This window comes from Hakea prostrata, chromosome 3 (genome assembly GCF_041222555.1).
Source record: "Hakea prostrata isolate BN-2017 chromosome 3, UWA_Hpros_2, whole genome shotgun sequence".
Lineage (NCBI taxonomy): Eukaryota > Viridiplantae > Streptophyta > Magnoliopsida > Proteales > Proteaceae > Hakea > Hakea prostrata.
In genome coordinates this window covers 21899802-21957193 of record NC_142602.1, presented here as the reverse complement: position 1 = coordinate 21957193, position 57392 = coordinate 21899802, and the positions used below count along the sequence as shown (strand labels likewise).

At 37.7% G+C, this 57392-nt stretch overlaps 4 protein-coding genes and 2 pseudogenes across 9 annotated transcripts in view; 4 read left to right on the top strand and 2 right to left on the bottom strand.

Annotated features, from left to right (window-relative positions):
• Window positions 1–8318, top strand: part of LOC149021582 (coatomer subunit zeta-1-like) — a 14074-nt gene extending 5756 nt beyond the window's left edge. The window contains exons 3-6 of one of the 2 annotated variants that reach the window (XM_089149815.1): window positions 2590–2737; window positions 2861–2935; window positions 7282–7366; window positions 7566–8318. In XM_089149815.1, coding sequence (XP_089005941.1) covers window positions 2590–2737; window positions 2861–2935; window positions 7282–7366; window positions 7566–7625 — 368 coding nt within the window. In that variant the 3' untranslated portion in view covers window positions 7626–8318. Of the gene's footprint in view, window positions 1–2589; window positions 2738–2857; window positions 2936–7281; window positions 7367–7565 lie in introns of both variants that reach the window. The other variant, XM_089149813.1, reaches the window with a different exon arrangement.
• Window positions 8319–13175: 4857 nt separating this feature from the next.
• On the bottom strand, window positions 13176–14253 carry LOC149021581 (transcription factor MYB46-like). The gene is made up of 3 exons (XM_089147465.1): window positions 14118–14253; window positions 13904–14033; window positions 13176–13821 (listed from the first exon to the last, which is right to left on the bottom strand). Exons 1-3 carry the CDS (start codon window positions 14251–14253, stop codon window positions 13176–13178), a joined length of 912 nt encoding a protein of 303 aa, XP_089003591.1.
• A 7562-nt stretch (window positions 14254–21815) lies between these two features.
• Window positions 21816–27319, top strand: LOC149021580 (putative phospholipid-transporting ATPase 4; annotated as a pseudogene). Its single transcript, XR_016172056.1, has 10 exons — window positions 21816–22000; window positions 22549–24519; window positions 24618–24728; window positions 24881–25157; window positions 25244–25332; window positions 25468–25552; window positions 25708–25917; window positions 26044–26169; window positions 26988–27086; window positions 27200–27319. The product of XR_016172056.1 is annotated as a putative phospholipid-transporting ATPase 4 (transcript).
• Window positions 27320–27369: 50 nt separating this feature from the next.
• On the top strand, window positions 27370–28161 carry LOC149021579 (putative phospholipid-transporting ATPase 5 pseudogene; annotated as a pseudogene).
• Window positions 28162–33458: 5297 nt separating this feature from the next.
• On the top strand, window positions 33459–48992 carry LOC149021578 (uncharacterized). 3 transcript variants are annotated; one of them, XM_089149812.1, is made up of 10 exons: window positions 33459–33666; window positions 38661–38737; window positions 38828–39090; window positions 41022–41136; window positions 41702–41779; window positions 41860–41983; window positions 42088–42644; window positions 42801–42928; window positions 47686–47775; window positions 48114–48992. In XM_089149812.1, the coding sequence occupies exons 2-10, from the start codon at window positions 38717–38719 to the stop codon at window positions 48214–48216; spliced, it is 1479 nt and encodes a 492-aa protein (XP_089005938.1). In that variant the 5' UTR covers window positions 33459–33666; window positions 38661–38716; the 3' UTR covers window positions 48217–48992. The 3 variants fall into 3 exon arrangements, with proteins under 3 accessions (XP_089005938.1, XP_089005937.1, XP_089005936.1); XM_089149811.1 differs by having other exon boundaries at window positions 38653–38737; XM_089149810.1 differs by having other exon boundaries at window positions 38615–38737; window positions 48114–48991.
• A 2819-nt stretch (window positions 48993–51811) lies between these two features.
• Window positions 51812–57392, bottom strand: part of LOC149021577 (uncharacterized) — a 12256-nt gene continuing 6675 nt past the window's right edge. For both annotated transcript variants that reach the window (XM_089149808.1, XM_089149809.1), the window contains exons 6-12: window positions 56674–56788; window positions 56014–56091; window positions 55812–55935; window positions 55263–55711; window positions 54978–55111; window positions 52950–53039; window positions 51812–52662 (exon numbers count right to left, since the gene is read on the bottom strand). In XM_089149808.1, coding sequence (XP_089005934.1) covers window positions 52548–52662; window positions 52950–53039; window positions 54978–55111; window positions 55263–55711; window positions 55812–55935; window positions 56014–56091; window positions 56674–56788 — 1105 coding nt within the window. In that variant the 3' untranslated portion in view covers window positions 51812–52547. The remainder of the gene's footprint in view (window positions 52663–52949; window positions 53040–54977; window positions 55112–55262; window positions 55712–55811; window positions 55936–56013; window positions 56092–56673; window positions 56789–57392) is intronic.

Here is a 57392-nt window from a genome sequence, read left to right as displayed (position 1 = left end):
AAGACCCCTCCGCACTTAACACTGTTGGTGAACTGTTGACCTAAATTGTGATTTTACATTCTTACCCTCACTTAATAAAAGCATTTGAAAAACCCATGTGAGATGATCAATATTCGATAATGTTATTCCCTTCTCTCTTCTTCCTTTGTTCTACACGACCACCACTGGTTTCAAATTTTCCTCCACCTCCATCTCCGGCAATGAAAACTGTGACCATGAGATCCACCTGCAATGTAGGATAGCACCTCTTCCTTTGTTCATCCTTCTAAAGCATGGAATTCATGGTTAAGCACAGATAGTCAATTAGGCATGTAAGAGAGTATACAAGTTCAATAACTCAGAAAGCAGTGCATTGTCTGAGTTTTTGGCCTTTTGTGCTCAGTGTTTCTTTTTATATATTCTTCTTCGGTTGTTGTGTGAACTTGGCCAAAAGGTCAAAAAAGGGAGAAGTTGAGCGTGGAGATATACCATTAGTGGAGCATTCACGATTTCTCAAGTCTTGGGAGTTTTGGCATCAAAGCTAAATGTCAGATTAGATTTTGATAATACATGGACAATCAAGAAACCCAACCAATAAAAAGAACTCGTTATTTGCTAAAATGAATACATCATATTTAGCACATCCTCTCCCCCATCTCTCTTCTTTCTCTCTCCATCAATCTCAGATTACTGGTTCAGTTAGACATTTAGTGTTTTCCTGGGTTCTAACATCTTCGTGAAAAATGGTATAATTGCCGTGGTAGTGTGGTACTTCACATGGCTTCCTCGCAGAATGCCACATACCCAGAGCTTCGGTGTTTAAAGCCAGCAGTGGATTGTAGAATCCATTGCTGAGTCCAATTGACCTTTGTACTTGAACCAGCATCCATCTACAATCCATTGCTGAGTGTAATTGACCTTTGCACTTGAACCAGCATCCATCCCTCCTCTCACTAGATGAGCCAGTCTCCTTGAAACCATTCAATGCCTTCTGGATTGCCTTCGTGATCTGGAACACTTGAAAACTCCTTTACCATTCCATCTTGCAGGACAGGAAACCCCTGGCCCTGCTTGGAAAAGCCACAATGTCAGGATTCCCATAATCTTAGAGGAGGTGATGGTTGGTGTTGAATACGATTTCAAGTCTCAGAGGAGGTTAGGCAGGTCATCAGATGGGCTTGGGTGAATGTGGTTCAGCTTTGAAATTCCACATAACTTAATGGCTGTAATGGTCATTTTAGTCCAAATAAGGGTAATACAGTCATATTAAAAATTTTATTCGGATTCTAACGGTTTAGTGCAAACTCTCATTGACAGTGTTAAGTGTGGAAGAGGTCTTTGTAAAGTTTTGATTTTGAAGGGGGTGCACCCTGTTTCCAATGGAAACAAGGGGGCCTATGTAAAAAATTCTCCGCGTGACAAAATGGGCCCAGCAACTAGAGGCTCTTCTGCTGCATTATGGGTGTGATGGGTCCCTTTTTCAATATATCCCTCCAGCCACACCACCCCCCCCCCCCCAAAGGGGAAAAAAAGAAAGAAGAGGACACCAAGAACAAGGAAAAAATACCTGAATTTCCATCATCTAGTTGATACAAAATGTGTTATGGTTCTTAATTTAAATAGCTACAAATAGTGTCCTTCATCTGTAAACAATTCTATGTTCACTGATGCTTTCAAATATGTACATTTTTACAATTTCTGTGTATTCTAACATATTGTTTATCTAAATGTTACGCTTTTCATGCCTATCTTTCTCTTAAAACCAACTCACCTATTTTTCTACCAGTGCTGGATACATTGATCATTGCTGAAGCAAAATGTGTTTTTTTCTTTCCCTATATTGGTTCATTTCCTTATTTTAGTAGTTAGTTGAAATTGTGAAATTCTTCCACTGAACAATTCTAAAGATCATTAAGCATTAATCACCTGTTAAAAGTTTGAAGAGTTACAGTTTGGTAAGTTAAATCTGTGTGAGAGAAACTTTGAGGTCTTTATGAAATTCCCAAGAGGCAGAAATATATGAGAACTGTAGATAGAGGTTTTGCTTTCATTCTTTGGTCTTGACTCCTGTCATAACTCAAGACTCTAATCCAAAAAGAAAAGCAGCAGAGTTGACTTGGATGTTACTGGCATGCTTTTCTCTTTCTTTTTCCTTTTTTTTTTTTTTTTTCCTTTTCTTTTGGGGGTGGGGAGAAAATTCATGCTGGCTTCTTTGCATTCCCAAAATGCTAGCATGATTTTTTTTTGTGTTGATGGTATGATGGTATCTGCATTTGGGTGTACGGGAATCCTTTGAACTTTTTCTTTCAAAAAAGCCGCTTGGCAACATTTGATGTTGACGACTTGAACTAATATGCAGATCAATTTTCAACAGTATTAATGTGTTAGATTTGCAGCTTTTTTCAGATTTGGGCCTCGCCATCTATTTACATTTCCTAGATGTTGGTTTTTGGTTCTGTTTATTCAGTTTTCAGTTTTCAGATGCCAATTAATTTGTTTATAACGAATTAAACCAATATGTATATAGCCAATTAAATCATTATGTCTTTCGTGCATGGTCTGAGGTTTCCTTTTGGGAAATAAATTTTTTCTATGTTTTACCATCTGTAGCGGAAATCACAATGTTAGATAATAACATTGTTGTCTACAAGTTCGTTCAAGATTTGCACTTTTTTGTCACTGGAGGCGATGATGAAAACGAGCTTATCTTAGTCACAGTACTTCAGGGATTTTTTGATGCAGTTACCATCCTCCTCAGGTATTGTTAGTCATACTGTGTCCTAACCTCTCCTCACTAATCATTCTTCCATAATTTGGAAGTTGATACTTTCATAATTAATGCATTTACACTACTAACACCAGTTTGTTCTTGGTATAGAAGCAATGTGGACAAAAGGGAAGCACTAGAGAACTTGGATCTCATTCTTTTATGCCTTGATGAGATCGTTGATGGAGGGTATGCTGTACATCTATGCTTTTGTTGTCTTAATGATTCCTTTTGTCCCCAAAAGCTGTCATTATCTAAGCCTACTATTCAATTCTACTACTAAATCCTTGTTTCACAGTAGAACCATCAAAGTTAATTTACTGAAGTTAAATCAGCAACGCAACTATTTATGCACAGACAGCTGGGTGTCTCTGGTCATAGATTTCTTTAAAACTTTTGAAATAAAACAAAGACAAAACTCGAACAGCACCAGGTTCTGGATATCGCAGGACATATGCGGGTCAAACAAACAGAAATTAACAAATCTAGCAACTAAAGTTGTTCTATTGGGGCTATATTTCAAATGTGGTGAGTCTTATGGGGTTCGATAACTCATTAAAACCTCATCCCATGTCAATGGCTTCGGACTATTGTAGGACATATACAGGTCAAACAACCAGAAATTAACTAATATTAGCAAAGAAAGTTGTTACGATGGGCTGATATTTTAATCGATGGTGAGTCTTATGGAGTTGGATAGCTGTTCAATTCCTCATCCCAAACCAAAGGTTGGATGCTGAGATATAACACTAGTTCCAAATTGGGGAGTACTCATTTAAAGGAAGAAAAAAAAAATCAAAAGGAAAACACCACAATGTAGCAACCCATAGAAACTGTCAAATCAGCCATCAGATCAGGCCAAAATTAATATCAGGAGGGACTTTGGTGCACATTGCAGCACTAAATGTTGGGCTGCATCTGAATGATCTGATGAGTGCTTCTTCAGTCGCTTCGGTTTGAAGATATCAGCAGTGGGGCTCCAAGTCCAAAGGCAGATACTGCAGCATATCTTCTCGCTTCAACTCAAAGTATAGAGTCACAAGTCACAACTCAACATAGCCTGCATTTGAATGATCTGATGAGTGCATCTTCAGTCACCTGGGTTTGAAGATATCAGCACTGGGGCTCCAAGTCCAAAGGCAGATGTTGCTGCATATCTTCTTGCTTCAACTCAAAATATAGAGTCACAAGTCACGACTTAACATAACCTTCCAAGATCAAACAGCAAACCCAGCACAATAGGGTTTTAATTGCTTCACAAGGTGCTTCATAATTGCAGAACAGATAAATAGGAAGCAAAGAAATCAAGGTGTAAGAAGGGGATAGGAAAGTGTCTAACAGAACCACTAACTCAGTGAAAAGCATAGCTTTCTTTTCTTGTTAGCCTCAAAATTTATGGATGTGTCATCCGTTTCTTCTTTTCATAAAAATAAGGTATTTGGAAAGTGAACTCTCCATGCATGGGGGAGTTATGGACAATAAAAAGCAACTCCTAAATTTCTGTTGAGAAGAAAGAAAAGCCACTTTCTAGAACTGAAAAAGAGAACTGCCACTAGCATCTAGATTTAGTTAAGAAGTTAGAAACTAAAAATTGCAAAATCCCCCATGGTTTGTGGTAGGAACCCAGGTAAGGACTATGGTTACTTGGACATGGTCCCTGCCCCGAAGCCTTTCTGATGTAAGCCAAGATTCACCTTGTAAGGATGTTGCTCTAGATGTAGGTTTAAAGTCCACAGCTTGACTTGCCTTCAATTCAATTTCCTGATTACATGGTTTGAAGGCTTTATTTATATCCTTGAATAATGAAATAAAAAGGGACTCTTACGTTGGAAAACCAATTAGAACTCTAATTGGCTAACCAATTCTAACTGAACTACTACTTGACTAAGACTTCGACTCAGAAAAGAGAACTCAGTAACTAACTCTAGAGGACTCCAATACAAATTCTAAGAGTAGATTTGGATTCCTAAAAGAAAGGAGGATTAAGATGGACTCAAATTAGGGGATTTTGACATAACTGGGAATCTCACCTAAACTAGGACTTTGCAATAACTCTCAAAATAATAAACCAAATAATAAAACAAAAATAGATCTAGGGTCCAAACAACATCCTGGATTTGATGGGACCTAGACCTAGTTGTAACAAATTTAAGCACAATTACCAAAATACCTCTGATTCGAATTAGGTGTCCTAGGGTTTAGGGAAACAGCCCTAGGCATCGTGTATCCCCTGGAAATAATTTAATCACTTTCTTCTAGTGCCAAATGCTCCTGCAACTCGATATTACACCACTCCACACCATAGTTGTCAAAGCGTTCGCCTTGTTTTGAACCACTTTGTTAACATGTAGTTTTTTTCCCGATTTTTCACCTATTTGCTACCACTTTGTCACCTTGTGCGCCTTATTGCCCGTCTAGATGCCAAAATGATCACATTTTTTACATTTTGTACATGATAATATTTTTTTCTCTATTTTTTTTAAATCAAATTTTATTCTACAAAGCCATATACAAACTTAATAGTTGTCTTTTTGGAATTGGGAATCAATGAAACATTTAATGGATAAGGCACTTATTTGGCATCACACTATCATAGAGGTAAGTAAAAATGTAAAATTACTACTTTCATTTTCATACTTATAATTTGATATAGTTTATAGTCATATGTTATGATGCTTGATGAGATGAACTTTTGTTTATGTTCTTTTTTTTAATAATCTTTCATAATTATGATTATTGAATGCTTGTTTTTTTAGATGAATGTGATTTTTGAATGTTTCTTTAGTTCATACTTGAAATTTATAGCATAAAAGTAGTCGTATTGAAAAATTTTGACCCAACCGCTTTGGTCGTCTTATTGCATCCTATGCGCCGCTTTGTCGCCTAAGCGCCTAGGCGGAGCCCCAATCTCTTTGGTCGCCTTACCGCCTTGACAACCTTGCTCCACACTTACACAAACCCAATTGCTTTAGTAGTGATTCAAGCAATTAATAGAGTATGAAACGAATAACAAGGGATTATTGGAGATGTACTTTGATTAGTATTAATAATAAAAGACCAGACTCAAACTACAATCAACCCCTACCCCATGGCTGCCACCATTTCAGAAGCTTCCCCAGCCGAGGGTCTTCCCCTTGTGTATGAGCTACGCTAGCCATCTTCCCTGCACAAAATTTCCCCCTATTCTTTCTTGCCTCACCTCCCTAATATAGCCCAAAACAAAACCTAACTACCCCCCCTTCATGTAGGCCAACATGTGAGTGACTGCTCCCAAATAGGATTCAGCCACCTGTCCCCCACCTGTTTGGGTGGGTTTGATCCCCCGAACTCTCCTAACCCCTACAGTAAATTAGTGTCTTATCAGTTTACTTGGCTGATTTAGGATAGTGTGCTATGGTCATGGTGTCATAGAATCGTGTAACAAAGAATGAAGCATTACATTTTTTTTGGGAGGCTTTGTATAACTAGGTTTTCCCGAAGGCCTGAACTGTAACGTGGGCAACCTCAAGGATTTCACCCCCACCTGACCCACCGCCCTATCTCAACTCTGTAGGGTTTGAGCTTTTAGATGAAGTGGTCGTGAACATGCTATCAAAGCTGAATGTTCGACCCATGGGGCGGATTTTCTTTTCCCTAGTTGCCATGTTATCTTGGCCTGCACTTCCTTTTCTTTTTTTTTTTTTTTTTTGGGGGGGGGGGGGGGGGGGGGTGTTGTCTACATTTTTGCTCCCTTTCTCTAACAGTTCAAGCTTTTAGGAGAAGAGAAGTGTGAACAACTAGACAAACAATAGTAACACATGGATGATTCTCTTCCTTGAGTTGCATTACTCCCACAGCTCTCTCTCATCTTGGAGGAACATAGACAAGCAACAAATATTGATTTAATTTGTGGAATATGTGATCATGCATCTATATGTCTGGGATGGAGCAGAAGCTATCAAGAATGCCTGTCTCCTACATAAGATACAGGGACCCAAATGGAAAAGGTCCCAAAAAAAAAAATCCAAGCTTTCAGATCAATTTCAGTTTCTTGACAGCAAAACTCAGACGTTGAGGATGATGGCACAGGTATTTCACTATCCAATTGTGGTACCATGCTGATTACGTTTTCAGCATGTCTTGGCCTTCTGTGTCAAATTAAATTGCAGAACAAACGTAGGCTTCAAGCAACAATGAAAGATCCTAGACTAGAAACATCAACCATTCAAAACATTGAGTTACAAGGCTTTTTGCTTTTTTTGGTTGCTTCTGCTATTCAAAAACAAGAGAGGAATGGTTATCCCAGAATTTGTTGCATTTTTATCCCAAAATGTGTTGCATTTGTTTAGCCTTCTGCTAGAAGTTTAATTTTAACCTCATACCATAATAGAACTGGAGGAAGAGGGTTTGTGAAGGATCAATTTTATGAGACATTTCCAAATAAGAAAGTATTAGCATTCGGAAGTGGAAGAAGCGGAGTTTTCTCCACATCTAGTTTTCCTTTAGAAATAAAAATAAGACACTTATCTGTATTGACAACATCCTGTGTTATGCAGTATGGTTCTTGAAATTGATGCAAACGTTATTGCCGGAAAGGTGGCATCCCATAGCATGGATGCTGGTGCACCCTTGTCAGAGCAGGTGATTTGGCTTTCCCTCTTATTAAGCTTGCTTCCCCAGACCCCATACTACCCCATGCATCTCTTTATCTCCCATTCTAAACAAAACAAAGGAGTGAAATACCGTGATGATGGTTATCATAAAGAATGGGTGAGGGGGTGATTATGAATATAGTGATGCATTATTTTGTTTCCTAACGAGATACGCCCTGTTATCGCAGACCATCACTCAAGCTCTAGCCACAGCTCGTGAGCATTTGACGAGATCCCTTCTGAAGTGACAAATGCAACTGAACATATGCATGACAAAGAAAGGGTTTGATTTGTTCTTTGCCTTCCGAATTTCCTTTGGGTAGGATAGAATGATTTGCTTTCTTCATTCTTATTCTCCTCCATCCAGATATCCATGTTTTAAGGGATCCATTTTGTTGTCTTTGTATGGGGTACAAGCACATGTTAGGTTGCATGTACCCTGTTGTAACCTGCTAGATCATGTCATGGTTTGGGTACAAAGTGCATTGACATATGAATTGGTATATTAAGTACTGGATCGTAAAATTTTCTCTGAAATATTAATACTAGTTGTAAGGTGCTGAACATATGCTTGATGTCATTTTTTTATTCCATTTTAAGCTCTTTTGGCTTCATTATTAGAGTTTCTCAGCTTCCTAAATTTTCCTTAATTAGATTGTTCTTGAACTCGACTCAAATTTGCCTTCATTTATGTATTCATCAGTTCCATTATGTAGGGGTACGATTAGGAAAATTTTGTAATAGAAAAGTCTTACGGGAGAAAAGACAGTAAACAACAGGCTCTTCGAAAGATACAATGGATTAGATCATCCAGTCTAGAATTAAATCTGGGTCTTCTCCATCATTGTTGTTTAAGGGGTTGCGAGGGAAGTAAAGGCTTTTCAAACTTGCAGAGACATAGAAGAATATGAGCTGTTTAAAACCCATCAATGGAAACAAGAAGGAAAAATAACAATGAAAACGTTTCTTGACAGGTATATATGTTTCATGATTTTCCAAGCAAGCATTCATTTATACTTTTTCAGGTGAAATGGTGACTGGGCACTCATGACCATCAGATATGTAGAGAATTGCATGTAACAATCATTTAACCTCATGGATCCCTATGGTACTCTTTGAACCTTTTTATAGTTAAGATTTTTTCACAACTCCATTTTTGCCACTTGGCAAATTCTATTTAGGCAAAAACTTAATATGTGAGCTGGGGAATCTGAGCTGCTCACAAAAATTTCAGTCCCTTTCAATAGCGGCACTATGAAGCAAAAAGTAGGAAAAAAATGACTTTATTCTATAACTCATTCGATTCACTATAATTTGATTGCATGGATATATATTTGAATTCATTCTGGTTAAACAAAAAAATGTTGCAGCTCATGGTTTAAAGGATTCTTCATCAATAAAAAATATATAATAATTAGTAGAAGCCTTTTAATGTACCTCAATTCATGCTGCAAGCTTTGACCGTGAGGTCATAATTCTTCAATTCCAGTAGTAATGTTGAAATCTTTCAACAACTGGGGCATAAACTAAATCCACTTGCAATTCATGTATTCAAACATATCAGTAATAAGAACATTCAACAAATGCTATTTTCATCTTCACATTGCTAAAGCTTCAAAGCCTCATATATGGTCTCAATGATGCAATTGGCCTACTTTTAGACATTTAAGAGAAACATGTTAATTGGAATGTTTTTGCTTTTCTCAGGAGAAGATGGAGTGGGTAAAATACTTCATTGAAGACAACATACCAGACAGGCAAGAGCCTAAGAGTGAGAAAGCAAATTACCCTTGCCATAAAAATCCAACTTGCATTCTCTCAAGTGCTGGATCCCAATTGTAACTGACCTCAACCCATCACACCCAAGTAATTGTGGATGAATTAGATTTAAGCAAATGTTAATTGCACCAGAGGATGCATTGTCCTTCAATCTCGCTCCACATTTTATGAGTGTGTGAAGGTTTTTGAATGTTCTCCACTTGGGGGTTGGGTACGTCATGAGGACATTCCCTAGTAGAATCAATGCAATCCATCTTGGATGGGCCCTCAAGTCTAGCTACTTTCATGTGGAGTGTCCATTCGGAGTTCAGGTGCTGAACAGAGTGGCTTGAACTAAATAGTCATTTGGCAAGACCACCACCGGAGAAAAGACAGTAAACAACAAGCTCTTCCAAACATACAATTGTGTGGTTGATTTTCAATGGCTTCCAAGGAGTTTATAGGGACACAATACTTTCCTCATAAAGTTGATGTTTTTAACAAAAAAAAAAAAAAAACGGAGATCACCTTGAGACTCTTGAGTTGAACCACTGAGCCCATGGCTAGATGCCATGATGGATGGTTGGAACTGAGAAAAGTTTGAACCCATGACCTCTTAATTATGAGTTATTTGTTCCGTATTACTAAAATGTTTATTATTGATGATAATATTTCTTTCTTAAAATAAATGATCTCACACCACACAACATGGAGGATCAATGTTATTGTAAGTTGAGGAAGCGCGATCAATTAAATTTATCCCTTGGAATAGAAAAGAAACTATATATTATATTTATTAAAACAAATACCACGAAATTTAATCAAAATAGAAACAAAAAGAACACGCACAGAGTTAACGTGGTTCACACACCAATATGGTATGCCACGTCCAGGAGCGAAGGGGAAGAGGTTTTCACTATATAGAATAAGTACAGAATGAGATCTTACAACCAATCGCCAAGAATGACGTTATAAGAACTTTCACCCAAAATCCTACCCGAAAATTCCAAATCTCTCAATCTAGTAAACGAGTCGACCTTTAGGTTGGGTAGTACCATACCACGGGGGCTACACCCCCACACTCCCTCTATAGACCAAGATTAGTGGTGGGCTCTGGGGCCCAAGCCTTCTGCTTTTGCCATAGAACTCCAAAAACAGGTTATTCATGTTGTCCACCAAAATATGTTAGTGTAGGTCTATCTTCAAAATCAGGTACAATAATTCGGGTCATAACATAACATAATGTCCTTGAATTCCATAGTATTAACTACTCCAAAAGGAAGTTAACGATAAACTATTTCACCGAAAAAGAAAAAAAGAACACACATACACTTCCTGTTGACTCTTTATTGCCATTATATTAGGAAAAAAAACATAGCAAGATTTACAGAACAAGAGTTATTTAACAAAGATTGAAAGAATCGTTTGAAACCCCGCTAAACTGAACTAAAAAAATTTAAGTGAAATGGACATTAGTAGAGCAAAACACTAAGCCCATTTTGGGCTAGCCCATCTTATCCTCTCTCTCTTTTTTTGTTGTCCATGTTAAAGGCTCAAAAAAATAAAAACTTAAGAGTTTTTTATGTGAGTCTTCTTAGTGGACCTTACTATTCTCGGACACCCTTGAAGAACATGAGCAGTTATTAGAAAAATTCTACAAGATTACCAAAGAAGTAGGAGTAATGTTATCCCCCACAAAATTCACTTTGGCTACCTCCTCCATTGATTTCCTTGGCGTCACTATCAACAATGGTTCTTATGCTCTCCAGCCTCACATTGGCAAGTCCCTTTTGGAATTTTCAGATACTCTCACCATTTTCCAGCTCCACAAGTTTCTTGGCATTGTCAACTACATGACAGAATTCATCCTTCACAAGGCGGAATATACACAGTTGTTGTATGGTCAATTCAAGAAAAATGCCCCTCCCTGGACTGCTCAGCACACTGCAGCAGTTAAGAAAATTAAGCAAATTGCTCAAAATCTCCCTCCATTGGTAATTCCTTCCACAAGTACCCGCATTCTCGAGACAGATGCCAATGACAAACTGTGGGCAGCAGTTTTATTAGAAGAAATTCAAGGCAAAAGACAGGCTTGTGGTTATAAAAGTGGTATCTTCACTCCAAGAGCAGTCCTACCGCAACACTTTCAAAGAAATCCTTGCAGTTAAACACGGCATTGAAAAATTCCAATGTCATCTTATTGGCTACACATTTCAAATTGAGATGGATATGACAGCATTCCCTCGCATGCTCCAATTCAAGCCAAAAATGTTGCCGGATTCCTAGCTCATCAGGTGGGCACAATAGTTCAATAAATGGTCATTCACAATTAAACATGTAAAAGGTAAACAGAATGTGCTAGCAGACTTTTTATCCAGACCTTTAAAGCCACCCCCAGGTATCCAATCTGTCCTCCCTCTTTGTTTCCCATTTACCCCTGGTGCTTCTTCTCGTCCACCACCATCCTTAGATGATGAATCTTTTGATGATGACGTTGGACCAGCTTATCTTTCTAATCTTCCTCCTCCCATATATAGTGACATCTCTTGTCACATTGTTATCAGCCATAGCCAATCTAGAACCCATGACCTCTCCACTGAGAAGTATGAATCATACCATTCTAGCTACCAACCCTGCATTGACTACCGTGTGCGATCCTTTAGTTTATATAGATTTTACCCGTCATTCTCAACCGTTAGATGCATTGACCTTCTTTTCTCTTGACCGTTCGATCCTAGGGTTTTTACCCCCCCCCTTTTGGAGTTAGTGGCAAGATCGTGTATCCCAAATTTCACGGGAGCACGTGTCTTTCTATAACCGTCAAGTTCCTTGATGCTTATGTTGTTTACCGACTTGATCACTCGAACCAACCCAATTAACCATGGTCAAACCCAGTTCGATGTTACTTTATCCTTATCAATATGTATTTGGGATTTGAGGGTGGGGGTTTCAATCCCCTAAGGATGATGATATGCCATGCTGTAAATTATTTTTTTCCTGCTTTTAACAAGATAACCTCTAGCCAGAAAGGGGGAAAAAGTATATGAAACAAAACCGACCTATCCCCTAGAGAATAAACCTAAGAATGAAAACAAAATAGACATATAAAGTAGACCAGAGATGGCCTACAATCAGCAGAACCATGCTGTAGCTAGCTTCATCGTCAACCTAAGAAGAGACAACCAAAAAAGAACTACTCGCTGGGTCTTACTCCTAGTAAACCTTGCTGGTCTTCTTCCCACTTTAATTGTTGGAATTATCAAGGGTGATAACTTAAATCCCATGCCGATTCTTTGAAGCACTAGAAGTATTCACGCTCACCATAAGTCTAGATCATGTCTATGTACAAGAGCACCCAAGATACTTCAAGAACTAATCATGTAAATGGAAATCAGACATTTAAGAAAGAGCAACCGCAAGTAAAAAGTTTTCCCCTGTTAAAGCAAGGTTTTCTCTGGGGAAGATACCATTCGTCATGATATCATTGGTGTGGTTTAAGAGATTAATTCCTCCCCACACTTGTTCAGGAACCTAAAACCTAAAATCTCTCCCTCCCCACGAACACCCAGAGAAAAAATCAAGTCTCTTGCTTAAGTTGACAAAAAATTACCTCATAAAACCCACTCAAATGAGGATAATATGTCTAGCAATAAAATTAGAAAATTAACCATGCCGAAATTCATTACCAAGTACAAGCAGTGGAAACAACTAGAGTAAGACACTGGGAATGCATGCATGAAACCATTTAGGACGACATAAACTCTGAAACTTTATTATAGAAGAAACAAGAAAGCCCATGTTGCTACGTAGCTTCCAAATATATATGGATCAAGAGGGACATATATACCACACCACACCATCATCATAGAGCACGGCCAAATTAGAGCTTTTCATGTAATACATGCATCTTCTATTAAGAACATACACGCTAATGCACACAAATAACTGAGAGAGGAAAGCCAAGCCAAACTCTCGATGGAGTCCAGCTTGAAGAAAATTGCAGATTAGAGTTCATATACAGATGCCCAGATGTTGCAGATCTACAAAGACAAGGACGATGGCAAGAAGGCAGCAGCAGCAATGTACTCCATATGGTTGGTTGGTATACATGGGTAAGACAATCCAGATGTCAAACTTGGAAGGCCAGCAGTGCGCAGGTGATAAACTTCTTGTGTAGCACCAGAAGAAGATGCAGATGATAATGATGGCAAACCAGTATATTCATTCATGTCCAGGTCCAAAGCCATCTCAGGCATCACCAGAGGATCATTATCACTAAAAGCTGTGGAAGTGAGCTTGGAATTCACATGACAATCCTGAGTATCAGTAGGCTGATAATTCGGAGGCCATATTGTGTCAGAATGAGATACATTCTGCAGCATCACGGGTGTCATCCCCAGATAACTTAGTTCAGGCTGGAAATCACCATTGTTGGAACTTTGAAGCATTGAAATGGGATTGGAAAGTTGAAAAAGTTCTTGTTGGGTATCCATGAGGAAGTCATAGTTGAATTTCATTGGCAACATAGCCTCATTGAAACCAAAAGTGAGGTTGCAGATATCAGGATTAATGGTGGCCAATTGGGAAACAGCACGAGAGAAGAGATTCTTCTTTATGCTTGAGTTCCAGAAGTTCTTGACCTCATTGTCAGTTCTTCCTGGTAGGTGCTTGGCTATCTGAGACCATCTGTACAATAAGATGCAAATTCATCGGTTCCACATATTGATGTGATTGTGAAAATGATGAAGATGTTAATGGCAGTGCTTACCTGTTACCAAGAACGCTATGGAGTTTCAGTATAAGAGATACCTCTTCCACAGAGAACTTCCCACGTTTTAAATCCGGTCTAAGGTAATTAATCCATCTTAATCTGCAACTCTTACCACATCTTTGCAAACCTACACCAATAATCGACATGATAAAAGTTATCATGAGATATATCATTCATAAATCAATGATATACGATTAGGTTTTAGTGTTACCTGCAAGCCCAGGAACCGAGCTCCAGCAACGACCATGGCCATAGGTTGAGATGTAATTAATGAGTTTCTCATCTTCCTCAGGTGACCACAGTCCCCTCCTCACCTGCTGTTTGTTGCAGCATGAGTGACAACCCATTCTCTCTCTCTCTCTCTCTGCTAAGTATCTATGAAGTTTCTCTCAAAAGTTCCTTGCCTTCTAAAGGTTTTAGAGAGAGTACTGTAGTTTTGGACATACTAATGGAAGCATGATACACGTGCAACCAGCATGGTAAACCGTGGATTGATCATATTTAGTAATGATAGTTAGGTAAAACTAATGAGTCCCAGATACAAAAGATTCATATGTGATTGGTTAATGATTGCATCCATCACTAAGGTGATGATTTACGAATTAAAAACTCTTTAGTTTTCTTGAAATGTGGAGACAACAGGGACATATCTAACAAAAGCTAGCCTCTCTAACATCAAAAGCAATGGACCCAAATCTGTTGGCAAGTCTTGGATCAACTTGTCCTTGTAAGATTCTTCTCGTACAACACATGGTACCTCTGCAAAGTGCAGAGAATGTGTTAAAACATACTGCAAGAATTAAGAGAGAAGAGAGAGATATACAATAGAACCCAAATGCACAGATTACTGAGCCCACATCTGCAAGAATCATGCAACCCATGGGATGGCCTACAGAGCTTATATCTACTCTTACTAAGGACACTTCCTTAGCCAGCACTTAAATCGGCAACATTCTATGAAATTTCAGCATTCAGGCTCCTTCTTAGTGGAGAAAACTTTTGGGAATAAAAACAATAGGTTGAAAAGTTTTGTAGTCACATCTCTGTTGAATATTGATTATTACCAGCCCAAATGTTATTGGTTAGTTTTTGATATCAAAGAGACCACTTAAAGTAAATTTCATGTGATTGATTTACCCTTCTGAGCACTCAGTTTCATTGCAGCACCTGTTACACCTGCCAAAGATAATGGAAAAGAGTACCCAATCTTTTTGTGACGAGTGTCCTGTTCTAAAATTTTAGACTAAAGAAGCAGCTAGCTCCATTTGGCAGCACACTGCTGCGTCTGAAAATCCATACAAAATAGTTAGGAAAAGGAGAAGAATCTTACGGATTTCGGCTGTTATCTTGTTTGAATTTGATTTGATTGATTAAGGCTTTAGCTTAAGAAAACAGAAAAGAGAAACATTCAAGTTGCTTTACACTTCAGAGTTCACATTAATATGCTATGGTGATAAGCCAACTCTACCAAATTAATATTCTCCTGCAAATAATGTTATTCCAGAAGTTAAAAAACGGACAAAATCATGTTGCTACAGTCCCTGTAAACGTATCTTCCACGTTCAAAATGGACAAAGAAATAGCTCCAATTGATTTCATGTCAGATTGTGTTTTTTATTCACTATACAAATTGTGACTTTAATCGTTAAAATCTAGACAATAATCAAAATCTTTACCAGTAGATGGTTAGACTTAAAAATACTATTTGAAGACAGGTACTGGCAAGGTTATGGTTTCTAATATTATTTCCATCCCCCACCTCCCTTTCCCTCTCTCTTGAAATGATCTTTCTAACCCTCAAAGGGATGAAAAAGAAAAAAATGTAGACTTCCAGGGTTAAAGATAAGTTTCAGACAAGTCTTCACAAGAATTGCTTGCACAAAACCCTAAGCCTAATGAATTCTTATTGCATGAAATGTTTGCATGGGATAGGAATTCAAATTCTAATAAGTTGCATGCAAGGGAGTAAATAGAATCCCAGGAGTGATGAGAATTTGCTCTTTGTAAAGAAGAAAGAAAAAGATAGAAAAGAAAGAAAGAAGAAGAACAAGAACAAGAAGAGAGAAAGAAAGAAAGAGTCCAAGAGACAAGTGCTGCAAGTTACTTTACTCGCTTTGCTCTTGTGAAAGCATCTAATGTCAAATGGCCTTTCTAATCTAAATTCTCTCTCCATGGGTCCATCATTGTGCTGGAGATGCAAAAGGAATACCAGTAAGAATCATCCAAGCTTTCTTTGTTTCTCCGGATAATTAACCACTAGATGCCATCTTAATGTGCAGTGACATCAAAGCTTCAAAAGCCTAACCCAAGTTCACCTGGCACTGCTAGAACAACTAATTCATGAATGCAGCGGCAACACCTCAGTGATCAGTCTCATCAGAAATTGTTGTCCTCTCTTAAACTGGAAACATGTACTTCTACAGTTGCTTCCTTTGTCATGAAGTTGTCATTCAATTTTGCCCAAAACAAGAAACTTTTGACCAAGTAATTTTGTGGACAGCTACAGGCTTTCTGTCCACACACTCCATACACTGAACTAAACAAGAAAGTTTCTACCAAACTAAAAAATAAAAAAAATCCGTAAGTCGTACATTGCACGTTGTACCTCATAGCGTATGGTATGTTGTATGCTTGTCTACCAATCACGAGATAATAATGAAATTCAGCAACTCACTTCAATCACATCATGGTGGATGAAGAGATTCTCTTTTATTATAGTACGTGACAAAAAAAATTTACCTTTCCCGTCGCCATCCTTAGAGTTACAATTTTGTGGTTGGTTGTTAGTGGCTTTGAAAGTTAATATCTTTCCTAATAAAGCCAATGATTTTTGTCTTTTTGTCTTTTTTTTTTTTTTTTTTTTTTTTTGATAATTTTAGTATTACTTTATATTAGGAATGAGAGTATTATGTGACATAAAGTGGGGCTTTGCCCTTGGTCTCAAGAAGATTTGAACTTTGACCTCTTATTTGGAGGTATTATTTTTTACTAACTGAGCCACCCCTCAGGGTTAAGAGAAAGGAGATTGATGGCCTTAAGATTCTTGAGTTGAACAACTGAGCCCATGGCCAGAAGCCACGGATGATAGGACTCGAGGAAAGTTAACTTGTGACCTCTTAATTATGAGTTATTTAATAATTATTAACTAGACCATTATTTATTAATGATGATATTTCTATTTTTCTTGAAAAAAAGGATCTCATACCACACAATATGAAGGATCATTATCATTATAAGGTGCACAAGCACTATCTATTGAATTTACCACTTGAAACAAAAGAGAAACCATATATTGTATTGTCTTTGTCTTCCATAATATTTAGTATTTAAAAAGCTTTAATTGTTATCTTCAAATAAGTCTGTAACATCTAGATATGTAATATCTGTGAGGCCATCAAAATCATTCTTTTTATGGAAAAATTTGCTTTCGTATGATTATTTTGGAAAGTCAAATGCGTCTCTACAGTATTTCGCAGCCTATAACACTTTCCATAGCCTCCCCCTTTCGAGAAGGTTCAACACCAACAAAGAAGGCTTCAGGATCATCTATGGCTCTCAGGAGCTTCAGTTGTGCCATTAGGGCATGCACCTTTCTCTTTCAAATGGCAAAATCCCCAATGCCATCAAACTTCTCAATATCCACCGTAGAACTCCCCATAAGACCACTCAGATTAGGGAAATTAGGATCAAAACCAAAATGTGATGCAACCCTAGGGTTAGGGTTCCTAAACCAGGTGAGGAGTCGATTACAGAAAGGTTAGAAGACCTAACCAACACTCAAGATTCCTCAAAAGGTGAAGAATCCACACCCCCCACCTACCTCTGTTGCCGTTTTGGAAGAGGAATAAAGAAACCCTAGAACCCGAAAAACTCTAGAAGCTTCAATTAAAGCCTTAAAGCACCACAAACACCACAAACGAAGCTTCAAACACCAAATCAAAGCAAGAAATAAATAAAAATCCGACCAATCAAACAAAAAACCCAGCAAAACAAGGCTTGGCTACCACTATTATGGAACCCCGATTGATTCACGATGATGATATAACACAAGATTGAAGCAAAAAAGAAGAGAAGAGATAAGAAACTGATGACTAAGTTCAATCTTTCGACCTACGTCTCGAGGGCTCAGATCCGAACATGACAATTGTCACACCCCACCCGCCGGTATCGGATTTGCCCGACAACCCATGGATGTGATCCACAACCACAAGATCCTCGATTTAGCCATTAGTAATAATAAATACACACCACCAAATCAAGAGTAAAGAACAATAATAATTAATGTAAAGAAATAAAGAGTCCAAAATCCAAAGTAAGGTAATAAATGTAAACCAAGGAATGAATAAAAAAAGGAAATGTATTCAAAAGAATGTTTCCAACGAAAGCAAAGAAAATATCATAGTTTAATTATCATTCTTCTCTTTCTCAATATTGGCACAACCTTCATCTAATTTATGAATAAAATGTGTCATGAGACCCTCTTTCATCGACCTATCCAAATGACGAACCACTTGGATCCTCTTGCCATCAATAAGTGTCCATAAAAGCACTCCATGCACCCGCAGGAGGCTTCATATTGTGCAGCACTAATTCTCATTGACTTCTCCACATCCTCTTCATTGGAGTTCTCCCATACATACTGAACTTCTCCAGCATCTGTATAGTCACCTACAGAAAAATAGAGATAATCCACAAAGAATGAGTTCTTACAAACTCAATAAAGCAACAATCCCATATGCACATCGACATCAAATAAGGTGTATTCTATTAATCTTAAAAATAAGATTTTATAGGGCAATTTCACAATTGACCATATGGAGTTGTTAAAAAGCATTATAAAGACAAATTAGATGTTAATGAGGCAAATGTATAACAAAGTTAGAAGAATAGAGAAAGAATGATCAAATTTAACTTTATTTGGAGATAAACTCTAATACATGACAAATTGATAACTGCACAAACTCAAGTGTGCATGATATGCATAAACTTTATTCACTCAAAAAAAGTTTTTTCAGTCAAATCGAGAATCTACGAAAAGATTTTGGCGGCAACTGTGCCAAAGTCTTGACTGACCAAGAAATGGACCATCTATTTCCTTGCAGATATGTGTCATGTGTCCCAACATCATATCATATAGTTGAAATCCATTTATAAATCACATAAAAAAGTTGATTGATGTGACTAATAAATGGATTTCAACCACATTTTCGATTAGAACTGATTCTTACTCCTTGCATTTATTCAATCAAGCTCACTATTGAATTGGGTTTTGGTTTTATAATTTTTTGGGAAGAAAAGAATTCACAATAGCATGAATCTTAGGTGGAACTGACTAGAAAGTAGCCAAGTTATTGTTGTTATGATCCATCTATACCACTAGGTAGCCAAGTAGGGTTATAATAGGGTCAGGTCGGGTTGGCTTTTACGACTTTGATATTGACTTTGATCCGGGTCAAGCTGATTTAAACCTAACCTTGAGCTTCATCATGAAACAATAAAACAATGATAACTTCATGTTGTTACTAAGCTAGTAATTAAGGTTGAGTTAGACCAAGTCAACCCAAGTCAAACACTCAATCTTAACCTGACCTTGACTCTAATTTGAAATCATTCTAACGTACTCCTTGGGTCATACTTTGTGTCTAGATCTTGTTCAAGCTCAAAATGAATTAAGAGTGAGCTCAAATTGTTTGGGCCAATTTGTATCCCAAACCACAGAGACTATTAAACTTGAAAATGAGATCCTAATTGGATCCAACCTAAAAACTACCTTTTATGATACTAGTAATGACGCATGTGCATATGCACGTGTGATGTGCCTCCTTTTATAGAATGCATGCATGATGTGTGGAATTTAAAATTTTATATTTTTCATTTGAATTAAGTTTTAGTGTACAACCTAAATGTTTCTTTGTAAATATAAGTTTGCATATAGATTTACAATCGGGAACAGAGTGTACAAAAGAAGAACCCGCTAAGTTTATGGTTAGAGTTTCAAGAGTAAAACAAAACTCAATAAGTCTCCAACGATGGAATTCTATGCGACACAGTCAGGTCAAAGCAGGAATTTAGATCCATTTTCTTGACGAGAGGAAAACTCAATTGAGAGAATCTCCAATGTCATCATCATCTTCCTAGTGCCGATACAAAAAATAATCTATGTTGTTAATAAGAACTTGGACAAAAGAAGCAAGAAAAAAAGAAAACCCAGAGCAGATAACAGAGAACCAAAGTGAATTTAGGCAAATAAACATGCTAAAGTAATCGAAACAAGAAGTTGATGATGGGTTTGATCAAAACATGAAGTTGATGATGGGTTTTCTTCCTTTTGTATGAGCCATATCGTAAATGATCTCAATGCTATGGATTCTACAGTAATCGATCTTGTTCATTTATTTATTTATTTTTCGGTCAAAACGTTTCTTCTTCCTCGTTGCCAACAACTGTGGGTTTCAACTTTCAATTAATTAGTTCAGTTTCACAGTAACATTGAAATTTAAGAAACGTTTGCTCTTCCTATGTAAATTTAAGAAACGTTTCCTTAATTAATAGATTTTATTACTTGGTATAAGTGTATAACATGTCTAATTAATTTTGGATCTCATTTTTATGAGAATACAATGAGACATCGAATAACATATCAATCAATTAATGATTTATTAAAATAATGAGAAAAAGAGATATTGAGAATTTAAATTTACAATTTTAGACATCATTTATTACTAATTTGCTTATCTAACTGATTGAATACAAAAGGTCATTTGTGGAAAACGAAATGTAGCCATGTTTCTTAAGTTCATACTTTTATAATAGTAGTATGATATGATAGTATGATATATTTTTTTTTTCCTTTTTGGATCATCATCAAACCAGTCATAACAATTAGGAGCTCATGGCTCAGGGAGATAGGAAAAAGTGTAGAGGGATGGAGGTTCAAACCCATGACTTCTTTGGACTTGGTGCTTCTATATAAGACGATATCACTACTATGCTAGAAGCATATCCACTGTCTTTTATGAATTAATGTCCATGAAAATTGACAGTTGAAGTCAAGATATCAAATATAAGATTCATTTCTAGAAATCGATTATTACTCTCCTTATTTTCAACCAAAGACCCAAAAATCATAGTACCGCATACAAAATTGAATGTCATATTAGATTAATTTAATTGGTAAAGATCAATGCATCATAATATGAGGTCAAGAGTTTGAAGCTTCTGATGAGATTAAAAGTATGAATCTCCTTAAGCCAACAACGAAGTCTCATCACAAATATAAAACATCATTACTCCCTATATAAAGCTATTAGTCCGAGATTTTTTTTCTTTTTTCTTAAAATAAAATATAAAATTAATTAATTAATTAAAAAAATTAAAAAACTCGCTTTGACGCATTAGTTGAACGTGCGCGGGATTTGGACTTTTATTGGCGGGAACGTCGGCAGCTAAGATATTATTTTTTAAATTAAAATCAAATAAAATAATGAATCTTTTATGAGAGGAAAAATCTCTCTCTCATGGCTTTGGTTACACTTCATCAAAGAAAATCACAATAATGAACATTTAGTTTCCTTTTTCAAAAAATTCTCATTCATTCGCCCCTGTCGATAAATAGAATGCAGTTAGATTTTATAGGGTTCACCGTTCACCTTGAAAGTGCCAGGTAAAATAGTGAGCTACATCAGCTCAGGTGGCACAGCTAATTTCTAGAAACTGTATTTCCAGCCTATGGTGATGTTTTCGCCAGTTCATCGTTAGGATTTCAAGGAAGCAAAAATTTCCCGAAATTTTTTAATTGAAAATTCTATAAAAATCGTAAATTATAAACAAAAAAACATAAAAATAGATTTCCGCTAAAAATTATAACTGATACGACCGGGAAATTCTAAAATTGGTTCGGGACGGGAGAGTGGGCAACCTCCCAAACCCACCATCCTATAGTCGCTCTCTCCCTCTCTGCGAAATATCGAAGCTCTTCCATTGCTCTCTTTGAAATCATTGGAAGAGCTTTGATGTCGATGCTTCTTTAATGTAATTTCTTCTCCGAAGACCTGCTGGTGCTTTTCATTCTTTTGTTTTCTGTCATGGCACCAGGTACATTTCTTCCTTTTCTTTTCTGTTTTAAAGATTGGTAGAACCCATTTATCTTTTTCTTGTTTTACCTTTTACACTGATAAGCCTGTGTTGCAACTTACAATTATGTGCGCATTTACGTTGTAGCTTTACAATTCTTTTGGGTTTTTCGAATTTTCCTTGCCCACCTATATTTCAGTTAGTTCTGAGTATGTCGTTGTCATCATTGAGAATTTGGGTTGTAATCTGAAGATATGGTTTAGGTTTTCAACGGTGAATGTCGACTACTGCTCTGTTTTGCCACATATCTGGAATTGTAAGATTAGATTCGGCAAGAAAACTTGTAAATGTTGAATTTTGGAGGTGATATTACGTTGAGATAAGTTTGAAATTCTTATTGTTTTCTTACTTTTCTTATAGCATATCTTTTGAAAGTTGAACTGCATTCTAATATTGTATGTCTAGAAGTTGTCATTTATGAAGAACAGATTAGAGGACATGTGAATGGGCAATTTTGGATTTTTGAGGTGGGGTTAATATTATTTTCCCTCTCTGAATTTTGCTTCTAGGTTATTCATTGCTAGAATTCTCGGAACCCGCCTATGGATTTTAGCTTTGATGGAAGGATATGTGCAGCAGAAACACCTGGAGTTTCTGCGGGTTCTGTTAGTGAGTTTTGGCTTTTCATATGGGTGTCTATCCAATTCACTGAAGTTGACCTGAAAACATATAAAAGATGTCACCAGCAGGCAAAATTAGGGCTAAGCTTCGATGGAGCAATATCTACTCATTTGCTTGCTTCCGTCCACATTTCGACAAGTCAGAGTGCCCAGTTTCCCTTGGAGGCCCTGGTTTCTCACGAGTTGTGTACTGCAACCAACCTCATATGCACCAGAGGAAGCCTCTGAAATATGCATCAAATTATATATCCACCACAAAATACAATATTATCACCTTCCTGCCCAAGGCAATCTTTGAGCAGTTTCGGCGGGTGGCAAATATCTACTTTCTAATGGCTGCACTTCTGTCACTCACACCCATTGCTCCATTCTCTGCCGTGAGTATGATAGCTCCACTGGCCTTTGTTGTTGGCCTTAGTATGGCAAAGGAAGCTCTAGAAGATTGGCGTAGGTTTATGCAGGACATTGAGGTCAATTCCAGAAAAGTTAGTATTCATCAAGGGGATGGTAGTTTTCGTCGCAAACCATGGCAGAAGGTTCGAGTTGGGGATGTTTTAAAAGTCGAAAAAGACCAATTTTTTCCTGCAGATTTGCTTCTGTTATCGTCTAGCTATGAAGATGGGATTTGCTACGTCGAGACTATGAATTTGGATGGTGAGACAAACTTGAAGGTCAAGAGATCTTTGGAGGTAACATTGCCTTTAGACGAAGATTTAGCTTTCAAGGATTTTTCTGGAATAATCACATGTGAAGATCCAAACCCTAACCTCTACACTTTTGTGGGTAATCTCGAGTATGACCATCAGGTTCATGCACTTGACCCTAGTCAGATTCTTATTCGAGATTCTAAGCTCAGAAACACTGCTTATGTGTATGGGGTGGTAATATTCACTGGCCCTGACACCAAAGTTATGCAGAATTCAACAAAATCTCCCTCCAAAAGGAGCCGAATTGAAAGAAAAATGGATTATATCATTTACTTTCTTTTTACCCTGCTTGTGTTAATCTCAGTGATTAGCTCCATAGGCTTTGCACTGTACACGAAATTTGACATGCCAAAGGCATGGTACTTGCAACCAAAGAATACCACAAATTTGTATGACCCATCAAGGCCCTTATTGTCAGGCATTTTCCATTTGGTCACTGCTCTTATTCTCTATGGATACCTAATACCCATCTCACTGTATGTTTCAATTGAGGTTGTGAAAGTTTTGCAAGCCATGTTCATTAACCAAGACTTGCAAATGTATGATGAAGAGACTGGGAATCCTGCACAAGCCCGAACATCAAACTTGAATGAGGAGCTAGGCCAGGTGGGCACAATTCTTTCTGATAAGACTGGCACTTTGACGTGCAATCAGATGGATTTCTTAAAGTGCTCTATTGCTGGTATGCCCTATGGTTTGTCTTCTAGTGAAGTAGAAATTGCTGCAGCACGACAGATGGCATTTGACCTTGATGGGGGGAGTTCAGAAACAATAGACAAGAGCGGCATTCAGGATCCTTGGGATACCAAAAACTTCATAAGATGGATTCAGGGATTGAACTAGAGTCGGTGGTTACATCTAAGGGTGAAAAGATAAAGGGATTCAGTTTTGAAGACAGTCGCCTCATGGATGGAAGTTTTTTGAAAGAACCCAACACGGATCTCATCTTGTTATTCTTTCGGATATTGGCTGTTTGTCACACTGGGATTCCTGAACCTAACGAGAAAACAGGCGGTTTCAATTACGAATCCGAGTCACCAGATGAGGGAGCTTTTCTTGTTGCAGCAAGGGAGTTTGGATTTGAATTCTGTAGACGGACTCAAACGAGTGTTTTCGTTCGAGAAAGATATACTTCTGCTCACCCAATTGAGAGGTTAGGACATAAACAACTTTACTTGCATTAGCAGAGTTTTTTTTGGTGTACTTACATAGATTCTCAGCATCTGTTTCTGTCTATCTTAACATTTTCAGGGAGTTCAAAGTCCTAAATTTATTGGAATTCAATAGCAAACGGAAGCGGATGTCTGTTATTGTCCGGGATGAGGATGGGCAGATTCTTCTTCTGTGCAAAGGTGCAGACAGGTTGGATCACTCTACACCTTACATGGTTCTTCTTTTCCTCAGAAGAACCATTATCAATCTGATCGATAGCTTTCTTTAATTCTTACTCGCGTTATAACCACATTGATGTGTCCTCCTTCAAGTTCTGATTGCATATTTCTGGAATCATACAGCATAGTTTTTGATCGCCTAGCCAAAAATGGAAGACGATTTCAAGAGGAAACTACCAAGCATTTGAATGAATATGGAGAAGCAGGACTGCGGACATTGGTTCTTGGATACAAAAAACTTGATGAGTCTGAATATTCTGCTTGGAACAGTGAGTTCCTTCGAGCCAAAACTTCTATAGGTTCTGATAGAGAGGCTATGCTTGAACGTATCTCAGATATGATGGAGAGGGATCTGATTCTTGTTGGTGCTACTGCAGTAGAGGACAAACTACAGAAAGGGGTAAGCTTGGCAATTATATTAGAGTCATTATTAAATAGAGGTTCTTTCAATCATATTCATCTTTTTATCTTAATTCTTGTAAATAGGTGCCACAGTGCATAGATACACTGGCACAAGCTGGTCTCAAGATCTGGGTTTTGACAGGCGACAAGATGGAAACTGCAATCAACATAGGGTTTGTACCTTTGACACTGCAATTGTATTCTCAATGTGCATTACATTTGGAAAGCTATATTTGTTAGCTTGTAACCCTTCACCGCTTGGGAAGATACATTGGATTAATAATGAAATTGGGGCTTATTTGTTGCAGATATGCATGCAGTCTACTCCGTCAAGGCATGAAGCAGATTTGCATAACAATGGATACAGAATTGTTAGCCCAAGATAGCAAGAAGGTATAATTTGCGTTAATGTCTTAGCATTGTTCTGAATATCTTTCAAGCCAAAATTAAATGTAGTGGCAGAATAAACTCACAAAACCTGGAAAAAATGGGTACTCGAAATCTCTTTTTCATCTTAAGCATTTTTCCTATCCTCATTTCTTCAGCAGGCTGTGAAAGAAAACGTTTTGATGCAAATTACAAATGCATCCCGCATGATTGAGGTAGAGAAGGACCCACATGCTGCCTTCGCTTTAGTTATTGATGGGAAGACTCTAGCCTATGCTTTAGAGGATGATATCAAGAAAGAACTTCTGACTTTAGCTGTTGAATGTGCATCTGTAATATGCTGCCGGGTCTCACCAAAGCAAAAGGCACTGGTATGTTCAACTTTTGTTTCAGATATATAATGAAATTTTTGACCAAAATGTTGTTCATGTCCTTACTTTTAGATAGAAAATAATCATATAAATGATCTCATTTGTCTACTTATGATCTGGTTTTAGGTGACCAGAATGGTAAAAGAGGGAACTGGAAAAACAACTCTAGCAATTGGTGATGGTGCAAATGATGTTGGTATGATTCAAGAGGCAGACATTGGCATAGGTATCAGTGGGGTCGAAGGGATGCAGGTTGGTAATATATCTAAGAGTCCATTTTGTTTAAATGATGTGATGGGTTCAGCTTCCTCCCACTTGTGCTTTGTATACATGCAACATGCATCTTTAATCAAAAGATATAATAAATTGTCTCTTGATTCCCCTATTTTTTATGGAAATATTAACTTCATTCCAATGTTGGGTTTTATCCTCTGAATCTTCTGTGAACTTTTTGGTTACCCCAACATGCTTTCTTCTAGACCTCCCTGTTGTGCTGTAATAGCTTTCAATTCACACCACGAGGGTATATGCTTATACTGGTATGGTCAATGATCATTGACCATCGTCAACCCATCTGTCTAATCCTTTGGGTCATCTCCTACAATGCTTCTATGCGCTTAATTTCCCTTTATTGGTGACTGTTAATTGAACTGCTTTATCAAACATCAGTCCACTATAATTCTATGAGAATCAATATTAAGTAGACAGTTCAATTTTTTATGTACTTTTTCCTCTCTTTTTTTGTTTGATTCCTTCTATGCCATGAACATTTGTTGGCTTTTTTTTCTTACATTTATTTATTTATTTAGATCTTATTCATGAACGTTAGTAACTAGTGCCTAAAGATTGACCTCCGCATATTTGACCCTGTAGGGCAAAGATTTTGTTAAAGAAATCAAAGATTTCTGGTTGAATCAGTTGCAATGATCTACATAAGATTTTTATTTATGTATTCTTGTCCTCGTCTAGGCTTCAATGAGAACTTGACTATGAATCATGGTCCTGCTCTTCATGTTCATTATTTGCTTCTAATAGTTCAGGTCAAGTGATGAATTTCCAGCTTTTTGCAGGCTGTAATGGCTAGTGACTTTTCCATCTCCCAGTTTCGGTTTTTGGAGCGGCTTCTTGTTGTCCATGGGCACTGGTGCTATAAGAGGATTGCTCAGATGGTAAGGGTGGTGTTGCCTTCTTTTCCCTCTAGATCTTTCCAGTTTTATATCTCTATATGATTGCACTATATAATGTTCTCTGCTGATGTCTGCTGTTCATTAATTGAATGCAATCAGATATGCTACTTCTTTTACAAGAATATAGCCTTCGGTCTCACGCTCTTCTACTTTGAGGCATACACCGGATTTTCTGGACAGCCTGTCTACGATGACTGGTATATGATACTGTTTAATGTTATACTTACTGCACTACCCGTCATTTCACTAGGAGCGTTTGAGCAAGATGTCTCCTCTGAAGTCTGCTTGCAGGTTAGTTCTGATTACATTCCTTCAATTATTGTTTCATCTCACATGAGCTGTTATCCATTAATATCTATCTATTCATGCACCTTATGTTTTTGGGCAGTTCCCAGCTCTGTATCAACAAGGACCTAGAAATCTGTTCTTTGATTGGTATAGGATATTTGGGTGGATGGCAAATGGTCTCTATTCATCTCTGACTGTCTTCTTCCTTATTATAAACATCTTTTACAACCAAGCTTTCCGTTCTGGAGGCCAGACTTCAGACATGGCTGCTGTAGGAACCACAATGTTCACTTGCATCACATGGGCTGTAAATTGCCAGATTGCACTCACAATGAGTCACTTTACATGGATCCAACACGTCTTTATCTGGGGCAGCATCTCCACTTGGTACATCTTTATTATCTTCTATGGGATGGTCTCACCACTCATTTCTGGTAGTGCCTTCAGAATATTTGAGGAAGCTCTTGCACCAGCACCTATTTATTGGTGTTCCACCCTCTTGGTAACACTTGCTTGTGTTCTCCCCTACTTGATCCACATTTCATTCCAACGATCCTTCAACCCAATGGACCATCATGTTATCCAAGAAATCAAATATTGCAAAAAGGACGTCGAAGATGCAATCATGTGGAGAAGAGAACGATCCAAAGCAAGGCAAGAAACCAAGATTGGTTTCACAGTGAGGGTGGATGCCAAGATCAAGCAGTTGAAAGAGAAGTTGCAGAAAAAATATTCAACTCTTGGCACCCCAGCTGTAGTCCCTACATAAGAATAGCTGGTGCTTTTATTTCTCACCCTTTTAACTACTTATTTATTCGATTTTTATTGTTGGGGTTTCATGGCCTATCCTCCTTTTGTCTTCCCCCCTTCCCTTTTCCTCCCTCCCTTCATTTTGGTCATCTTTAGTCTTCTAGTAATTTTTTTCCCCTCCGAGTAAATAGTGCCGGCGCAAGTCCTTCCTTATAGCATACCATTAATTGATGTTGTCTGTACAATGTTTATAAAGCTTAAGAGTTGCAGCATATGGAAGTAGCTTACTGGAAAAGGTTCCCTGAGAACTGAAGAATGAATATAAAAAATTCACTATAAATGTATACTTAATCAAATTTATTAAATGAATGCAGATTTATCAATCTAGATGCAGAATGCAATTTTGTATGTGTAAAAAACTGAAATCTAGGTCTCAATTTTGCCTGGTCACATGTAGCTTACGTTTATACACAACCCTTCTATAAATGATCAAGCGCTCGTACTTGGTATCAGCGTGAATGCTCTCATTAGGCCCTACATCAACGGGATAAGTCATTACAAGATCAATATCATTAGGGCCCATCTGTAATTGTTTTTTTTTTTTTCTAGCGGTAGTACCTGTAATTAATTACAAACACAGGGGTCTATATATAATTTACCCTTATGTCGCTTATTCCCTTTTCAAGCAACTGTTTAATCTCAGCCACACATTAACATGCCCAAGTCCATCCTACAAGTGGCACTTAATCTCATGACAATAGGGGGACAAAAAAAAAAAAAAAAAAAAAAACCACAAAAAAAGGGGAGGGGAAAAGAAAGGGTGGGGGGGGGGGGGGTTTATTTAAGGAAGGGTTGGTTTCCGGGGGGTGGGGGGGGGGGGGGTTTTTTGTTTGGAAAAAAAAACCCTACTATGTCATATTAGGTTTACGTGAATGGCATCCCACAAGAGAAAATAGTCCCACCCAAGGGTATTCAATAGGGCAATCCTCTCTCCCCAACAATCTTTATGTTGTGTTCTCAGATCCTCTTAGTAGTTCTTCAAGCAGCAAAGAGAGTTGGCTTCATTAAAGGTATACAGGTTCACAATCACACCAACCCTCACACACCTCTTATTTGCAGATAATAGTTTAATTTTCTTTGAAATAAAGCTTGAAGAGGTCCATAAGTTGAACATTTGTTTGGAGTTTTATTGTAAAACAAGTTGTCAAAGCATAAATTTGGACATGTCATGCCTCACATTCAACCCCCGACACCCCCACCAAAAATAAAAGGTGGTTTTCTAGGATTTTGAAAGTCAAATACGGAGATGGACCTAGGAAGTATTTGAGCCTTCAAGTATACTTTGGTGCCTCAAAGAAGGAGTTGTATAAGGATCTAAAAGAGAAGACATGCAGCATCACATTTTAAGTTGCCTATATCTAGTCACAATAAGGTTAAGCAAGCTATATTTCACTATTTTTTAGGTGGGGCATGAGTAACATCAAAAAGCTTTGTTGGATATCTTAAGAGAGAATTGTAGATTGAAAAAAATGGAGGTCTTGGGTTTACGGATCCAACTACTCAAAACAAAGCTCTCTTAACTAAGTTGGAATGAAAATTATCAGCACATTCAATTGCTCATTGTGCCAAGTTCTATAAACAGATCTACTTTCCATATTGTACCTTTCTGGAGGCTGCATAAGGAAGTTCATCTTCATGGGCATGGAAAGGTCTTCTTGAAGGGAGAATTGGTTTAGGTTATAAGGAAGGTGGGAGCATGGTAAAAAATTCGAGGGAAACTCAAGTTTCGATGGATGAAAATGGGAAACTTAGGTGGAAACTTAGGTGGAAACTTAGGTGGAAACTTAGGTGGAAACTTGAGAAATTTCGAGGAAACCAAGGACTTTTCCATACAAGTTTCGACATTAAGTTTCGACAGGTTTTAGAGAGTATTTTGGGGTGGGATCCTGTATTTAAACTAATTAGAGTATAAAGAATACATTTGTTATATTTTGCTAAAAAAATCAATGTAGATATGTCATTCAATGTACATAACATTAACGTAGAGTTGTCCAAAAAGTACATTATAAATTTTTATTTATTTATTTTGGTAAGACATTATAAACTTAACTACTTAAGCACATAACATTCAATATATAATTTCTAACTTCAAAATAGTTGATAATAAAAGGAAAATACAACTTAGTGTTAAGAGGGGGTGTCAATAGTGAATTCATCTTATGAGTTGAGTATTTTTATGCATATAACATCCTCTCCTCCAACCAACGAACATAGACATCCCATGATATTTTATGCTTATGGTAGTCAAGTTAATCGATAACCTTTAATTTATGAGTCTGGTCATCAATATGCTTAAGATAACCAACCTGAGGGAATACGCACTTTGGATAGGGAAGTCCTGATGTAGGGAGTATTTGTCGTGGTATTTGGGGAAACATGAAATAAACAAAAAAAAATTGAAAATTTGGGAAAATTACAAAATTTATAGGAAAAAGTCCAAAGTGTCCACGAAATTTCCTAGGTTTCCACGAAATTTCCTAGATTTCCACGAAATTTCCCAAGTTTCTACGAAATTTTCCAAGTTTCCACGAAATTTTTCAAGTTTCCACGAAATTTTCCAAATTTTTCACTAAATTTCTCAAGTTTCCCACGAAATTTGGGAATTTTTTTCCTCATGTACCAGCTGTCCAACTGGGTTGAACCAAGTTCCGATGAAATTTCGATAGTTTTGATCGAAACTAAGGACTTTTTTTTGGATCTCATGAGTTTCGTTTCGCATTTTCCAAAATGGAAAATTTCGGTGAAAATTTCACAAATTTCGATGGAATTTTGTTGTATGAGTGGGAGGGTGACCTAATTGATATTTGGGATCTACTAAAATATCCTAACCACATGATCCAACACAAGGAATTTCGGTCTACAGCAATCCAAAAGGTCGCGGACATTATTGATCAAGAGACACGGTGTTGGAAAGTCGACTTGACAATATCCTTCTTACCCCCTATGAATGCCAAATAGACTTGGTGTCTAAGGATCTGTTTGGTTACATAAGTCTGGAGATCTCAAATATCTAGAGATTTCAAATCTATGGAGTCATAATTCATTAAATGAACTGTTTGGTTAAGTTGAATCTATGGAATGAAATCCGTAGATTTATCTATGATTTTTGTGAATGTTTGCAAATGTTTAATGCTTTTATAGTAGATGTGAAATCTTTGTGTTTCACCCCATACCCATAAATCTACAAATTCACGTTTTTAGTGTAAAAAAAATAAATCTCTAGATTTCATGAATCCAGAGATTTTCACAATCAAACGGGTATAAATCTCACATTCATGAATCTAGAGATTTGAAATCTCTAGATTCATGTAACTAAATAGGCCCTAAAGCAATGTGGAAGACCATTTGGGCTTGTGAAACAAAGCCAAAGGTACACACCTTCTTATAGAAAGCTTGTGCTCAAGGATTAACCACCGAGGTGAACATGAGGCCACACCAATTTAAAGTGGATCCATTGAGTCGTAGGAGTGGTGAAACCATTAAATGTGTAGATCATTTACTCTTGCATTGTAGCTTCGCAAAAGCAACATTAATGGCATCACCCTTGGGTTTATCGCTCAAAACACTCCAAAGCTTCACAATTTCTTTGAGGTTTGGCATAAGGTGTTTAAGAAAAGGTCTAGGGATAAAGCATCTAATGGTATGGCATCATATACTTGTTGGTATTTGTGGATTAGCATAAATAAAATGGTGTCTGATGGGAACACTGATTTTGTGAGGCTCATTTCAAAACCTGCATTCTGAGAAATACACTGACGAGAGTTTACTGTGATTTTTTGGTCCCTGGTTTTATTAGCAAGATTATTCCCATCTCTCCATCATTGAGTTGCTAAAAAAAACTAGAAGAACTGGATTTCTTCAATGTAGCAGACGATGATCTTCTTGGAAAGAAACTTGCAAACGACTTCCAAAAATAAGTTTCTATGGCAGGAGATAAGTACATTATTCTATTTTTCGCATGATTGAATCGAGAGCATGATTAGTTAGGTTCTTGAGTTTCAATATTAAGTAAAGTTTGATTACTTTGTTTGATTAGTAAAACTTACAAAATGGGCTTAAAGGGATTAGATTTTATTTCAAAAAACACATAATGTTTCACTTCTTTCAAAACAGCCTAGGGAAAGGCCTACTAGGCTTTATAATACATAGAAACAAGGATAATATTTTGGTGGCAATTTTGAACCTATAAGTTTCCCTAGGGTGCTCCTTGGTGAGGCATAGGCAATGAGAGAAGGACTTTAAATGAAATCATTCAGAATAATAAGGGTTGTATGGCAATGATTCTAAGTCAATTTTTTCAATTCGGCACAGAATGAACTTTTTATGTTTTTGTGCCGAATTGGGCAAATTAGGTACAAAATCGGTATTGAAATCTTGTATGGTTTAGCACAGATGGGCACGATTTTGTAACAAATCATGTAGGCTTCTTTTGTGCATTGTAATTTTCCTTTATTATCAGATGTGTTAATAGGAAGGCTAACTATTTGGCCCGGAAGGTCGTGTCTATGTTGGGTAGACTGCTTGGCCGGATTCCACTTCATGGCTGGTGAATAGCAATGGCTCCACCACCACGTGTTCTTCCATCTTTTCTTAATGAAAGGTTTATTACCAAAGAAATGGAAAAATAAAATAAAAAGAAGAAGAACAGGAATGTTGCCATACAACCCCTTGTTCATATATTAATTTGGCCTTGGTTTGGTTCAGTTTGAAATCGGTATATTTCCGACAGAAACTAATATGCTAAGAATTTATTTTGTTTTAAATAAGCCTCCTTGTTGGATTTGATTCATGATTCACATCATCTACAATTCTCTGTAATTCATATTTAAGATTGTGATAGGTGACAATTAATTATTCAAGAGTCAGAATTAAAACCCAATTAGGAACTGAATCTAATAATCCCTAAAATTTCTCGTAATTTCATCTGTTATCTTTTCTTAAGGTTTAATTTTAAGGATTTATTTGGGTTCACACAGAGAAGATACAATAGAAAATATAGACATTGGGGGTAAATAAGGTAACCAGATTAGGATTTCGAAATAACATTTTTAAAAAACGTTTTTCATCGGTTTTATGTGCTTTGAGAACAAAAAAACATGTTTGATAAAGCGGTTCATTTTGTTGTGCTTGAAAAACGAACCCATTGTAAATCTCATCCAAAAGACCGTTTTTACAAAACAGCTCATGCATGTTTTTTCGTTCTAGAAACAAATTGAAGAGAAGTAATGCCCGGTGAAAGAAAAGCCTTCCCTCAGAAAAAGAAAAAGAAAAAAAAAAGTAAAAAAAGGAGGGAGACAAAACAGAAGCCCCCGTCACAAACCTATTCAAGGATCCCCATTTTCTCTCTCTAACGCGTCTGCAGATCGGTAACCCTCGGCTCTTCTTCTCTCTCGGCAACTCCAGCGTCTCCACTATCGTTGATGGATTGTTGATGCCAGAGATGGCAAATTGGCAATATATGCAGGTATGGTGGCTAACGGCGATGGCAAGCTTGGCTATCATGATTTACTTATAAGGAAATTGTTTTATAAAATGAACTGATCCAGATCCAGTTTATAGAATTTAGGGAGAAATTTCTCAGACCGATTTTATTGCACTTGCTTCTTTCTAGGGATTTGATTTAGTCTCTCGGTATTATTTTATTCGGATAAAAAGCTTCTGAGTCGCTGCGCCTGTTGAAGTAGAGGTCATTTGCTTCTCCGGCGAATTCTGACCTTTACCTCAAATCCATTTCTTAGAAAGAATGGCACCCATCGCTGTTGGTAACACTGTCCCCGATGGAAGCATGACCTTTTTCGATGAATCTGATCGGTTATTGGAAGGATCAATGATTTGCAAGTAACAGATTTCCTTTTCTCCAATTCGTCTGTTTCTCCTCATGAAACTTTGTTTCGGGTTTTTGAAGATTGAATTTTCCCCTTGTTTGAAGACTGTTATGGGTGAGACACAGAATGGGTATGGATGAATAAGAGGTTGTAAAGAACGACAACCCTGTTTGTTTCTTGGTCGATTAGGTTTAATTTGGAGCTTGTGCAAAAAAGCTAAAATTTCTTTGTGGGATGAGCAATCAGAAGTTTTCTTTTGAATAGTTCGATAGTTGAATTGTTTCAAACTTCCACTTTGTGGCTGCTTGTCATGTCAACAATAACCCCACCTTCACTTATCTGTCTCTCTCATCCTAATCAGATAGTCTGTAACTACGAGTCTACGATCATCAAACAGATGGCTAGAATCTTCATAGAGAAAACCCTTAGATAGTCACAAAGTGTTGTTCTACTTGTTGCCTTCTGAATTGTTCTACCTTTCCCATTACCCTAATCGACCCAAAATTCTTCCCATCTTAGTGATTTTTAAAACCCTAAGTTGTCCCCAAACCCCTCCCATAGTAATATTGTTGCCTCGTCATCACTATCCCATCAAGGAAGGTTGAATACATAATTTTCCCTAACCCGTCCCATATTGGTTCTTTGTTGGCTGGTTCACAAGGAGAGGGTCCTTGTGCAATATTAATTCTCGGAATTTAATTTCACATCTCAAAACCATAAAATCTAGGTTACATCATTTACTCTTAGTTTGGAATAATGAATATAAAGTTTTCTGCGTATAAAGACAAGCAATCACATTTTTCTTTTAGCTTGGAATAGTTCCCTGTTCTTCTAAAGGAAGAATTCCTTGTTCATCTATGGCTCTTCTGTCTCTTATTTTTTCTCCAGCGATCTAACTTTTTATCCTAACATCAATCTTTTTTGTTAATATTGGAGTAGTCTGAATTCTTTCTGTGACACATGCAAGATCTGCTTGAATGGTTTTATTTGCTCCTGTTTTTGGGACATTATGTTCCAGATATATTGTTTTGATCTTGAGAAAGGAGGCTTCTTATTATTATCTTCCTATTTCAGTTTCTGTTCATATTTTGTTCTCTAATTTTAAGGTATCTTGTATTTTGTATGGGATAGTTAGAAGATTTTACCAAAAAAATTATGAGGAGGATAATGCCCTCCTTGGTGGGGAGGGAAGGAGTCTTACCCTGTTTAGAGGTGCTTAGAAACTGCTACTTTGTATTGGATCACCTAATAATGTTAATCTGAATAGACAAAAAGGAAAAGGGAAAAAAAGAATCCTAGTCTTATTGCTTGGATCTAATGTACAAGAGCATAGAACAATAAACAAAAAGGGCAGGGAGGAAAACACCACTACAAGTGTAAATGGGTGTCCTTGGCAAAGGCTTAAGCTACACGTGTTTTTCTTCACAGTTCTTTGAGATTATCTATGCTTATCTATTCATATCTTCGTTCGTTGGATCAAAATCTTGTCATTACCCAGGTTTATGCTCATTACACAAGTATTGTTTAGAATTATAGCTTTGATTGAGATGGCAATGCTTCGTTTACCTATGACAGATAGGAGAGTGTATTGACCCACATCTACACTATTCTACCTTAAATTTAGAGAATATAATACGAATGGAGACTGAAATAGCAAGATAAATAGTAGAAGCCTCCTTTATCAGGATCAAAGCAATAAATTATAAATCTATAACATAATGTCCCAAAAAACAGGAGTAAATAAAACCATTCAAGCAGATCTTGCATGTGTCACAAGCAGAATTTAGACCTAGACCAATACTAGCAAAAGGGCAAATTATGTAGAGACCACCTGGATTTCAAATTAATTAGATCTAACTACCCCTGAAAAAAATTAATTACAAATGCCCCCTGCTGTTAAGTGTTGGGGGTTAAATGATAATGTCATCGGTTAACAAATATATTAAATACTTATTTTACCCCTCTTTCTTCTGGTGCCCATTAAAGGGAAAATTACATAGACCCCTGGATTTCGAATCAATTACATCTACTTCCCCTAAAAAAATAAATTACAAATGCCCCTCTGCTATTAAGTATTGGGGTTAAATGATAATGTATTACAATAACCTAAAGAAAGTAGTATAAGACTCCTTAGAACATAGTAAACTGAGAAATTTCAAGGGTAGTAGATGTAATTGATTCAAAATCCAGGGGATCTATATATAATTTGCCCTTTAAAGGGCACCAGAAGAAAGAAGGATAAAATGGGTATTTAATATGTTTGTTAACGGATGGCATCATATTTAAACAGCAGGGGGCATTTGTAGTTGATTTTTTTTCCAGGGGTTGTAGATGTAGGTGATTCAAAATCCAGGGGTCAATGTAATTTGCCCTTAGAAGAAAAGGAAATTGTGTTAGGATAAAAAGTGAGATCGCTTGGGGAAAACAATAAGGGATAGAAGAGTCAGAGATGAACAAGGAATTCTTCCTTCAAAAGAATAGAGATCTCTTCCAAGCTTAAAAAATTGTGATTACTTGTCTTTATACACAGAAAACTCCATACTTTTTATCCCAAACTAAGAGCAACTCAAGTTGATGGAAATAAATCACATTCAATAAACCAGTACCCAGATGCAAAATCTACCAAAGTCGTATTCAAAGGCCTCCTCCCATGGAATTGCATTATATATGTAATCGAACAATCTCCACGTTATAGAAAAAATGGAGAAATCCAGGAAAGTTTGCTCCTGTTACCAAGATTGGTCACCTCTTTCCTTTCTCTCCCATTGCTTTACCTAGGGTTCAATTCGATTAGAAGTAATAAAAACAACAAAGTGAACTAAATAGCAGAGCTCCCAACCAGATTAGCCCAGTTCAAAGCACCTGACCTCTAATTTTGATGCCCTTTTTCGTAGATTATTGAAACCCTAATGGTATAATCTTCATGAGCGATATGAATGATAAGAAAATTCATATCCAAGTAAGAATACAGATCAGATTGAACACAAAATCCAAGAAAAGAGCATTGATAAAATTTTACCTAAGAGTGAAAGGGCTAAGTAAGAACACTGCAAAGCTTATGTGAAAGATAGGAGAAATCTGGAAAGAAAGCATTCATTGAAAACCCAAAATAAAAAAGGGTAAAGGGGAAGATGGTCGATGGGGATTGTGTATACAGGAACATGGAAAACAAGGGACCAAGGAATAAGCTAGCAACTGCTAACTCATGTGGGTGGCGCATAATGCACCTCCCAACCTGTTTGCCAGTAAAATTTAGATAGGAAAAAAAAAAGTACTGAACTTGGGTGAATCAGTAGCTTGTGTCACCACGTAGGGCCTCTGACGTGGCACATAGCAGCCACTACTTCTTGAATTCTTTCAGTGTTAACTTAATGTGACCACAAATGCTGCTGCCATGTCATGTTTGGACAGACTGGAGAAGTCAGGACCGACTGAGTCCAATCAAATTGGCCAATTTTCAGATTTGAGTCACCGGGTTTTAAACCCTACCTGAAATTCACCCTGAACCGATTCCCCCAATTGGACGGAGTTGATCTACCACTATGGATGGGGTGAGCAATGTTCAATTAGGACTGATCTGATTAGCATATTTGTTTTCTAAATTCCAACCAACATGTTTATTCTTATAAAATCCAACATAGGATTCATATATTCAAAATGAATCTATTGATACTTAATTAACTCTTATAAGAGTTTTGGGATCCTCATGTTGTAATGCAATTTCATATACCAACATAATCTTATGGGAATATTTCAGGGATGTCCCAAGATAATTGGTGAAAGGTATATAGGTACCCCAAAACTATGTTAAATTACTGGTCTCCTTCTTTTCTATTAGAATCGTTAATCAATTAGAGAAAATGACTAATATACCCTTGGTTGTATTTTTATATATCTTATTATAATATAAATTGACAAACGAAAGAGTAAGAAGGAACTAATGGAGGAAGAAAGAAAATGAAATTTTGGATTCTATTTTACTAAGTGCGACACTATAAAGTTAGAAGAGATTAAGGGTAATTTAGGAGTTATGAAATTATCCAACCATGAATTAACAGAATTTGCTAATTGTGTGTACTATTATGTAAATTTCAGAGATTTCCCCAAAAAATGTAAATTTCATAGATATTTGGGGGGTCATCCCCAATTTTGCATAGTTTTGTGATATCTTGCTTCGCGAATTGTTGGATTTCTTTTTACATCTTAGTCACTGGATGAAGATCCACTCGAACTCCCTATCTGTTCCAACTATCTTGAAGACTCCAACCTTGCATAAGAAGAGTGAAGTGATTGTCTTGCCTCTGTCCAAAAAGCCTATCAAGGTTGGGGATTTACCGTTGCCGGTTGCCTGTATGTGATAGGCCTCTCATAACTCGGGTGTTGCTTGATGAGCTGGAGGTGATATTGTGTTCTTCCCCCTATTCTTACACTGGTACACCCGAGTTATGAGAGGCCTATCAGTATGAGGTTTGGAGGGGGATTCTTTTTTCGTCTGTAATTACATTTTTCTTTTCTTTTTTTGGAACTGGCAATTTTATTTATATCAGGAATTCCAAACCCTCTGAATAAAACTTAACGAATATGCAGACATTGCCTCTCTTCTCCCTCTGAGTAGAACTTTCCAGACATGCAGGCATTGGACTCATATTGGCACCTCTAAAGCAAATTTCGTGGAGGTAGAACATTAAGATGCAGAGCTATAGCAGAGCAGTAAGTGTCTTGTTGATTAATGGAAACCAATTTTGATTGAAGTTATATCTATTTAAGTTTTTATTTATTTATTTAGTTTTGAATGCTTAGGAATATCGTCGTAATGATGAAGATCTAGATGAATATGAAGATGATGGGGAAGGTGATGAGGCTGAGGCATGGGAAGAGGACTATGACAAAGAAGATGGTGATGAAGAAGAAGAGAAAGAAGATCGAAAGCCTACAAAGGAGGAACTTGATTATCTTAAGTTGAGGCAGCAGCTAAAGGAATCTTTAAGGAAGAAAATGAAGAAGGAACATGCTGCTGTTTCTAAAGGGTCTCTGGAGAAGAAAAGGAAGTTGCCATATGACAAGTTAGTGATCCATAAATTCTTTCTGTAGCCTCTCATTTTCTGTATCTCATTGAATTTCTCAAGAACCACCTTGCTCATATTTTATGGATTTAAGGAAATAATGGCCAATTTTTATAGTTTCCATGTGTTTCCAACTCGAAGAATTATTGCTCACAGGACTGAAAATCCCCACTGACCTATTATCATGTGGTACCTGCTCTATGAATTTGAACAGTCAGGAATGGGAATTCTAACCCTGGAGTTTTGCTGTCAAAGATTTGTCCACACTAGAAAAGCATACTGATCTAATGCATGTGTATATATTAATGAATGTTAAGGATAGTTATGTAATTAGTCAGTTAGTGAAATTTGTGATTGCATGCATCATGGTTTGGTTCTTCTTTCCACATATAATATAGCAGTCGCCTGTGATCCTTCTTGAATTTGGAACCTTCACCCCCCCCCCAATGAAAACCAAATTCCGTGCACCCCCCTCCAAATCCAAAATCTTATAGATACCTCCTCCAACCTTCACACGGTCAGTTGGCTCTTCTTCCAATTTCCACATTTAAGATAGCACTCTCATGTGATCCATCTTTTTAGGGCACAGTTCCATTGATATAGTAGCAAAATATTTTCTGGCCAAATAAGCTTAGTGCAGCCTGTTGGTTTCAAGTTCAAGAACTTGGAAGCAGCTTCTCTTGCGAAGAAGAGGGTAAAGTAGTGTGCATCTACCACCTCACAGGCCCTGCAATAGTGGGAGCCTCATGCATTTGGAAGCTCTGTTAGAATCTTGATTTAAGCCTATTTCATTTGTTGCTTTACTTTCCTGGTCAGTTTTTTTTTTCGTTACCCAAACAGGTAAATTATTAGGTCAGGCCTTCTCTTTTTGGCATACAAGTCTGTTTTAGAGTTTATTTCTAATGTCAAGTCCGAGTTTGAGTTTGTAACTATGTCTGCCAATGTGGCTATAATTATAGGTGTAATTGCTTAGTTGAGCCATGAATTGATGAATTGAATTTTGAGTTCTATTTATTGTTGTCGGTGAGGTACAATGCATTGGCATCTGCCCATTTCTTCTCTTTTTTGTTGCTTGAATTCCTAACAAGACCAAAACTTCTTATAAGTTATAACTTAATTTTGACTTGTTTTTTCCTTCTAAGATTGTAAGTTGGATCATCCTCATCCCCATTTCTTCTTCTAACCTTCTAAATTCCTCAACCATAAATTTCTTATTTTTTTTCTTTCTATTTTCGTACTCCCCCAAGAAACCCAAATTTTCAACTTTGATCTAGAGCTATCTGACCAACTAAACAGTCCCAAACTTTATGGATCACCCCTATATACCATTACCTAAGTTTTCTCCAAGTTTCACCTTGTTCCAGTAACTTTTCATCCCGTATCTCAAGAACCTACTCCATCCATCTGTACATTTCATTACTCTAAACACAACAAAACAAGCCTTGTTCCAACTAAATGGGGGTGGGTGTCATTGATCCTTGCCTTCCAGTGAGCTCTATTTGAGGCCATACTAGATACCTCATTACTCTAAATCTCCCAAATTATCCAACCACTATTATCATGTGCTTTTGTATCTCAATCAAATATCCCAAAAGCTTTAAATCCTTAATCCATATTTGTCGGAAGCTCCCCCTAGTTGAGCTTCTTTAATCTAGGACTGTGTCTGCATCCTCCAACCCCCCCCAAACCAAAAAAAAAAAAAGGGAAAAAAAATTAAAATAGTTAAATAAAATAATGATGGTAGAAAATTTGTCCAACAAATGAAAAACAAGATTATGACCATTGGTGAATTTGAGTCTCCCAGATGATTGGTGATAAATGTTTAATTTTTTTTTTAATCAATTGGTTTAATTTAATCTAATGGTCTTATTTGTGGGTGGTTGTCCATAGATGATGTCATTTCTCATGTTGTAGTGCTTCTTTCTTTGCAGTTATGGCTCCTTTTTTGGCCCTTCACAGCCTGTAATCGCACAAAGAGTAATCCAAGAAAGCAAGTCACTGCTAGAAAACCAGCATTTGGCTTCCAGGATCTCAATTCCTCTTGCTGTATGTATCACAAACCTTTTACTTTAGCAGATGTGACTGGGATAATGTTGCACACTGACCTGTTCTCTGACTCATGTTTTATACATGTAATCTAGCTGTATGCTTAATACCGTGCTGATTATTTGTTATTAAGGGCCTTGTCAGGTCTGGAGATGTACTAATCCTTGAGATTGGATTGGCAACTTCACCATAGAAAAATAAGAAGATTATAGTGAAGATACACGCACTCACTATTGATTATGGATATAACCCTTGATTTCATGGGGATGCTTGGACTTAACCAAGATAGTTGGACTGTAAGAATACATCCATGGTGTCCATGGCATTCTAATTGATCTGTTTCAACACATAGCCAGGTTATCAGCTAGGTTCTTTTGGTTGCTTGCTTGTTAGCATTACTTGGACTTCCATTGGCAGTTATGGACCCTGCATGTACATGTGCTGTAATGCATTAATGTGAGGAAGTGAGAAAGATTTTCAGATTGCTTTTCTGGTAAACTGATGCATTAGTTTTATGATTATACTCTGTTCCCTGCCTTGAAGTGATAATCACTTGTGTATGTAGAACAAAAAAGCTCCTACTTCAAGCTCTGAAGGGAAAAAACCTGCTGTTCATGTTGAGGCTCCTCGAGTTGTTAATGAGGTATTGTTAAAATTCTTTGAGTGACTTTGAAATTCATGGATATTCTCAAATTAATAGTGTTGATTATTCTTCTGTCGCAGTTAAAAAGTAAAGCACAGAAGCTCAAGGATGCACGTGATTACTCCTTTCTCTTGTCTGATGATGCAGAACTTCCTGCCCCTCCAAAAGGGCCTCCACCTCGAAGTGTTTCTGTCCCAAGCTCTGGTTCGTTGTTGATATCATATAATAAATTCCATAATTGGTTTCATTTCTTTAAGTATTGTATTTTTTATTGGGAAAACTTATACAGGCTTTTCCTGATGTGGAAGATGCACGATCAGCCCAAGTCTCAATAAAGAACAACAGGCCATCGATGGACAAGCAGGGAAGAGGGTCGGTTTCTAATGGTCGTGAAGTAAAAAAACTGGCACCTATTAATCGCCAGAGACAGCCTCAACCAGGGGACCACAAGACAGTTCCTTCAAGTAGGCAAAATTTGCCCTCTTCTGATCCTCGAAGACAATTTGGTAGTAATACTGGATCTGGCCCTGGTCGGCCTGTAGGGTATAAAGCCTCTCCCTCTAAAGTGTCAGCTCCTACCTTGCAAAAGAAGGCGCCTGCAGTAGATACAAAGAATAATGTGGCTGTTGGTCGAAAACCAGCATTGTTGAAGGCAAACCCAATGGCTCAGAAGAAACATTTAGAACAGAGAAGGGAAATTCAAGAGCCTCAGAAAGCTAGGATTGTGAAACATTTAGAACAGAGAAGGGAAATTCAAGAGCCTCAGAAAGCTAGGATTGTGAAACATTTAGAACAGAGAAGGGAAATTCGAGAGCCTCAGAAAGCAAGGATTGTGACAAAACAGGCAGTGCCTTCCAGACCTCAGGTATCAAATCTCTCTCTCTCTCTACCTCTCTCCAATTTTCAATTTTTGCTGAGAGGCTGTTTCAATACCTTGACCTCAGGCTACAACTATGGTATAAATATACCCCACTAGTGGATCATATAGAGGAATATTAACTCATTTGTATTGACACTGTAGGTTAAGGACCCTCAGCAGGTTCCAATGCGTGCCACCAAGCCAGAGCATAAACCCAAGAAGCATCCTGTAAGGAGGCCATTTGAGGAGGATGAGCCGGATTTCAGGAGCGTGATCAGAAACATGTTTAGGTGAGATTCTTCTTTGGAGATTGGTTTTCACAACCATATTGGTTGCTTAAATGTTTTCGACACAAGGGGACGCGACTTTGACTGGTTGGTATTAACTGGGTTTAAACCTTCAGTATCTACCAAATACCAATACGATATTAGATGGACTGATACATATTGGTATTGGTCCCATACAAACTGATACATCTCTTTGTTATTTTTAAAATGGCGTTATCGGATTATATTGGCTGATGCCTGATACAACTCAGTAATGGGAAAACGAAGGGAAACTCTTAACCAAGAGTAAAATCTTCCATCTAATTTTTGGTTTTATACACTTTGGACCAAAAAAACTAATTAAGGAGCTCAAGAACATCATCCATTACCATTGAAGGCTATAAACTATCATAACATGTAAGAACCATCATCTATTATTGATGCGACCACGAGTTTGACCCCTAGCCGAAACCCTAAGTGCGGCCCCAAGATGGCTCCAAGAAGCCTCTATAGGTTTGCCAAACCCACTAGGAGGGGTATTTAGGGCATTTTCATTCCTCTTTTACTGTTGGAATTATTTCAGATTTATTCCTAGAGTTTAATTTGGGTTTTACTTCTTAATTTGAGTTGTGTTTGAGTTGGTTAAGTTGTGGATAAGATAAGATTCTTTTACAAGAAGGATTCTTATCTTTTAGGAATTTTTTGTTGATTAGAATTTGTCTTTATTGGTGGTTGGTTTAGTAGTTAGTAGTGGAGTGTCCTAAGGAGTTCTTTTTCAAGTGAACTTCCATAGGTAGAGTTTTAAGTTATTTAGTCATTTATTTTTAGCATGTGTCTTTTAGATAATTAGATTCCTTTTCAAGAGTCTAGATCATGTTGTGGCATCCTAGTCTATAAAGAAATCCCACATAGAGTCTATTTCTTGTAGTAGGCTATAAATAGCCTATTGTTTCTTTGTAATCCTTCAAGGCTGATTCTTGAATGAAAAGTTATTGAGTTGAGGACTGGGGGGGCCTTGGCAGATTTTTAGAAGATTCTTCTTCAATATTCATCATTCTTCTTCAAGCTACTTCCAATTCTCTACAGCCTTCACAAATTCCAGCAACCATTAATGGCAATGGCACTATGGCAGTCAAGAATCAAGTAAATACAGCAACCCACCCCTTACTTCACCTCTGTACCCCATCGCATCCCTAGGCAGCCCTTCTCTCTCACCCCATGACAACCCTAACCACTCCCCTGCCCCTTACCTGTACTGCGCACCAATTCAGACCCCTCCCTCTGGCTGCTACAACAGAGCAACAGCTTCCCCCACCCCCCTGTGACTCCGCTAGCCCCTGCCCCTACCCACTACAATCCCTCCCAGCCATCCCCCACCCTTCCCTGCCCCCGCCCACTCTTCTCTCTCTCGGACACTCTTTCCTCCCCTCTCTGCCTTGCGGAAGACCTGAAACGGAAAAGAAAGAAGAGAAAAAAGAGAGAAAGAAGAAGAGAAGAAAATAAAAGAAAAGAAAAGGAATGAGAAAAAAGAGAAGGAACAATCCAAGGAAGATTTTTTTTCAAGATCCATCACAAATTGATCATTCCCTAATTTTTTCCCGTTGCCAAAAATTTAACCCATATCCATCTTTTGCCCCAATCCAGTTCTATTTTGAAACCCTAATTTTATCCTTTCCAGTCGATCCCGGCCATTTAGTTTTTGTTAACAATTAAGGGGTTTTTCCATCATCTCATAAGAACCCATCCATCTTCCCCTAGTGTTTCCATCCAACAGAGTGTCCCATACAATTATGGAACTATTTGCTGGAAGATTTTGGGTGAATCCAAAATTCTAGGGAATCTTGTCAAGAAACTCTAACCCTAGAATTGGATTCACATAAATTATTATAGTGTCAAATTTATTTTGCTTGTTTGCTTGATGCATTCTGCATCTTAATTTTTATACATGACACTTGTATATTGTCTTTTGTTCAGAAGTGTATATCCATGTCTATGTTGGCCATTTCCATGTGTTCTGGACGTTTGATACTTATCTCTGCTGCAATAGGATATGTCTGTTAAAAATTACCCAACTGAACGATACCTGAATACACCTTGGTATCAGCCCTAGGCTAGAGCATATCCCTTGCACATGGAGCTAGTGGAGGCGTAGGAGTTGGGTAAAAATCAGTATGATTTGCTACTTCCTGGGAATCTTCCATTGCCTAGACATTTTAGAGTTTTGAGAATTCTAATTTGGTATTCAATTTCAAGAATGGCAATGCTATAGATAAATCTATTATTTTTTTAATGGGAGGAATGCAAGGACTCTGAGCCATATGGATGAAGTGGGCCATCAACTTGATGTGGCTAATCTTTTAAATACCGTAGTTATTATATAGAACTGCCAACTGGTCCTAATAAATATTTAAAGGTTAGGTCTGTAGCTGTGAGGTCACTATCATAGTTCGTGATTTTTGCTGATGCTCAGTCATCTGTTTGCCATGAAATCAATTTGTCAATGTTTCTTATACTGGGTTTGCACCCTTAATTGACTTGTGCTGGTGCAATAGTTTGCATCTTTATTGTGTTTGTGAGGTGGTTGATGAAAACCAAGGAGGAAGGGGTCCATATAATTGCAGAATTTCCTGGTTTTGGGTAATTTTAGGGGTTTGGGTTGGGTAATTTTGGTAAGCTGGGAGCTTTCAAAGGGGTTAGACTTTGGTATAAAGGATCCAGGTATATGTGGGAAGGGTATTCCTGTGGGATGAGGTAGGAAGGGATTGGGAACTGCTCGAATCTTTCTTTTCCTTCTGATTCACATTAATTTTCTTTCTTCTACTCGATCTTTCTTCTCTGGTTTTTTCTTTTTTCTGCACTTTTCTATTTTTGGTTCTTCTGCCAGTAAGTGAGCACCGAGAATCTAGGTTTAAGGGGCATCGTGGGGCTGGGAGGTGAGGATTTGATTCTAGAAGAATCGCAGGGGGTAGGGGAGAAGGTTCCAGGGCTAAACAAGGGACAGAAGGGGTTAGAAAGGCTCTGGTGATCTGGGAATGGTGTTCCAGGTTAATGCATAACAAGGGAGGAAGAAAGGTGGGCTTAGCGTGGGGTTGGGGAGCTGAACCGACCTGGGACAATCCTGATCTGAATTCTCCAACTTGAATTGGTGATCCTTTTGCTGAAATTGATGCTTGGAAACCTGACTTGAGAACTGAACTTTGCAAGATCAGAATACCCTAAACAAACAACCGCAGGGTCCTTCAAAGGAACCCTGCCAAACCTCCTTGGCTGTAAACTCTCAGATTTCTTAATTCATTCAAAACTGAAAATTTATGTAGGAAAGGCTTGAGAATTTATAGCCTTTTACAACTTAGAAACTAGAAACATGCTCAAACTCTAACCCTAATTGACCTTAACTCAGGTTCCTTATCTAGTTAGGAACTTTATCTATGAATCTTATCCAGATAAGAACTTAATTAAAAGACTCCAACTGGGACTTTTAAAACAGATTAGAGTTCAAAACTGAAACAACCAACCACTCCTAATCTGAAACTATCATCAAAAGTAAAGACAAAAATACCCCCAAAGGGGTGCGCATGGACCACGGAGGACTTAAGCCCCCTTGCGGCTTCTGGTGGGCCTCCTTGTGTTCACATCAGTGGTTGGCTGATTGAGTTTCTTCTTTTTCACCCTTTTTAATTGTGTAGCATCCTAATGTTTTTGTCTTCTTTAGCCTTACACAATTTGTACATCCCATATTATTCCACAAAATGTCCTGTATACTGCTATATGATGATGCATCGTTTCTCATGCTTTGCATCGTTGTTGAGCAGTTGCATTCTCCTGTTTCACTTTGTTGTTTCTGCTAAGTTTAGCCAGTAACACCGAGGGAAGAGAACCTGATTCCTATCTTCTCTCAGATCGAACATCCAATAATCAGATTTTAGGAAACTGATAATTACATCTGAATAAATAATATTCCAAAGAATTATCAGATCTGAAATGATAATTTTTAGAATAAATTAGTCTTTTTTTTTTTTTTGGGGGGGGTATGAAGAATAAATTAATCTGATAGTCAGACTGTTGAATTTGATGAGGTGGAATGGGATGGGAAGAAGCAACCCAAGATTCTGGAGAAGCAAACTGGCAATTGATTGTAGGAAGGAAATAGAGAGCCAAGACAAGAAATAAGAGAACAAGGGGGGGGGGGAACGGGTCTGGGATGGGCCGGGTCTATGGGGTACGTCAATGCACTGATGCTGTTAAAGGTGATGGACCCCTCCAGGCCACAGTTTGCTGCCCCTGCAAACACCCCTCCTCCTTCCCCACCCAAAAAAAAAATGTGAAAGCCAAAGAACATTGTGACCTTTTTAGTCTAAATTTCTTTGTTCAACCAGAGCAGGTGGGATGATTGGGCAATTCTTACTTGGATAAGTATTGTGTGGTATGGGTTTTCCACATGTCAGTACTAGAGCCTACTTCATTCCCATTTATTGGCAATGGTTATCTTGCTAACCCGTGCATTTAGTGTGCTGTCTACTGCATTGTTCATCCTTTTTGGGTTGAAGTTTGACATTCAGGTGGTTGATCTTTTGCAAAAGTTGGCATCAGAGCTGCCAGATGACATATTGTCATACAGGAAGCCCTCATTCCTGAATGGTCCGTGGAACAATCTCTTTTTGTGTAACTAGAGTCAAGAGAAAGTGATTTTGAACTAGTTATTACTAACCAGGTTAATGCATGTTAGCTGTAGCTTGCCTCTTTTAACATAAGTCTGCTAATGGCCTTATGATATATTGCAGGTACAATCCTAATAAATACTCTGGCCGGGATGATGATGATAGCGACATGGAAGCAAATTTTGACGATATTCTTGAGGAGGAAAGGAAAAGGTAAGGATCTGTTCTCCAAGTTCCATCTATAGTACTTCTCTGCAGGCTTGGCTTTTCAAATATTCTGAATTGATCTCCCCAAGGGATCATCATAATCTCTCGTGGGGATTGCAATTGCATTTTTTGCAAATCTTAGGCGGTTTGATAATAAACTAGTTTGATGGTCCAATTACAATTTAGTAATTGTACATGGGCTTCAGAGACAATAATCTCTGGACATAAATTCCATGGCTGTATGTCATAAGAAGTTAAAATCTGATTGTATCCATCTCATCTTTATTGAATTATGGCTATATACGTGCTTTTTGGGTGTTCTATTTCTAACTTTCTTCTCACAGTGCAAGAATTGCAAGGAAAGAGGATGAAAGAGAACTTCGTCTAATTGAGGAAGAAGAAAGGCGGGAGAGGATGAGAAAGAGAAAGAGGCCAAGCAAGGAATGACATGACAATGACAATGTAGAATATGTTCCTTTTATAGTTTTCCATTTGTTCAATAATTAAGTTTTGGGACTCCAAAAAATCCCCATGTAATTTGATGATTATTGTAATTTTCTTCATTGATTGGGTTAATGAACCCCTGCTTAAGCATTGCAGTTTTCCATCTCTCGGGAAACTGGTCATAGAGTTCTGATCATCCTGATGGTTACTTGTTCTTTTTCTTATTCTTTTATATTTTTGGTTGGTTTGAAGAAGAATCATTCTAGATTTCTTCCTGGTGGGTTGGGAACTAGATATATTGGAAGCAGAAACCGCTTACAGATAAGCGACAGAAGCCAGGATTTCACTAATAAATTACCAAAAGAACAAAACTAAGGAAAATCATTTAAAGATCAAATTATAAAGAAAATGAAAGTAATAAATTACCAAAAGACTATTTCTGGTCTATACTTGCTATGGTTCTGTAGCTCAATAAACATCAGTCCAGTTTCATTCTCATTGGTATGTTAGATTTTGTATGGGATAATTGTTCGGAGGATTTTACCTTTTAAAAAAAAATTGCTAGGAGGATAGTACCCTCCTTGGTTGGGAGTGAAGGAATATTACATCATCTACCCCCGATATGCTCTTCGATGATTATTGACCACAAATTCCAAGGGGGTTCACAAGAATTGGGAGATGATCTGGACTTCTTGAAGACTGCTACTTTACATGGAATTCCTAACTTTATCCAGCGGCCACCATAATTCAGCTTCCTCTATAAATACTCCCCACTTCAGCAAGGAGATATGAGGTCATCAGTTGTAAAGAAATTCCAAACTAATGAGGCCAGCAGAAGTTATCAGCTTGGAATTTCTTTGCAACTGATGGCTCATATCTGCTTGCAGAAGTCACTTTGGTTCAAGGGTAACATTTTTTGTCACAACTTCTCCATTTGGTGGGTCCTCTTAAGATGTCTCAATATGCATTAATTTGTCATTTATTGTCATATTTTATAAAGCAATTATTTTAGTTATCTTGGCTCGATCACAAGTAGAGAAGATGATTTACTGGAGGATATTTCTCAAAGAATTAAAATAAGGTGGATAAATTCAGATGAAGTGGTGTATGAGATATTGTGTGATCAATGTATTTTTAACATTGAATGTAGTAGTTGGGGAGTATTTATAAAAAGACTTGACTTACGGTGGCTGTCGGACGAAGCAAGGGAGAGTATGCCTTTCTTGATCATGGTGATACATGCAAATGTTGAATGCACAAGGCGTTCAGTGCCCTGACGTGAGTTGTTAACAAGAGTCCAAATCATCTCCTCGTTGGGGGAGCACTCTCTGCTCCCTGACGGCTTTATAACCACACACTACGGTGAGGCTCTCAGGATTAGGTAGTGAGATTTTTTTTTTAAAAATGTTCTATTATTTTTTACTTGTGGGCCCACCGCAGTGTGTGGTTGTAAAGCCGTCGGCCGACGAGGAGATGATCCGGACTCTATCAACAAAACCTGACATGGTAGGTTTGACTTTGTGCAACCCTTTTTTTTGTTAAAGAGAGATTTATTTGAGGGAAAAACCATGAGAAAGCTTACAACCTAATTTTTCTGAAAGTAAAGGAAGCTTACAACCTAAATTGTCTAAAAGTAAAGGCCAAATCATAAATGGGGAGGGGGTAGAATCAGTCCATAAATTTTCTTGAGAAACTGCTCCTTTAAAAGCCAGAGAACATGCAACTTTGTTCCCTTCTCTTAGGGTATGAGAGAAGTCTATGGCATCCAAACAAGTAGATAACAGTCTACTGTCATGGATCAATGTGCGAACTCTCCAAGTGGGAACTGTCTTTGTGTCTTGCAATAGGTGAATGATTTCAGCATTGTCTCCTTTTAAAATGATATTTGAGAGTCCCATATCATAAGCCCATTTGAGAGCCCTTTTTGCTGCAAGAGCTTCAGCTTCCAGTGCCGATTTGTTGTTGCATCCTTCAAAGAAACTAAAGAACATTCGCCTGAAGTGATCTCTTATGATTCCTCCAAATCCTGCTTTTCTTATAGTCCCAGGTGATTGAATATAGGAACCATCAATTTTTTGCTTTAGCCGGTCGTCTAGGGGGGGATCCATTTTATCTGATGCTCATCAGGTCTTGATTTGAGGGGAGTGAATTGTGTGAAAAGATTTTCAGTAAGGCCCTTTGCCTGCTGCAAAAGAGTTCTAGGATGTAGGGATTTCCAACCATGGATGAAGTTATTGCAATTTAGCCAAAGGGACAAAAGTAGATTTAGATGGAATAGAATTAGAAAGTTTTTCTCCGAAGATTTGCCATAGTCCAAGATATAACCACAGATTTGTGATTGAAGATCGGCTTCAAAGTTCCATAAGCATGAACTCAAGAGAGCCCAAACCTGTTTACTAGAGAAACAATGCAAGAATAGGTGCTCCGGATTGTTGTGCTCCTGAAGACAGGAGAGGCAAGAGGTTGATATGTTACACTCGAGAGCAGAGAGGAGATTTGGAGTGGAGAGTCTCTTGTGCAGTACTTTCCATATGAAAATGATGACTCTGGGAGCTAGAGGTAAATGCCAAAAGTTGAGCCATATAGATGAAAGAGACAAGTCTTTATGAGGTTGATTGAGTCTATAGGCTGAAGCTACTGTGAAGATACCATTACCAGTTGCTTTCCAAATGATCTCATCACTCTTTTGAAATAAAGGAAGTTGGATGGAACATATTTTTCTACCAAGTCGGGAGGACACCATTAATTGAGCCTTGAAAGACTCCACCACTTTGTTAGGAGCATTAAGATTTAAAGGAAAATGTAGCAGAGTAGAAGTGTGTCCAAGTATCCACTGGTTGTCCAAGGATTGACAGAATGATCATCTCCAATTATCCAGAACAAACCATCCTTCATGAAATCCCTAGCAGCCAGAAGGGATTTCCATCCCCAAGAGGAGTTAGGTTTTCGTGTGGCATGAAGAAAATTCACATCTTTGAAATATTTTTGCCTTATCAAACGACCCCAAAATGTTTCAGTGGATTAAGGAGCTCCCATGCCTTCCAAGACAGAAGAGCAAGATTCATGTGTTCTAAATTCTTGATATTGAGACCACTTAACCTCTTTGATTTGCAAATCAAATGCCAACCAATGGTATGAATTAATTCTTTTTCTCCACTTGTCCAAAAGAATTTAATTTCTATTTTCTTTGTCTAGAGACTTGATAACTTCTAGGAAGTTTGAAACAAGACATAATGAGAGGGCATTGTAGAAGCGGTTGCTTGGATTAGAGTAGTTCTCCCTGCCATGCTAAGATATTTGGACTTCCACCCTTGAGGCCGAGAGTTAACTCTTTGTAATAGAGTTTCACAATGCTTCTTTTTTATTTTTCCACTAATTAAATGGATACCCAAATATATATCCAACTCTAATGTTGGAGTGATATGAAAGTGACTACTCATGTTTCTTTTAATAGAGGTAGAAGTGCTAGGACTATAATGAGCTCTTGTTTTAGCAATATTGAGTTGTCCTGATTTGCTACAATAATCATGGATGATTTGATAGAAAGTGGAAGCTTCATGGGTAGAAACTTGGCCGAAGAGAATTAGATCATTAGGAAAAGCAAGATGAGACAAAGCTTCACCTTCTTTACAGATTCTTATGCCTTTCAACTATCTTTTCTTCTTCACTATGAGAGGAGAGAATTTTAGCACATAATACCAAAAGATAAGAAGAGAGGGGGTGACCTTGCTGAAGCCCTCTTGATGGTTTGAAGCTTGACAAGGAGTACCATTGAACAGGACTGATCAATGGTAGTGAGTATGTAGGCATGGTTACACAAAACATAATTGTCTTGAACCATTGAGTAGGGAAACCATAACCGGTAAGAGTTGATTCAATAAGGCTCCATTTCGAGTTTGTCATAAGCTTTGTTCATTACTGATTTAACGACCCTAAATACCCTCCAAACTAGGGGTTTTCATTGACACCATATCAAAAGTCACCGACATGTCGGCAAAATGTCACCGTGTCAGGGGCTTCGAACCTTGCAATGGATTACTTAATATTTTCTTTTTTTCTTTTTATTTTTAAGGGGGGTGTCGAGAAGTAAGTTTCTTCCTCAAACCAGCCAAAAAGATCGGAAGGAATAATAGGTAACCATCACGATGATCCAACCTCCATAACCACTTTTGCCGAGACAAGGAAAACCGTAATGCTTAAGCAGGGGTTCGTTAACCCAATCAATGAAGAAAACTGCAATAATCATCAAAAATACATGGGGGATCTTCTAAAACTTAATTATTGAACAAAAGGAAAACTATATGACGAACATATTCTACATTTTCATTGTCATGTCAGTGCTTGCTTAGATTCTTTCGCTGCGACATCTTCTTTCTCATCCTTTCCCGCCTCTCTTCTTCTTCAATAAGAAGACGTTCTCTTTCATCCTCTTCTCTTGCAATTCTTGCACTGTTGAGAAGAAAGTTAGAAGCACGCATATAGCCATAATAATTTAATAAAGACAACGACATGTATGCCATCGCAGCCATGGCATTTATGTCAAGAGATCATTGTGTCTGAAGTCCATATACAATTGAGTTTTTATCATCAAACAACCTAAGATTTGCTAAAAATGCAATTCAGTTCCCACCCGAAAATATGATGATCCTCTAGGTCTAGGAAATCAATTCAGAATATTTGAAACACCAAGCCTGCAGAGAATAATTAAAGATGGAACTTGGAGAACACATCCTTACCTTTTCCTTTCCTCCTCAAGAATATCGTCAAAATTTGCTTCCATGTCGCTATCATCATCATCCCGCCCAGAGTATTTATTAGGATTGTACCTGCAATATATCAAGAGCCCATTAGCAGATTTCATATTAGGAGACAAGCTACAGCAAACATGCATTAACCTGGTCAGTGATAACTAGCTCAAAATGAATTCCTCTCGGCTCTAATTACACCCAGAGAGTGTGTCCCACAGACCATTCAGGAATGAAGACTTCCTGTATGACAACAAATGTCATCTGGCAGCTCTAAGGCAAACTTTTGCAGAAGATTCACCACCCGAATGTCAAAATTCAACCCAAAAAGGACGAACAATGCGGCAAAAAGCACACTAAATGCACGGGTTAGCAAGAAAACCATTCCCAATACATGGGAATGAAGTAGGCTCTAACTTCTGACATTGGGACAACCATAACACACCATACTCACCCAAGTAAGAATTGCAGCATCATCCTACCTGCTATGGTCATGCAAACAAATTTATGCTAAAAACATAAAAATGGTCTTTGGCTTCATCGTTTGCCAGATCCCTCTTTCCTCGTTCTTTTATTCTTGGTCTTGTCTCTCTATATCCTTCCTCCCATCAATTGCCAATTTGCTTCTCCAGAATCTAAGGTTGCTTCTTCCCATCCCATTCCACCTCATCAAATTCAATAGTTTGACTATCCTATGATTAATTTTATTCTAAAAATTATTATTTCAGATTTAATTCTTTGGAAATTATTCAGATGTAATCATTATTCTCCTAAAATCTGATTATTGGATGCTCGATCTGAGAGAAGATAGGATCAGGTTCTCTTCCCTCAGTATTACTGGCTAAACTTGGCAGAAACAACAGAATGAAACAGGAGAATGCAACTGCTCAACAACAGTGCAAAGCATAAGAAACGATGCATCATCATATAGCAGTATACAGGACATTCTGTGGAATAGTATGGGGCATACAAATTATGTAAGGCTAAAGAAGACAAAAACCTTGGGATGCTACACAATTAAAAAGGGGGAAAAAGAAGAAACTCAATCGACCAACCACCGTCACAAACACAATAAAGACGTAAACTATTGCACCAGCGCAAGTCCGTGTCAGGCCAGGACGCAAACCCATATACATATGAATATATGATAACTAAGCATTGCCATTCTTGAAATTGAATACTAAATTAAAATTCTCAAAAGCCTAAAACGTCTAGGCAACAGAAGATTCCTAGGAAGTAGCATATCATACTGATGTTTACCCAACCCCTACGTCCCCACTAGCTCCATGTGGAAGGGACATACTCTAGCCTAGGGCTGATACCAAGGTGTATTGAGGTATCATATCAGTTGGGTAATTTTAACAGACATATCCCATTGTAGCAGAGATAGCTATCACATGCTGCAAGAACATGTGGAAATTGCAAAAATAGACATGGAAATACATTTTTAACAAAAGACAATATACAACATGTGTCATGTATAAAAGTTAAGCTGAAGAATGTATAACCAAACATATGAATTAAATTTGACACTCTTATACTAGATAAGAGTTCATACATATTATGAAAGTTTAGCCTAAAATAGTATTGGATGAAGTTCTTGAGCTCCTTTTTTAGTCCAAATGTGTCTAAAACCAAGATTAGATGGAAGATTTTACTCTTGGTTAAGGGTATCCCTTTGTTTCCCCATTAAAACAGGATTTTTATCTAGTCTTCAGATGAATGGTTTTTTATGGATGTACTAGTAGTATTAGTATGTATTGAGATGAATCGTCTTGTTTCAGCCAATATAATCCGATAATGCCATTTTAAATAGAATAAATAGACGCAATGCTTTGTAGGGACCAATACCTATACGTATCTGTCCATCTAATATCACATCGGTAGATACTTTAAAGTTTAAACCCTAGTTCACACCAACAAGTCAAAGTTGCAGCCCCTGAGTTGGAAAATTTTAAGCAAACATTACAGACACCCAGAGATGGTCGCAAAAACCAAATCTCCAAAGAAGAATCTCACCTGAACATGTTTCTGATCACACTCCTGAAATCCGGCTCATCTTCATCCTCCTCAAAGGGCCTCCTTACAGGCTGCTTCTTGGGTTGATGCTCTGGCTTGGTGGAACGCATTGGAACTTGCTTAGGGTCCTTAACCTACAGTATCAATACAAATGAGTTAATATCCTCCATATGATCCACTAGCAGGGTATATTTACACCATAGTTGTAGCCTGACTGCCTGAGGTCAAGGTATTGAAACAGCCTCTCAGAAAAATTGTTGGGAGAGAGAGAGAGAGAGAGAGAACCTGAGGTTTGGAAGGCACTGCCTGTTTCGTCATAATCCTAGCTTTCTGAGGCTCTCGAATTTCCCTTCTCTGTTCTAAATGTTTCTTCTGAGCCATTGGGTTTGCCCTCAACAAGGCTGGTTTTTTACCAACAGCCACATTATTCTTTGTACCTACAGCAGGTGCCTTCTTTTGCATGGTAGGAGCTGAAATTTTAGAGGGAGAAGCTTTATACCCTACAGGCCGACCAGGGCCAGATCCAGTATTACTACCAGATTGTCTTCGAGGATCCGAAGAGGCCAAATTTGGCCTACTTGAAGGAGCAGCCTTGTGGCCCACTGGTTGAGGCTGTCTCTGGTGATTAATAGGCACCGGTTTTTTTCCTTCACGACCATTAGAAACCGGCCTGCTTCCTTGCTTGTCCATCGATGGCCTGTTGCTCTTCATTAAGACTTGGGCTGATCGTGCATCTTCCACATCAGGAAAAACCTGTATAAGTTTCTCCGATAAAAAAATACCATATTTAAAGAAACCAAACCAATTATGGAATTTATTATATCAGGAACAAACCAGAGCTTGGGACAGAAACATTTCGAGGTGGAGGCTCTTTTGGAGGGGCAGGAAGTTCTGCATCATCAGACAAGAGAAAGGAGTAATCACGTGCATCCTTGAGCTTCTGTGCTTTACTTTTTAACTGCAACAGAAGAATAATCAACACTATTAATTCGAGAATATCTATGAATTTCGAAGTCACTTGAAGTTTTAACAATACCTCATTAACGACTCGATGTGCCTCAACACGAGAATCAGGTTTTTTCCCTTCAGAGCTTGAAGTGGGAGCTTTTTTGTTCTACATACACAAGAGATCATCACTTAAAGGCCATGGAACAGAATAATCATCATCAAATTAATGCATCAGATTACAACAAAAGCGATCTGAAAATCCTTCCCACTTCCTCATAGCATTACAGCACATGTACATGCAGGGTTCATAACCACCCAGGAAGTTCAAGTTATGCTAACAAGCAGATCAAACCATAAGAACCTAACTGAGATTTTAAAGGTTAAGACACTACTTTCACCTAATAACCTGGCTACGAGATGAAACAGATCACAATTAGACACCATGGATCTATTCTTACGGTGCCACCATCCTGGTTGATTCCAAGCATCCCATGAAGTCAGGGGTTATCTCCATAATCAATTGTGAATGCGTATATCTTCACTATGATCTGCTTATTTTTCTATGCTGACATTGGATGCCAATCCAATCTCAAGGACTAGTACATTCCAGACCTCACAAGGCCCTTAACTAACAAATAATCGACATGGTATTAAGCAAACAACTACACATATAAAACATGAGTCAGAGAATATGTCAGCGTGCAACATATGCTAGTCATCTGCTGAGTAAAAGGTCTGTGACACATACAGCAAGAGGAATCGAGATCCTGGAAGCCAAATGCTGGTTTTCTAGCAGTGACTTGCTTTCTTGGATTACTCTTTGTGCAATTACGGGCTGTGAAGGGCCAAAAAAGGAGCCATAACTGCAAACAAGGAAGCACTGCAATGTGAGAAATGACATCATCTATGAACAACTACCCACAACTTAGACCATTATATTAAATTAAATCAATTGATTAAAAAAAATTGAAATATTTACTAATCATCTGGGAGACTCAAAATTCACCACTTGTCACAATCTAGGGTTTTCTTTTGTTCTATGAGGAAACAGGAAATTTACTAGCACCATTATTTTATTTAACTATTTTTAAATTTTTTCCTTTGATTGAAGAGGTTCAACTAGGGCCAGCTTTGCAGAATCTCGGCTCAAAAATGAGGGATTAAGGATTCAAAGCTTTTGGGACATTTGATTAAGATACATAAGAACATGATTATAGTGACTGGATAATTTTGGGGAGATTTAGAGTAATGAGGTATCTAGTATGGCCTCAAATACAGCTCATTGGAAGGCAAGAATCCATGTAGCCGACCCCATTTAGTTGGAATAAGGCTTGTGTTGTTGTCATTTAGAGTAATGAAATGCATAGATGGATGGAGCAGGTTGTTGAGATATGGGATGAAAAGTTATTGGAACAAGGTGAAACTTGGAGAAAACTTAGGTAATAGTATATAGGATGATCCTTGAAG

Excerpts from the sequence above, each read along its gene's own strand:
- LOC149021581 (XM_089147465.1), bottom strand. The coding sequence starts at position 14,253 with ATGGGTTGTCACTCATGCTGCAACAAACAGCAGGTGAGGAGGGGACTG. Across the intron at positions 14,034-14,117 it reads CTCGGTTCCTGGGCTTGCAG|GTTTGCAAAGATGTGGTAAG; the intron begins GTAACACTAAAA and ends TTATTGGTGTAG. Across the intron at positions 13,822-13,903 it reads CATAGCGTTCTTGGTAACAG|ATGGTCTCAGATAGCCAAGC; the intron begins GTAAGCACTGCC and ends CTTATTGTACAG.
- LOC149021578 (XM_089149812.1), top strand. The coding sequence starts at position 38,717 with ATGCAGAGCTATAGCAGAGCA. Across the intron at positions 42,645-42,800 it reads CAGTGCCTTCCAGACCTCAG|GTTAAGGACCCTCAGCAGGT; the intron begins GTATCAAATCTC and ends TTGACACTGTAG. Across the intron at positions 47,776-48,113 it reads CTTGAGGAGGAAAGGAAAAG|TGCAAGAATTGCAAGGAAAG; the intron begins GTAAGGATCTGT and ends TTCTTCTCACAG.